We start from the raw sequence: 71300 nt of genomic DNA, 5'->3' as shown, positions 1-71300 counted from the left end.
GCTGTATACATGTCCAAAGAATGCCCCTAAAACCTGAATAATACTGGCATATTCCACATGTCTTAATCAGAAAATGCAACATTTGGAATTACGTCTAATTCGTAACATGCTTTTTACATGACCTCTATCAAATTTAGACTATTGTCATATGCAGAATGATAGTGGAATATTGGTGTGCATGTAAACATCTCCATCAAGAACTGCAGGAATTTTATATCGGCAGGTGTGTGCATTTTGAAGTCCTCGCTGATTAAGAAGGATCTCACAGATAAACTGATCTGAGTTCAGTTTAAAGACATAAAAATAAGGTATCACTGCACTTAAACTTTCTTAAATTTGCAAAATTGTTCTGATAATGTCTACTAAAAATATTGTAGTAGTAGCAATTTTAGTGAAGTTCTAAACAAGACTGGAAAAAAGTTTTGTCTCATCAGTGTCTGGGTGTCTTTTTCAGCATATTTGTTGAGATTGTAAAAAACCTTTTCAACCTTTTACACATAAATTCTCGACAATGTCGCGTTGCTGTAAGGGTATTTTTCCCCAGGACATCCGCCACTGATAACGATCAGAGCTGCTCCTGGGAATGCCGTTTGCATGTCTGGACTGTAGTAACATTTCTTTAAAAAGAGGAATTCTCTGCAGGCAGTGTGAATGTGTTTGCACAAGCTCCTGAGTGTTATGCTTGCTCGGTGCCCATGACGTCGGTCTGAATCTGTGGAGCCAACTTCACCCAGGGGAAATACCAGTGGCAGTGGGAATAGTAGAGTCGATGCATTCCTCATTACTGCCCCTCTGTCGCACACACCAAAGAGCACGCTCTGGAGCACAAATACGTCGCGTTCGTTTGCCGTGCCAAGATTATGGCTGACATACGATAAAGGGAGAGCGGTCAGTTTATTCAGTCAGAAAGGTCACTGTGATACCGAGATCAGGGTGTTTTCTCGACGGCCTCCTTCCTTGTTGACCTATAAACATACAGTGGTTTAACAACGCTTTTCATATTTGTGCAGCCACCCCACACTGTGGAGACCAGAGTATGGCAGCTACATGATTGAAGGTACTCCAGGGCAGCCGTATGGCGGGACGATGTCGGAGTTCAACACTGTTGAGGGCAACATGGGGAAGAGACGACGAGAGGCCTCGTCTGTCCTGAACCAGAATGAAACCCTCTGCACCATCACCTCATTTCCAAGGTACTTTGTTTTACACTGTTTGATTTGACAGCATGCACAACAAAAATGTACTTTTTAATTGTTTTAATATTTCAGAGCTGCAATGATTTGTTAATTGATCAATCTACAGAGTTAATAGGCAACAAATTTAATCACAAATTAATCATTTTCTAGCAAAAATGCAGATTTGTGCTCCTCCAATATGAGGATTTCATGCTTCTTTTGTCATACTGTGTTGCAAACTGAATATCTTAAAGGTTTTGGACAGCTGGTTAGACAAAACAAGACATTTGACATATGTCACCTTAAATTTTAGAAATTATGATTTGCATTTTTCTCTATTTTCTGACATTTTTTGACAAAACAATTAATTGAGAAATTAATTAATTCACATGTCAATTTATATACACGATAAAACAGTGACAATTTTTTTCACAACAAGGTTGAATTTTTTGGAGCTATCACACCACCCATAAAGGCCTCAACCAGTCACAATGTGCCGATACTTAAACGGGAGGCTCCCAGTCTGAGCCTGCACAGAAAACTTTATTACTCCTTTCAACCTTGACAAAGAGAGCGCATTCCACATCCACTCGTTCTCCTTATACGCTGCATAACTGTTTACCAGAGGGAACACAAATTCAATTCAGCACATTTTTCTAAGAGGAAACTGAATAACATAGCTTACAGCAGGTTAGACTTTACAACAACTGACCTCAGACCGCCTCAGTAGGATCCCAGTAGTTATTTGCATTGTTATCAGTGAATCTATTAGTATCAAAACTTTTTATTGAACAAGTGTCGCAACTGTCGCAAATATGCACCACTGCTTGGATGAATAGTTTTGATTAAAGGCGTTCCCTCATGGTTGATAGCAATGATAGTTAGTAGCCGCCTTTATAACAGTGATGTATGTTTTGCTTCTTTTCCTTTTAGGTTAGGTTGCCCAGGTTTCACCAAACCAGAGTACCCGCCGACCCCCGTTGAAGAGGGAGTGTCAAAGTCACTGTTTTTCCCAGATGAAGCCATCAACAGACATCCGAGATTCAGGTATGCGTCCTGACGCATCACCTCACTAATTGGATTATTGATTAGAAAACGCTTCTTTGGTCACTGTGAGCAAAGCAGCTACTAAATAATTATTCAGTAATTAATAGTAATAATTATTATTTTTTATTGTTAGAGTTAATTCATTCTGTGTTATCTGCCAATGTATCAGCCAGTAATTATTGCTGATATTTTGGTATCGCGGTAGGACAGAAACGCCTAAGTAGATTTGAGCTCATTTAGAGGTGTTGACGTTACATTGCCTTATTTTTCCTGTAGGTGGCAGTAGATTTTGACAGAATTGTTGGGCAACTTATTCAATTTTATTTTCAATTACAGTTTTGGCTTCCAGTGATTATGAAAACAAGATAACTGAGTTAAAACAATTTTTGTGCCACATTTCATTTTGCAGTGAAGCTCTCGTTTTGTGTTGTGTTATAAATCCAGCACGCTCTTTTCCTTTACAGCATCCCACTGAAAGCCCAAAGTCATGTTTAGGGCCATGCTCAAGCCTGTTTTTCAGTTGAATTACATATAAAGTTCAAGAAAATCCACAATTAAAATAACACTTTTTTAAAAAAAAAAAGTTTAATAAATGCGTAATGTTATCTTGTTAAATAATTGTCATATCAGTATTGACCAAATAATTGTGATTAGGATTTTTGCCATGATCGAGCAGCCCTACCACACTCAAAGGTTATACATGTGTTTTTCTATAATGAAGGGTACATTTGTGTGTAAGTGTGTACTTGTACTTCCTTTTTCAGCACCCTTACCAGAAACATACGTCACAGAAGAGGAGAGAAAGTCGTGATTAATGTGCCAAGTAAGTTTGAATGAAATGATGGATATGAACAGTACTATAGACTTCAGTTTTTATCATAAATATCATATCAAACTGTTGGTTTGAGGGACATCAGTAGCAGTCCTCCTACCTTTTTCTTACATTTAGTTGGAGTCAGAAGTTTTAATTTGCCTCTCAGACTGCATGTAAAATAAATCAAATTATATGTATAAATCATAATCTTTTTTTGTGTCCCAGTCTTCAAAGATAAGTGCACCCCATCTCCATTTGTGGAGGAGTTTCCTGAGGATGACGGTGAAGCAGCGAGGGCGGCTCTGCCCGATCACATCTACATGGACGCCATGGGCTTCGGCATGGGCAACTGCTGTCTGCAGGTGAGCTGACAGAGTCGTCCTCGTTGCCTTTTTAACAATGATTTTGTTGTCAAACAGTGATGTAACAAAGACAGCGTGACCTGCACTATTTAAAGTTTTGACTTTACGATGCCAATAAGTGATTTATAAATGTACTTCAGCCTCTCTTTTTTATGATGCGTCTGCAGGTGACATTCCAGGCTTGTAGCATCGATGAGGCAAGATACCTTTACGACCAACTAGCAACATTCTGCCCCATAGTGGTGAGTCGATAAATAAAGCTTCTTGTCATATAGTATGATTACCTACCAGACCTTGTCTTCAGCCTGACTATTATTTAATCAATTATCTACTAATATTTTGAAAATAACTGTACAATGCACAATGCTTTTCCATAATCAAAATAAATCAGAGATACAAGATTGTGTTGCTTGATTTTTTTTTTTCCCCTGAATACTGCTTTCTCTCTTTACAGATGGCATTGAGTGCGGCCTCCCCCTTCTACAGAGGCCTTGTGTCAGATAACGATTGTCGCTGGGGAGTTATTTCTGCCTCTGTGGACGACAGGACACAGGAGGAACGCGGGCTCAAGGTGAGCAGGTGGAGCTAAAGCACACTTCAGTTAAAACAAAAAATCATTGTTGGTACTGAGCTTTAGTTTCATATTATGTCTGTCTACAACTTTTCATTATTGCCACTTGTACAAAGGGCTGCACCAAATAAGTTTGAAGCTTCATGCCTAATGTTGACATTGAAATGCTGTGCAGCTTTTTTGTTTTTTTGCGAATCTATTCATTATGTTCAGACCTGGTATTTCTGCACAGTTGCAGATAAAGAGTAGTAACATCACTTTTATTTACTTTATTATTAACTTTATTATTATTATTGTTTGGTTGCATAGGACTGTTTCCATCTCATATGATCCAAACATTTCCAATTGCTCCAGGGCAATTTATTTGACAAAAGATAGATTTAGGAAAAAAATCAATGCCTGCACAAACATTTAACCTGATGAAGATCCAGGCAGGGTCGAAATGTTGTCTTGATTACACGTTTGTGGCATGGAGTAAGTGTGCAGGCCTTACTTTTTTCCTTCATGTATGCTTTTTTGTGATAGCCTTGCACCTACATGATGTGCATGTAATTAATCTCCCTCAAACAGATGTAATCATTTCTAAAATTCACAAAACATTTTTATCCAGTGAAATATTCTGCTTTAATTCAAATTTTTTGGTTTAGCCTTTCAAAAATCATGATTTCACTGCATTCAAAAACTGCTCTCCCCCTTGCCGTACACATGTTAGGGTTGGGCGAGTAGACTAATATGTTGGCTATCTGCGACTGCCTGAGTACTTTGCCAGTTGTTATTTTTAGTCAATTTTGGGGGTGTTTTTTGTCTTTTTAATTTGGTAATTTAACTGTATGTCTCAAAAAAAATGAGTGAGTGAGAGAGACAGCAGGGAAAAACAGTGTGTAAAGCCAGTATATTTTAACATTTTACTTGATGAATTAAGAGTTAATTTGGACCAAACCAGAGCAGGTGAATGTTGGAACAGTTTTGGTGAGTTTTGTTTTGTTTCTGTTAAGGTTGGCAGTCTAACACCGCACCATAAATTAATTTTATTCATTAAAGAAAGTTGATTTGATAATATAAAAAAAGACAAACTCATTTAATCTGAATCACTTTTTTATTCAAATTGAGGATTTTGTTCGAGGATTCCCTTTTTTTTTTCTTTTTTTCCCAGACATTCGAAACTTCGTTCTTAAACCTCAACAGGAGCTTTGAATGTAAAAACATGACATGCGGTACAGCCCTACTTTCATCGTGTCAATGCTGTCAGTCATCTACAGTGTCCCTGTAAAGGGTCAACCTTTTTTGCATGCTATTAGATTTTAAGTTACTTATTTTGTTAGGAAATCTGAATAACTTTAGCTTGTTCACAAAAGCACCTCATGTATAATGTATAAAAATGACTTTTTTCTTTGCAGCCTTTGAAAAACAACAAATACAGGATCTTCAAGTCAAGATATGACTCAATTGACAGCTACCTGTCCAGCTGTGGCGAGAAGTACAATGACATCGATCTGACGATAGATGAGGAGATCTACAAGCAGCTGCTCGACGCAGGTACAGTGTCTGAAATACTGTCGTCAGTAGAAATATGTCAAATAACTACAAAAAACAGGCAGAGTCGCAGTCAGAATCCAATAATAAATGCTTGTACAGTGAAGAAATGAACAGTCCACTTCCTGTGTGTAGGAATTGACAAGCTGCTGGCTCAACATATAGCACACCTCTTCATCCGAGATCCGCTCTCCGTCTTTGAGGAGAAAATTCACTTGGATGATGAAAACGAGTCAGATCACTTTGAGGTGAGGCCCTCTTTGTTTCAGTTGCTCAGAAGAAAGCCAGCCACGTGTAAAAAATCAATACAGGCTTTACTTCACTCTGAAGGTGTGTTTATTCCAACTCGTCTTCCTGCAGAACCTCCAGTCGACTAACTGGCAGACGATGAGGTTCAAACCTCCGCCTCCGAACTCAGATATTGGCTGGAGAGTTGAGTTCCGCCCCATGGAGGTAAAAACCAACTTCACTGTCACTTCACTCAGACTTTAAGTCATAATCTGTGCTTATATTCAATGACATGACCTTTCACATACAGAACAACATGATACTAAGTTAAGTTTATTTTTTAGGTGCAGCTAACTGACTTTGAAAATGCTGCATACGTGGTCTTTGTTGTCCTGCTCACCAGAGTGATCCTGTCCTACAAACTGGACTTCCTGATCCCTCTGTCAAAGGTAAAAACAGCAACACAGTTCTTGTCTGTTATAAACTGATAAGAGGACTTTAATGAACAGAGTAGGACATTTGGGTTTGAGTTTGTGCACACAGATGCAATATTCACTCGTCTTTCATTAGGTCGATGAAAACATGAAGGTCGCACAGAAGAGAAACGCTGTCCAGGAGGGCATGTTTTACTTCCGAAAGGATATCTTCAAAGGTGGGTGAAGCAAGAAGTGCAACCTTAGGTTGATACTGAGAGCTTCAGACAGGAGTAGCTGATACATTTGTATTGTCCACTAACAGGCTGCAACCCAGGACTCGATGGAACAGCGTCAGCTCAGAACGGCTTGGAGACTGACAGTGGTAACGAGGAGTACACGCTGATGAGCATCGACACAATCATCAACGGAAAGGTGATTATCTTACACTTGATGACAATATCTTAACAACTGTTCAATGGATTCGCATGAAAGTTTGTGCACACATTCAGGGTGACCAGAGGATGAATCCTGCTGACTTTGGTTATCCTCTGACTTTTCCTCTCGTGCCTTTGTAGTTTTGAGTAACCTGTATTGACAACTATCAGATGGATTACCATGAAATTCATTCTGATAACTACAGTGATCTCCTGACTCTACATGTAGCCATGTTCATGTTCATGTGATTTTTCTCTCAATCATCACTTAGGACCCACTAGAAGTGTGTGGTGGTGAATTTGTTCACAGAGATTCTTCCCTCTCTCTGTATTTTATTATTTCCCTCTTAATGTCTGTGTTTGGGGCGTTTATGGGCGTGTAACCCCACGGCGCACAGGTGAGGTTGTGGCTTTATGAAAAGGTAGTGAGCAGGCGCCAGAGTATAAGCAGCAGGCATCCAAGTGACACAGCGCCAAAACGCAAATACAGCGAGACAAAATGCCAAACAAGTGTGAATCATGGGTTGGCCATCACTTTCACTGTCGCTAGCGAGCCTGTTTAGAAACAAAAACAGACAGTCCTGCATACGGTACCTTTAAGAATATGCCCAGTAGGTGAACTGCAGAAGTGTCAACTAACATTTGCACAATGGTTGCATGGTAACCACTACTGGTAGTTATGTATATATAAACACTGATACAACTGATTCAGCTCAGTTTAATAAGTTTGTTTACCTATCTGATTTCACTGTTAACACACAGCTACAAATATGTTACACAGCAACGGTAGCCAATTTGCACTATCTAAATGATGTGATCTCCTTTCTTCTCATTCTGTCAACATGGCGTAAATGTTTTTAGCTTGAAACACAGCTGTTTATCCGTACAGCCTCACAGAGCCGCTAGCATGGCTGAAGACTCTTACCTCTAGATTCCACCAGACGCGCTGTAGTGCATCCCAGAAGCGATTCTCTGCCCTGCTCCGCTAAAAATATGCATCTCTTCTATTTATGATGCAGCTGCACAGAGCAAACCGTGCCAGGCAGGAAGTGGAAGAGCGGTATCCAGTCAATTTTCAAAATAAAAACACCTTGAATATAAATATAAATGTAAATATAGACATCAAATAATTATGAGGGTGGGGCGTCGGTGGCTTAGTGGATAGAGCAGGCGCCCCATGTACAAGGCTGTTGCCGCAGCAGCCCGGGTTCGACTCCAGCCTGTGGCCCTTTGCTGCATGTCATTCCCTCTCTCGCTCTCTCTCCCCCTTTCACACTTGACTTTCCTATCAATTAAAGGCAAAACTGCCCAAAAAAATATCTTTAAAAAAAATAAAAATAATTATGAGGGTGAATGTGTTTTTAAACACAGCCACAAGTCTTCAAACCATGTCATTCAGAAGTGGACTTTTAATGGTATTAACTTTGTCTGGAGGCTCGAGCACAACAAAGTAGGAAATAAGAAGATAACTAAAACAGACAAAAAAGAGAAACCATGTAATTGCCGACTTAATTACTTATGGTAGAAGCACAGATATCCTCAAAATCTGCAAGTCTACAACATCAAGCAGGCAAAACACTCTTTGTAAATGGTCCCGGTGTGGTATGACAGCAGATGACAGAGAACAAGTCACAGCTGGAACACGCTGCAGCTGCTCCTGATGGAGTCCAGGTGTTAGTCTGATGTTAAACCCTCTATCAATCACTGCTGTATTCTCCTGTTTTTATCACCAGGACGGAGTATTCCAAGGCCTTATCCCGATCCTTAACTGTTACCTGGAAAACATGGAGGTAGATGTGGACACCAGATGCACCATTTTAAACTATCTGAAGCTCATCAAGAAACGTGCCTCAGGTAAATCTGCATTAAAGGACCAGTCTTAATGTTCTCATGAGCTGGAAGCACATTTCCTTATCATGCAGCATAAACTCTGAAACCCTTGAATTTTTTAGGTGAACTGATGACCATGGCCAAGTGGATGAGGGAATTTGTTGCCAAGCACCCACAGTATAAGCAGGACAGCGTCCTAACTGACAAGATCAACTACGACCTTTTCAAGAAGTGCGACAAGATTGCGAAAGGCGAAGAGCAGTGCCCGGAGCTCATTGGAAACCCAGTGAACAGGTTCAAATGAGAAAAATGCTGCAGAAACGCCCCATCATCACACAAACTCGCATGTAAAGGAAGACCAAACGTGTGGCTCAGAACGAAAGCGGTCCAAATTTAAGAGAATGCAAAACAGCATGTGTGTGTTGTAGGAAACACACCTGCATCAAATGTATGTATATATACTGTATCAGATTTTTATGATTACAGAATTATTTTAATAGGGTTAAGACATGCAAAAGGTTGTGTAATAGAAATCAGATGTGTATTTATTTTTCTCTGGAAATTAAGCCTCTCTGTGTGGGAATGTAAATGTAGCAAAGAGTTGTACAGTAGTCTGCTTTTAATCTCGTGCTCTGTAAATACTGTACTTCCGCTCTTTAAACATTAACATCATTTGTTTTTTTTTTTATTCTGGGTATGAGCTTTCTTTGCTTTTGGTAGGGATCTTTGTTCTTCTTCTTTTTTTTTCATTTAAAGAGATATGTTTGCTTTGCTCTGCTGACATTGTAGTGGGACCTTGAAGGTAGTGTTGCATTCAAGTGGAAAGGGTGAACCATTGTTTGCAATGTGATGCTGCTTTAAAATAAATCTGCACAACAGTATGTCAGTCAGTTTTCATGTTTTATAGAGGGCTTGTCACTTGAAGGTGATGTATGTAACTCTAAAGACAGTTGTTGATTGATGAGTCTCATTCACAGGTCGTAAAATACAGTGTCAGTATTTGACGACCCGTGAATGAAGCTTAGCAATCGACCGTCTTTCTCCAGAGTTACGTACAGCATTTAGAGTTATAGGTAGGACTTGACATTGTCTTTCCTTCATCATGTTCTGGGATGAAGTACATATAAGAAACCATAAGATGTTGAGATATGTAGATACTTTTGGGAGGATTTACAGCCCAATTCTAATCTATACACACTCACAGGTTTTGAGGCATGTTCCCACAAAGTGTGTGAGGGCTGAGGGCGGTCCTACTGTCAATTCATCAAGTGCATGACGGTTCTCCTGCAGGCATTTTCGGCAGAATTTGCCTGAGGGAATTCTCCACAATTCATAGTGTTATGTTTCAACACATCTTACCAGGAAATCCCATGAAGCATTTAAAAACCCAAAAATCCAAACTCACATTATAACCCACGTAACATGTTTTGGCATTGCCAAGGTAACATGATAGGTCACCTCAGAGCGCTGTCACATTGCTATTTCCATGATTTCAAGCCCTCACCCACTCTCACATTTAAGCATTTACCAGGTGACAAGTAAATTGACAGTGACAAGTCCCTGGGGTGGGGACTTGTGGTGGAATTGGGCTACCTCTCCTTACTTCCCATCAGAGAGGTCAAAGGTCAGGGTCTGACAGAGAGCAGTACATCTTTCCACATAGTCATACTACTGTATTACCCTTCCGTTATCCTCACAGCATCTCTTGAATAGGTTTTGTAGTAAAGAACAACACTGACAGACTGCAGCCGTGCGGAGGCACAACAGTACTCTGAGCTAAGTGCTACTGCAGCATGCTAACATGCTAATGTTAAGTATATGTCCACCATTAGTGTAGTGTGTTAACATGCTAACATTTGGTAACTGGCAAGAAAAAAAACTATAACTGAGACTGGCTGAATAACATTAGTTCTGCAGGTATTTTGTCATAACGTACTGAGAGACTTACAAATTTGACCTGATGATGCAGCTGTAGCTGAAAAGTCTGGGGATTATGGTTATTCATGTTCTGGGGAACATAAATGTCTGTAAGAAAAAAAAAAAAATCATGACTGTTTATCTGATAGTCACTCTGGAACAAGTGGACAAAGCAGCATTGCTAACCCACAGCCATGATGGCTAAAAGCAATGGTAGAGGAACACCCACTAGTGCTCTACGAGGGGGAAAAGGTCACTTTTAAGTAGAAAAAAAATATGCCTTCATCCATCTGAGGGTTTGGGTGCAGAAAATCCAAATTCAGGCATTCAGCAGAAAAGTAAAGCCTCTTTAACCAATATAATGCACTAATATGTTACAAAAGTATTCCTTTGCTTTTCAACACACTTCTAATGTCTGACATACTTTAAATGTCACACAGTCAATACCTGAACATTTTCATCCACAAGATGGTGGTATTGGGCCACAGCTTCACATCGCTGAGCTGCAGTGACAGAGAGCGTTTCCTCAGTTTGACCTCCTAGACTAGATAATGAGTATGGCTGCTGCAGGCCTGTGCAGAGACAACAGATATAGACATTAAAGCATAAAAAAAATCCTGGAAAGCACTGTTTTTACTCACAAAATGGACATCAGAAGAAGATGAGTTTCATTAGTGTGTTTAAATAGTCTTCAGCACAAACATTGTTTAATGATAAATGGAAGTACTGAGACAAAACTAAAGCCTCAGAGGGAATACTGGGAGAATATAGTGATATAAGAACAGAAAAGTTACCGTGAAGTAGTTTGCAGTAAAGTTCACAAATGCAAATTAATTTTTAGCCACAGCAGACATTTTGACTTGCAATAGAAAGCACGGGCGTTACTTTGTAAAGTGTAACATTAACATCAGTGACAGCGAGCCAGCATGGACACTAGCAGGACCCTGAAACTGAAATCAGCTAAACTGAATTCAGATATGATTAATTTTACTATTCACACCAGTGAATTTCCTGCTGACATGTCTTCTGCATAATAATATATATCTAAATCATCACTGATCATTACTGTTGGTGATCAAAGCTCATGTGACACGTACACTGGTCTTTCTCAAGAAACAGTGTGCAGAGAAAGTCAGTCATGACCGTCCAGTAGCAGGTGTGAAGTGAGGAGCAACCTGTCACTGACATATGCCTTGTGAAAATGATTTTACACGTCATGGTCTGTTTACAGACGTTGGGATGACTACTGCATATGCGTAAGAAGTTGTGTAAAGCCATGTGGCACCAGAAGGAGCTGCACAAAGTCTGATGAATTGCCTTCTTCGGTTGAGGCTTAAGACAACAAATCTGAAATGAAAGGAATCTGGAGGTGCGGAGTTGGAAAGAAGCAAGCATATAAGACCTCTGTAGCTTGCTCCTCGTCTCTGTTTCAGCCACGCAGTGCACTGTCAGGTGAGGCAAACTAGGCAAATGTTCCCCCTAGAAAAATGTAGGAAAGAGATTCACCCAATGACACTTCACATTAGCACATTTTGCATTTGACAACTATAAACCCACTTAAACCTCCCATAAAGGCATTAAACAGTGCACTGCAAGCCTCAGAGTGGGGCCCCTTCTAGCTACCATTTGTCAGTCATCACTGTTTATGTATAGGGTGTGTACAGTATACATCATGTCCCAACATGTGAAACACCCGCTGTTTCAGAACATTGGAGTGTAGTATACTCAACAGGCGTCTTTACCTGGCTCCCACAGAGTCGAGGATCACCACTGCTCAAGGATATATTAGCTGTCGCTAACTTATCACACCTGAACCTGTGACTGAACTGACACTATTATCAATATGACTTTCAATTACATACTATCACCAAAGCCCGACTCAGAGGTTATCATCCTGGGCTATCCAGGTCATCATGATTACATGTGATTGAACTGGGAGCCTCCAGGTGTGAATGTGTCTGTGTCAGTGTGAGCAGGGTGTACGTGGAAGAAGGAGCATTTCTCATTGTGAGAATCCTCTGGATACATAAAGGTTTGAAAAAAACCTCTGAGACCTTGAGACCTGGAAAATTCTGACTGTCACAGGCTGGCCTTGCAAAGCCAAACATCCCGCTTGTGATGCAAGAATTCAAAATCAAAAAAGAAACAGAGCTTTTCCTCCTTTTTTTAAAGATACATAAGACTATTAGTTTTATTTAATAATTATGAGACAGTGTAATACTCATCACTGCAGCCCAATATAACATAACACACACAGTATCATAGACCATCCAGATCATAGTCCCTGCACCCACAGTCACTGTGAACCCTGTCCTAAATCACTGCTCACTAAACTCACAGCTTTATCTCAGGCTAACTGGTCAGGCCTGTACCAGGTTGCCAGGTTGTTTGTCAGGTTAATCAGCTGCGCAACTAGTTGTTATAAGTCATTTCGAGGGAGAGTACTCATGTTGCTGTGGACAGACGAGTCTGCTAAATACATTAAATGTCATGTAAACTATCCAAGTTACGCTGCTCAGTGAGGGACCACAGGCTGTATAATAAAGAGGGATGACATCAGTTGTTCAAAAGTGAAGCCAAAATATCTTTATCATTCCCCGGTAGTTATTATCACCCCTATGTTTGTTCAAGTGTGCAGTTTTTCTGATAAGGTTGGTTTTAAGTAGTTATTTGATGCTATAAAATGAGTTTCAATGTCGTGACTGACAGCTGTGCATGCCAATCCGTTTGCTTGCTAGCAGTACCTTTGATCCAGAGTATATCTAACTAGTCAGATGGCGGGAAATCAATACCATGAGAATTGCAACTGCGCAGACTCTGGCTCCAAATTACATCACCAGCGCAAGATATTTTGGCCTTATTTGTGTACAGTGGGAGGAAGTGGCGATGCGTCATTTATCTTTATATACAGTCATTGCGTGGGATAGACGGAATCGATAAGGTAAGGAGAGACTGAAAGGTGCACTGTTATCACCATTTATACTAACTACTGTGATGTGACTCAAAAACACACTTTTTTTCAGTGCCTGGGTTGCTGCTGTTGTTACTTTTTTAACTGATAGTTATAATATTAAAGTTATTTTAGTGTTTAGCTTTTGGTTCATGAGATGAACACAGAAAGTTGACATTATGGGCTGATTGGCTGGGTAAGGAAAGAAGGGGTCTTAGATTCAATTTTTTTGCCCATGGCCCCCAGAGGGTCGGGGGTAGCTCTGTGTACAGCTCTTCATTAAATCATGTCTGCAACTTTGTTGTAACATTTTATCATTTCGATTTGGTTATGATAAACCCTTAACTGGTTAAAATGGTGATGTCTTCACATTTTTTGGGAACGACATCCCTAGGCATGCCCTCAGAGCATGTGCGAACGAGCTGGCTGATGTTCTCACCCCCATCTTTAACCTTTCCCTCAGCCAGTGCACCATTCCCACCTGCTTCAAGACCACAACCATCGTCCCCCTTCCCAAAAAGAGGACTATGTTTACACATCCAGTCTGCACATGACTTTGCACATATAATGTTTGCACTACAGTTTCTTGCTGCCTTAATTATATTCCTTTTTGTGTATATATTCCCTTCATATTTTTATCTATATTGTTTACTTTTTTAAATCTATTTATAATTGAGTGTGGATTTATTTTTTCTGGTATTTGTTGCAGTCAGCAAAGGAAGAATTGGTGGCGATCTGAGTTACTTGCATGGGTTGCGTAGGGTTTTCTGCCCTCACATATTGTTGGAGCTCTCCATGGGTTCCCTCAGCCCATGGGCCCCAGCGCACCCGCCCTGCCTGCACTGTCTATATTTACGCCCCTGCACTGTGGCATTGCTACTTTTACATAAGTAGGCCTTAAAAAGTACTACACAACATCAATATTTTAGGCCTTTTTTTTTTCTAAATTATTGGGGAAAATGTAAAAAAAAAAAAAGTTCCAGCCGACCTTACTGTATCCTTACGCACCCCGCAGTTTTACAGTCTTTACACGTCTCGTCAAGTTAACAATTCACAGGAAGCATAATAAAATACAGAAGTGCAACCTAGACATAGCCCTGATGTCATTTTTTTTTGGACTCTGTGATTGCAACACACCGGGTCACCTCCTGGCTGTAACCCTCCTGCAGCCTGCAGGGCAATGGGCCAGTCTGCGTGTTCCTCCCACTATTTTCCACTGAGCGACAAGGCTGCACATTGTGCTCACACCGGCCAGCCAGCCAAGGTTACACAGTCGCTTTCTCTCCCTCGCCTCTCAAGGTAGGCACACAGCTGCATCTCTTCATCTGCACTTCACATTTCGCTCATGGTGAGGCTTTCTGTATTATTATATTTTTTTAAAGAAAGGGAAATGGTTGCAGCGCGCATGGCGTCTGAATTTACGCGATGAGTTTGGGTGATGCTGAAGCGGTGACCTCTACTGTTACTGTAGCTTGGATGCGATCGACAGGATGCGATACGGTTTGTTTTTTAATTAATTCCTCTGTGGAAGTTTGAGTTATGAAATTAGAGGATGATGTAATGAGATAACCGCCGTCATCAGCTCAGCGCTCCCAGCTGAAGTGGACACCGGGCTGCTGTTTTATACCGTGGAGTACAGTCGGTGCGTAAAGTGCCGTTTACATTACACGTGTGACCCCGATGGAAAATTACTAGTCGGCCTATATAGTGCTAATAATGTGGTGCAAACAAGCGGCAGGACGCGGGTGTAGTGCCATAGTTAATTTGCCATGCATTCACAGTGCTGCATGAGGCTAAAATACCTACTTTAAAGACACAGACCGACTCAACACTGCAGCATATATGTTGGCTACTTCTGCAGCTGTGACGGATAGTTGTCAAACTTCCTGGTGTTCCTCCCCGTCAAAACTTTTCCATGTTGCCTTTCAGGAGTGGCTGTGATTTGTAGTTTTGCATGTCTGGATGATTATATGCACAAACTGTTGTTTCTGGAGAGCCATTCAAATATAAATACCATACATTGTAGTGTTATTTATCCTTGCCAATGTCTTATTATTGATCTCTGTTGAGCTGTGTATTACATGCATACACATTTAGGCAATTAAAGTAAGGTACCTGGCCACAGCAATGCAACATGCAGTATACACTAGATTTAGACTATCTATCTGTCTATCTATCTATCTATCTATCCACTAACTAGGGGTAAGCAATACACACAAAAACTTCTCTTAAAATCTTCTATTATTATATGTTGACTAATTTTATATCAGTATATCATATGGATACAGGAAAGTTTACTGTATAGATACATCATCTATCTATCTATCTATCTATCTATCTATCTAAATGCCAAAGGAAGAGAAGGATATGGGGCTAAAAAAGAGAAAATTATACATCTTAATAGTACATTTTCTCTCCGATTTTCTTATATAGGTTTTTGTTTTCCCTTTTTTATTTTACGTTACAAATCTGAGATCAAAACTTTGAATGTTTGCGTTTCGATTTCAGCTTTTCTATTTTCTATTTCAGGCATTAAAACTCAAATTTCCATTTCACAATATCCAATTGTAATGTCAACATCCAGTTTACTTTTTCAGTACGCCTTTTCATTTTAACATTCAATTACGGCCTGATTATTCTGGGTAGTTCATTATGATATTATTTATTTATTTCTCTTTGTAATTCTGGATAAACTCATCCTCAGTTCGCCTCAAATACAGGTACATCATCATCATGTAATAATCCAATATGACTGCTAATTTATTTGCAGTATCAGCCACAGTACAGTCAGATAGTTTAAAGGGAGAGCCGCCTCGACTTTGCTACCTTCTATGATGACATTTTTATATTGTTGTTTATACAGTCATATTGCCCAACCCCAACTCTTACAGTATATTAGACTGATTGAATAAATCATTATCAGCTGCAGTGATGAAACCGCTTGTTCCGACCAAAGTCCAGATGATGCATTAGTGTTTCTCAAGCTCCTCCTTTGATTGTTTAGATATATTTTGCATCACTTCCAACACTTAGCTAGCAAAGACTCACTGGCTGGCTGCTAACATGCTTTCCTGTTGTGGCTCATCATGCTCTGATTAAGGCCCTGCAGATTATCGTGTTTTGGTGTGGCCTAATGCATCTCTGATAATCAGAGCCTGGATATTAGTGCACTGAGGTTGACCAGAATAAGCCATATTTGATTTCTGTAGACAAGTGATTATAGACAAATGTAGCTATCAGTAATGTGCTTCTTTGTTGCATGCAGAGCGGAAGTTTTGACTTTACATAGGCTCCCTGTGCATAAATTCCTTGGTAAGATGGTATACATGTTGTTTACAAGGGCATTTTCTTGAAAATACTCTCATTACGCTGTACATGTTTACGTATGTTTCCTGTGTGGCATGTTGTAGCTCACATGAATACGGCCATTCACAGGCTTTAAGTGAATACGCCTCTATAGGAATTAAAATAAATGCATTGGATGCATGTAAACAAAGTCACAGGGGTGTCCCCTCAGTTCTCTTAGTCATATTTCAATATCATATGACTTCATATAAGCGCTGTGAGCAGATTGAATTGAGATGCTTTAGCTAAATTTGATAGATGGACTCATGTTTCTGTCTGTTAAGTCCAAGGGTGTTCTGTTAGCCTGTAAAGCTGCTTTACCTTCACCTCAGATGTACACAAATCTGACTGGAGCCAAGCTATTGTAATCATCTGCAGGGTAAATTAGATTTGTTTATCATATTATAATAGGTTTTGTTCAGAGGTCTTTGTGTGAGGATAAAGGGTGATGACATGAAGGAGGCATTATGGAAGGAAAACATACAGTATATATAGTCTACCAGCAGTAGACGCAGGTGTGAAAACCAGTGGTGCAGCAGTCTGTGACGTAACTGGACTGGATTAAATGTATAGCTCGGACACACGTCAGTGGAAATTAAGAAATTCTGCGGCTGCGAGGACGCGTTTTGTGCAAAGCCTGAAGTGATACAGCAAACAGTATGAAGACAGGATTGTGCAAATACATCTAGGGTGATACTGAATAAAGAGTGTGTGCCTGAGTTAACAAGTTTACAGTGTGAAAATCAGCTGCAGGGGTTTGCATTTGCTCAGCAATGTGAATGATGTCACAATTTTATATGAGATTTTTCTGTAAAGGGTGGTTGTTCCAGAGCTGTAAGGTGTTGTGTGCAAAAGCTACATCAATACTAGTACAAAGTATGATATAAAGGAGGGGTAGGAACTTGACTGTGTAACTTACATGTTTCCTGCAGTTTGACGATACATTAGAAGGGGATGGACTTGAGAACAGACTCGCTAATAAAACTTCTTTGTATAAGAAATATGACCCAGCTGTGAATATCCAGACATTCATACAGCTGTCTGCTTTATATCACAGGGTTGATCTGACTGTCACAAGCAGAGCAATGGAGTCTGATATTACATGGTAAATCACATATACTGTTTATGGAAAAAGTGCTTAACTCTTACAGAGATAAACTGCAATTTTCAACTGTCCTGACAGATCCATGGGCAGCTGTTTGAATCCATAACCAAGGACAGACCGATCAAGCAAGCAGTAATGCACCAACATAACTTGACAGCTAAGGCAAGAGAGCATGCACAAAGATTTAGAGGTGTGTTTTGTCAAAGTAAATTGTAGCAGCACTGCCTGTGCCAGACAAGGTTATGCAATTATTAAAAACCTGGAGTACATTAGTGGTAATAAATCTACACATTTCATGACCTTCAACAATTTAAAAGCCAGAGAATCACTACACAAACGTCTGGTTATCGTCTGGACGCACCTGCCTGCTGGCTGCTTGTTTTACAGACACATTTGATCTGTTGTTTGAAACCACAGCGGTATGGAAGATCAGTTATTGGGGTGTGAGATGTATTAGAGAGTGTGAGTGGAGAGGCTGGAGCACAAACAGACATTTACAATAGACACAATAGGGCTGGCCGGTATATCCATATTATATCTAAATTGTGACTGTGTTGTCTTAGACTTTGGATATTGTAAAATCGTACATGTGGTCTTGTCCTGATTTTAAAGGCTGCATTACAGCAAGGTGATGTAATTTTCTGAACGGACCAGACTGTTCTAGCTGTTTTATTATCTGACTTTACCTACTTAGTCATTATATTCTCATTACTGATGATATTATCAATATTGAGGTATATTGTCAAAAATATTTCATTTTTTCCATATTGTCCAACCCTAGACATGATGGATATGTATCAAAATGGACAAGTTTTATTTATGTATGTATTTTTTAATACTGCATAGAGTTAATCAGAATTTACAGAAGAATGTTGTCATGATCACTTTGCCCTCGAGCCCTCATTTAGCCAGATTAATTAAGCTTATACTTGAAGCTGCACTAATCAATACTTTTCTACAAAAAATGGGTAATGTAAAATGTGTCACTCCTGGTGACAAACACAGACAGTCTGCAGATCCCCAGAAGCTGAAAGAGCATTTTAGTGTCTTTCACCTCATTGTTTTGGCTTTACAGCCCAAACCTTTCGTCACTCTCATCAGTGTTGCTAGCCGTTGTTTCCAACCCAAAAAAAGAGCTTTGAAAAACTCACCGTATGCTACCTGCTCAGCTCCACATGATGGACAAAGCTGGTAAATAGTGCAGTTAGCAGATAAAGGGTCAGATATTCCCATCAAGAGTTGATGGAGACCAAAACTGGGCTAAAAGAAGAATGAGTATTCGACTTAATAATGTTGTTCTGTGTTCGCCAGCAGCCCTGTCTCCTAGAAATTACATTCATGTACAACTAATTTGAAACAGTAGGTGTGCTTTGTGGGAAATGTAAAGCTGAGGGATTTATGTTTTCTATTAACATAATGAGGAACCATCTGTCAAGCTGCAAAAATGTTGACGCTGAACATTACAGCAAAATGTTCACTGGAAACATATTTCAGTTGTGTTCAGCCATAATAAGCAATCACGATCTTTCCCTAACCTTAACCAAAGTGCATTTGTTGCCTAAACCTAAGACATGAGTCAGCATCTGAACCCGAAGTTCTAGTGTCAAGGTCGTGCACTTTGTACACCCGCAATGTCCCCCAAACATCTCTTTACTAAGTTTATGCAAAAGATGAATGCAGCGTTTCATTACCTGACAAAAAATGTGTCTAACAACATAATTCAGGCAGTGGCTACATTGCCACAACAACATAATTAAGAAAGCAGGTTAGTAACATACAAATGTCATTTATAGGAGACAGAGTTGCTGCTGGATGTATAAATAGGCAAGTGTTTGCTAATATTTTCACCATATCATCTTGAAAAGGTGCACAATATGTCAGTCATGTGTGCAAGGTTAATTTTTTTGTAGTTTCCCACCTTGAAATGGCCAGAGGAAAAAAAACAGTAGTCATGCTGCTTGAAATTATTGTTCTTTCTGTTTCCAGGTGACAAATGGAGACCTTCAATCATAAACTAAACACATACTTAGAGTCATGGATGGGCCCCAGGGGTAAGTCAAGTTGTCTTAGTTGCTGATGTAAAATCTGTTGTCGTCTCTGATGTGTGTGTCTACCAACATGTTGCATATGCTGTAAAAGCTCTGCAGAGTATTACAGTTAACAGAATAACAGAAGGTAGCCGTTGAAGTAACCATTACCTAAAGCCTTTGACCCAAGTCGTTCATTACATGCTGTACACATTGCCTGAACTTGCATAAGAAGCCAGCTGGGGTTTTTCACCTTCTTGCTACTAACCTTTCTAGGTGTTAAGCAAACATTCCTCAGCGTGCACCACCGCCGCTTTTCACTTCTCAAGTTCATGTGCTGTTACCAGTGAGGCCACCTTATCGGAGGTGAAAACCGAACTCTTTATCTCCATATTTCAGATCAGAGGGTGCGGGGATGGCTGCTGCTCGACAACTACCCACCAACCTTTGCACTCACAGTCATGTACCTTCTAATCGTGTGGATGGGGCCCAAGTACATGAAACACAGACAGCCGTACTCCTGCAGAGGCCTCCTGGTGCTCTACAATCTGGGCCTCACACTCTTGTCCTTCTACATGTTCTATGAGGTAAACAGGCTGCGCCACACTGAGACGTGTTGAAGTAGGCTAACGCAATCACTGCAATGTCACACATGCAGATTATAAAGGGCAAAAATAAAGGAAACAGACCTGAACCTGAGCCACATCCTCACTAAAAACTCTAGTGTCCAACTATGACCAATTAAAGAAATACTTTAAAGGGACAGTTTGTCCCCAAATGAAAAAAAGTATAGTCTTCCTCTTAGCTGTACTGCTGTTTATTAATCTAGATTGTTTTAGTTTGAGCTGCCAAGTGTTGGAGATAACAGCCATAGAGATGTCTGCCTTCTATTGAATATAATGGCACTCAATTTGTGGTGCTCAAAGCGCCAAAAAAATACATTTGAAAAACTCAACAGCAATGTCTCTTTCCAGAAACCATGGCTTGGTTACTCAAGAAAATCCACAAACCTTGTTGTGAGCAGTTTCATGTAGGAACTATTTTCTTTCCACTGAACTCCACCTACGAACTGTATCATCGCACAGAGGGCAGCATGCATTTTGGAAATTACACTTATTTACTTTCTTGCCAGAGTTAGAGGACAAGATTGATACCACTCTCATATGTGTAGGCCTACATTAAATTTAAAGCTATAGCCATTAGCTGATTAGCTTAGCATAGCATTAAGACTAGAGGCAGGGACAAACAGCTAGCTTAGCTCTGTCCAAAGGTAACAAAATATTTCTACCAGCACCCCTAAAGCTCACGAACGCCCTTTTTATTTCTGGTGTGTGACGTTTGATGTCACAGCCAGCTGGAAAACAAGGTTAGTAAACATTAGAAAGCGGCACAGAGGCCAGTGAAAATGTTACGGTGATTACTTCTTTTTTATATCTGTTACTTATTTCACTTTCTCTCTCAATCTCGGGGCCAACTAAATTTTGAACCATGCTTGAGCACTGCTTGAATGGATACGAATGGTAGTTTGTGGCAACCCGTCATTGCATCATGCAGGCAAAGGGCTAAAAATAACGTGTCCACATCAGAGCCGATAAATATCTGTGACTACCACACAGCCAATTGTAACCTTTCCCCTGTAAATATAAAATACAGATCTTAGTGGGTGTTAAAGGGATTTTTGTCCAGTAGGAAAGGGCCTTAAATAAAGGGACACTTTGCTGCTTTTAAACTAGATTTGTACCAACAAGGTAGAAAGTATGTGTAAATGAACTATGGTGAACTTCATTTTACCAGTGGCCAGATTTCCCTGCTCCTCTCTCATCTCCATTGGATGATGTGAAACATCCAGTGGATTTTTGCTGTCTCTGGGGCTGCTGCTACAGATTGTCCCAATGCATTTTTGTATGCCTGCCACCATGGACACAAAGAGTATAGAAGTGGACTCAAACTTTAATCAGTGAACTAGGCCATATGATCAAATGTAAACCAAGATTCTGTTACTGCGTTGCCTATTTCTCACATAAAATGTTTTCAGAAACATACTTTAGCTTACCCTTTCACTGTAATCCCAGATTGTTTTTTACCAGCCGGCTGCCATATTGTTTCCTCTGTCAAAGTGGACAAGCTCCTAGTACGTCACCCACCAATGAAACTGTTTATTGATTTGGTGCGGCGCAGTGCATTCTGGTAGTTGTAGGTTTTCTACCTCCTGAGCTAAAGCAAATGCCACAGCCATTTTACTCTGTTTTCTGTGGTCATGTAGCACCAATTTTAAAAGTATTTGGGTACTTCTGCTGCATAGACAGCTTAGTTTTATGAAGAGACCATCTTTCCTGCAATGAAATACATCTTTAACAATCGTTCAATCAGGAGAGTCTTGTTCTGAGAGAAAAGAATAATTATTTACCCCATCATGATGTCATCTATTCCAGGAGGGTGGTAAAGACGTAGTAGATTAGGATCCTCCGCCTCTATGGAGTCTAGATGCTGGTGGTGGTAATGGTGGTGATGAGATGAGATGAGGAGGGAGCTGAGGATCTGGATGTTAAGAGGACTGGGCTTTGATGAGTTTGTCCTGGGCTCTGGATAAGGTGACTGGAGGTGAATGGGGTGGAGGAGGGTGCAATGATTCCACCTAAAATGAGAGCTGTCAGTAGCAGAGAAGGGAACAGATTCAAAGTTTGGCAGCAGTGATATGAATGGCTGAAGGAGATCGTGGCAAAGTTTGATTGGCTAACCAGGAGAGGAAACACCCATAGTCAGCTGATTGGTGGAAGTGGTGGGAGTGGGATAGAGAGAAAATTGTGAATGGAGAAAGCATGAAGAAAGTCTACCTGATTGAACTTACGCTGAGCTTTATATCTTGTTATACAACTATACACCATGTTTTCTTGCCAAGCTAACATAGCTGTAGATTTATATATGTGAGAAGAACCTTTCTCATACCTCACGTAACTTTCAGCCAAAATGTTGAACTGTTTCTTCAACACTTGACTCTGATCAGACTCGGGCCTGTTGGCATCTCTCACTGAAAGCTTCCATTACAGACAATGCTATCAGGGAGTGAGAGGGACACAGCTGGACGCTGACAGGCTCATTGTTTCAGCCATCAAATCCCTCATACGCCTTGGCAGACATCAGCACAGCCCCCTATTGTTTTCTGGAAAACTGCTTTTGATAAACAGCTGACAAAATATCTGAAATTGATAGATTCACTGATGTAAACAAACGTGGATTATTCTGCAAGGCGTCACTGTCTGAGCTGAATATGCAAGTTTAGATTGTTGCAATAGTTGCCAGACTTTACTTATCACAGTGAACACGTCTGTCACTTTGTGTACCTGTGAACATGAGGAGCTCAGAACCAGACTAAGCGGTTTTGTGTACGTGTAAGTCTAAAGTGTATGTACTCTCCTCCCCATCCAGCTGGCAGAACAAGCTTCTTGTCTCTCTGTCTGCATTGCGTAAGGCCCCAGCAGACTGTTGGCTGTGTGATTCATTAAACCCTGTACTCTGACAATGCCCCGGCCGTGGGGTGAACTTTTGGCAGTCCAAAATCAATGCCACCTGATGTGAATCAAAGTACAGGGCAGTTTTGTTCCTGTCAACTTTCCAGGGCGCAGGGTTCGTCCCATAATGATTGTGATTAAATGTGATTGTGATTAATTTTGTTTATTTATAGGCTGACTAATGCTGCTGTAGGCTTGAAGAAAGGATCAGGGCAATATATCAACCTAGAGGGCAGCGAATGTCTGTGTGCTCATGATAATAATACTTCATTCTGTAGCTGGTTTTTAACTGGTGGCAGTTTCTTGGCTCTGAGATTAGTTAGTGAAGCCTTTTACAGCAGCAGACAAAGACAGTGCATCTGTATTGATTTGATGAATCACCATTAAGCCAAGCCATCTACTTACATTTGAATAATTATTATTTAAAGGGGCATAACACTGATTTTACACACACAAATTAGTTTACTTGTCACAGGAAGTACTTCTCAGCTTACAGTCTGTGTTACAATCTGGAGTTCAAGCAGGGACAGTCTAACTATGGATGCTAATATCCATGCTTTTAATTAATATAATTGCTTGTCCTAAATACATGTCTCACTGGCATGGTGTGTGATGTAATGTCTGTCTACTTTGCTGCATGTTGTAATTGTGAACAGACTGCAGATAAAAAATTACGTTCAGGCTAACTAAGGTACATGTTTCCCAACAAATAAATGGAATATGTAATTGAGTTGCCTTATTGAGAGTGTGGGATCAATTTTAGCAATCATTTTAAAATCTGTCTCTCTGCTGAAGAGAGGTGTCTTGCCCAAAACGTCTGTGTGGCAATATTAGAAATTCAAATTGGAGTGCTGTCCTGATCTTTATTTTAAAATCTGTCTCTCAATTTCCAAAGCATTATGGATAAATCATTGAAGTGCCACTTTAATATAGAAAAGTGTAGGGAACATTTGTAGTCACTGCACAGTTATGCAAAGTTAGACTAGTATTTCAAATAGAAATTCCTGTATTTGCACTTTTCTTAGTCCACCTGTCTGTAAAATGTTTGAATAACTAGATTAATTAGCTTCCAGTATGCTCTGTGATAACATAAAAATGACATGAGGACCATTAAATATCATATAATGCACTATATTTTTGTAAGAGGGTGAGCTCAAAATGTTTTTACCTTTGATGAGTTTATGACAGCTTAAAGAAATACCTCACCCACAAAATGATTATTTAGCTATCAGTTACTCACCCTGTGTTGTGTTGAATTTATAAAAAAAAAAATGCATGTTTTTCTTGTATGGTGAACGAAGAATCCAAAAAAGGAGAAAAGTCTTGATATACTGGTGTAAAGGGGGTCCACGTTTATTTTAAAAACATCCTTTTATGAACTCTTACACAACCCGCGCAGTGTAATCCAAGTCTCATGCATCTAGTCGAATGTCCAGTGCCTCCCAAACACGTGCATTTTTACGAAAACCTTATATTTAAAACACTCCCACATAAATAGTCCCACACCTGGGCCAGCATGTGCTTTTAAACTTTGCTCGATGGAATGTAAGAGTTGTGTGAGAGAGTTTGTAAAAGGATTTTTTGATCTAGTTCTGCTGTTAATAAACGCAGCCCCTTTTACTCATCAAGAATTTTCAGTTTTTGGATTCTTCGTTCACCATGGAGGCTTGCAAGAAAGTCAAAGTTTTCCTCACAAATTCAGTGTAACAGGGGTGAGTGTTTGATATTCAAATGGTCAATTAATTCAAAGTGTTGTTGTGTTACTGAAACATACTGCATGATATGATGTTTAATGGTCCCCAGGTCATTTTATAGCATGATGTTATCACAGAGTGTATTTGAAGCTAATTTATCTGGGTCGGTCACCACAACCTGAAACAGATATGGGACCAAATGTGGTATCTGACTTGCAATATGTCTTTGCATTTGTTTGTATGTATCACGTGTAGGGAAGGGAAAGTCACATTTCAAAAGTTAGTTTTTACATGTGCACTGCAGGGCCTGTGTGTGCTACATATTCAGGGAGTTAATCAAGTATGTATTTTTTCTCTCAGCTTGTTACCGCCGTGTGGCACGGTGGCTACAACTTCTACTGCCAGGACACTCACAGTGCACAGGAAGTGGATAATAAGGTGAGTCTGATTTATACTGTGCAGCCTTTTTATGTTCATTACTGGGGATTTCATTTTCATTTGGCCACAGGTTTGATGTCATTTTAGGCTATTACAAAGTAAATTATTTCCTGCTGTTTATTTATATTGTAAACCATATGTAAGGCCTGAGGGTACAAACACCAACTACTGTAGTACAGCTATAATAGATATAACAGTAGGCACAATGTGTGTTTTTTCTTTGCTCTGATTTCTATTGGTGAGTACCTTTAAATCCCAGCGGATAAGCTGCAGAGACAGGGAGTCAATTTAATCTGACTCGTGTCATCATGATGACTCTCTTCAGTTGCCCCACTGAGCTCTGCGGTCGAGGTGAAAACAAGGTTCCTGGTGAAATGTGCATGGCGTTGCAGTTCTGCTGTGATTAAATAAAACATTTTATTACTGTGTCACTGCCACTGATAGTTAAATTGCTTTATGATTCATCCCAAACTTTCAAGGGCCTTCGGGACAGATGTGCACTTATCACCTTGTATGATAAACAGAATGTGTTGGAATTTCAAGGAACTTTTGCACTGTATTTTTTTTTCTGATTTGCCGTCTCTGTCTTCTCTTTGTTGTTAATCTTTAACCTTTTTTTTTTTTTTTTGCTGCCTCTCCTCTCAGATCATAAATGTCCTGTGGTGGTACTACTTCTCCAAGCTCATTGAGTTCATGGACACCTTCTTCTTCATACTACGAAAGAATAACCACCAGATCACGTTTCTTCACATCTACCACCATGCTAGCATGCTGAATATCTGGTGGTTCGTTATGAACTGGGTACCCTGCGGCCACTGTGAGTGTTTTAACACAACTTCGCCCTCCAGTGACTCAGATCACTCCAGTAACCACATTTACCATTTGGTCCCAAAGCCAGCTAAATAATTCAAGTGCTCTAATGTTAAACCCATTAGCCCTGAAAACAGCCAGTTTCCCCCACAAAGCCTTAAAGGACACTAAGTGACACTTATTGACCTGAACGCTGCCGCTCTGTGGAACATACTTTTTGTTGCTTTTCTATTTAAGCTGTGCAGAAAACAGCACGGCAGCCTGCGAGTCGTCTGTTTTCTTACACTGGAAATGTCCCTGTTAATGTGTCTTCTACTACTGATTTAAATTTAATGAGATATTTCTGATCCATAAACATATTTCATCTATCATCAGAGGCTCACTATATTATTTCTGTATTACTATACTGTTAATGGATTCTATTGATTTTACATAAACTTTGCAGTAACGGCTCCAAACAGAGCAGGCTAATGAAAAGTAATTCCCTATAAGGTCATTGCACTCCTCAATGCCTGTCAGTTATTGCTCAAGGTAGATGAATAACCTCTCGTGTCTCCCATTCGGTTTCTTCAGCATACTTTGGCGCCTCCCTAAACAGCTTCGTCCACGTCGTTATGTATTCTTACTACGGCCTGTCAGCCATCCCAGCCATCCGGCCATACCTTTGGTGGAAGAAGTACATCACACAGTTTCAGCTGGTGAGTTCGTCCTGTAGTTTCCTCTCTGGTGGTGGAAGAAGTGTTCAGATCTTCTACTTAGGTAAAAGTACCAATAATAGATAATAAATAATAAAAGTATTGCCTGCAAAATGTATTTAAAGTATCAAAAATGAAGGTATTCATTATGCAGAAAAGGCTGATTCAAAACAGGGTTACAAAGTCTTTGCAAGGCAACGAAATAAAACAGACAAATGATAAAAACATCAGCTTTTAAAGGAAACCAGATAAAAACCTTTTGGTGTATAAAGCCATGAAAACAAAAGACAGTTCAAAGGAACTTAAATCTTAAGTCAAATCAGGAAAGGCTCTCTGATAAAAGTAGGTTTAAAGAGGCGACTTAAAAGTGATCACCGACTCGGCCGACCAAGACCATTTTCTTTGGCAGATCGTCCCAGAGCCTCGGGGCCCTTTCAGTCAGGCCTCTGGAAACAGACAAAGACCTCTGCCCAAGGATCTCAGAGTACCTACCGGTGTGTACGGTTCTAAGGGATCAGAGATATAGCTGGGAGAGAGGCCATGAAGAGCCTTAAATGTAATCAGTCTTAAAAATCTATTGTAAAAGATACTGAGAGTCAGTGGAGGCTAAAACTGGAGTCATATGATCATGTCTCTTGGGTCTGGTTTAAAGCCCGGCAGCTGAATTTGGATTCTGATTCTGATATATACTGGTATTGATAGTAATTGTAATATTCAAAAATGAAAAACTGATATAGTTTTAGAAATGAACATATGATAATATTGTGAAAATAATCCAGCGCCTCTGAAAGAATTTCTTTCCGTTCTCACTTTGTCTCCCTCCCCCAACACCATCTGGTTGCCTTGTCACTATCCACTAAGTGTAATTGCGCATTTTGTTCGATTCTGTACAGTTATGGTTACAGACTCTCACTCTGCCTCCCTACACTTGTATTTTGTTTGTAATTCATTTGCCAAGGACGACAAAACCCACAGTGAACAAAGTTGAAGATGGCCACGATAATCATGTAGTGAAATCTGTTATCGTGCCCGCTCAAGAATGTTATATTGTAGGATTACTGTTAATTTTTTACAGTTGTAGATGGTTGAGGTGGAGCAAAAACTATCCAATATACTGTTGCACAGTTAATCTGAAAAAACCCCAATAACATGAAGACTATTCTGGATATAAATGTCACACAAATCTTATTAACTTAAAAGAAGTAAAAAGAAGTCAGTCAGAAAAAAGGTGAATTAAAATTTATTTTCAGTCTCTGTCCTCTGGTTTGTATGTGATAACTGTCATATTCACTTCACACTGCTGAGCTGATGTTGCTGTTTAGATAACCGAAGTGTTCTTGGACTATTTTCTGCAGCACCCTGTTTACCATTAATACAGTGCTGACGTTTTCACCGTCCATTAAAAGATATTTTAGGCTCTGGATCAATATGGAGTTTCTATAGGCTCTCTGTGTCACCTTCTCACTCCTGTGTGTGTCTGCATGTGCGTGTCACGTTTCATCCATAGATCCAGTTCTTTCTAACCATGTCGCAGACGATGTGCGCGGTCATATGGCCCTGCGGCTTCCCCAGGGGATGGCTGTACTTCCAAATAAGTTACATGGTCACACTCATCTTCCTCTTCTCAAACTTCTACGTTCAGGTCAGTTGATTTTAACATTTTAATTGGTCAATAAATTTGTACTATTGATAGGTCTGGTGGTGTTTTGTTATTGTCAGCAAATACTATGAAAAGACCAAAACTAACAATAAATTGTTCCCACTAACAAGTAGTAGGAGTAGTGTCTGTGGACCCCCTGGCAGAGTGTCACAGACTCCTGGGCGTCCCTGGACCCCAGAGTCACTGCACTAGAGCACCAGATGTGTATTAATCCACAGCTGAAAGTAGTCCCAAACAAATGCATTATTCACTCCTGTTCGAGTAACGTTTGCTGAAAGCTACAGTGGCCAGCTGCTTTAAGAAAATTACTAAGACTTTTTTTTAAAAATTAAACTTTATATTTGTGACCCATTTTTAAAGATAGACATCATCAGTCAGAAACCGACAGGCTTGGAGCTAGTTTAGCTAGCCATTTTTATTCATTGTATTATAAATAAAACTGTACATTTTAGTTTTTACATGGATAAAACACAATGCTGTGCTCGGTGAGCCAGTTCTGTTGCTGTTAGCAGGGAATTGAGTAACATTGGTGTTTGTTACATAATATGTTTGATAGTCAATTGGTTAATTTTTCACTTTTCTCTGATTCTTATTTCCATGTGCGTGTACCTCACTGACTTAAGTCACAAAGCTTATCAGAATGCACAGATCTGAATGGCTGAGTAGCATCACGTGAAACGATTTAATGCACACAACTGGTCTGTGAGTTTCCTGGTCGCTAAACAAGTGCTACAAATGTTGTGCTGGTTGAATAGACTATGTTGTTTATAGCCTGTCAAATATAAGAGTATTGAGGCCATTATGATTTTAAAAATCTTATGATATTGGCCACAGTATTTTTTTCAGTAACATCAATAAAAGCTTTTGATAAGGGGCCCTTGAATTTGTGTTTTTAAAGAACTGTGACCAAGCTCTGTGCTGATCAGGACATTACATCAAACATACTACCTTACAGTACAAACTTTAGTTATTACTTTTAATTTTTAAGCCTTATTTAATTTTCAGCAATAACATGATGTGTAATAACATGTTATCTCTGCCTCTCTTTCAAGACTTACAAGAAGCACAGTGGCTCTCTAAAGAAGGAGCACCAGAACGGCTCTCCTGCATCTACAAATGGACATGCAAATGGGACGCCGTCAATGGAGCACACCGCACACAAGAAGCTGAGGGTGGATTGACATTTGAGAAACCGCCACCCAATTCTCACTGTAGCGTGTTAGCTAATGCTGCTAGGAGGTTTAAGTATCTTCTTATCTAGAATAGTTTAGCGCTCACATGAGATGAAATAAGCCATAGCCACATATATCCAGAGACTTTCCATGTTTTTGCACACGTTCCTACTCATGGTATTTAATTATTAAATGAATATAGGAGAGTATTGTAGTATGGTTGCACAATATTGCCTCCCCCAACCCTCTAGAAGAAATTCACTCCAAAGTAAAAAATCTCTTCCTTGCTACCAGCAAACAAACACACACTTTGACTCATCCAGTGATGCTTTACACACAGAAGGTCCAATGATGAAAGCTGCAGTGAGTGTGTTGGCAGAAGGTTGGCTGAAGGTTTCATCACCCTCGATGACATTTCTGTTTCGGTGACCTAAGGGACAATTAAAGTACCGTGGCACTTATGGTCCTTAATGTGTAACTAGCGCATGTTGTGTCTCGCTTTATCTCACTCCTGCCTGTGCTGTTGCATAATCCTTAAATCTGCCAAGTACTGTAATGCGTTTTTTATTGACAGGTTGCGACAGCTGATGTTTTGCTGTATATTTGCAGAGCAGGGTTTCCAATTTGGAATATTTAGCCATCCAACCAAAGCATAACCAAAGCATAGTGTACCAGGATTCATATTTAAACCTGTTTTAAGACACAGTGTCAGAGGGCAGTGCTGTTTTATGAGCACAATATAAACTCTACCTAACATCCCCCATGTTATAGAAATCTGTCTCCTCTCACGCTGTGCTATAATATCTACCGTAGCTTAATCCAGTAAATGCAATTAGAACTTAAATTCATTTAAATGCATTAAAAAGGCGATGACCATTAGGTCTGCAGTGTAGCTGCTTATTGGTAAATATTTAGATATCAGGTGAATGCTATCATACTGTATGATTCAGTGCTAAGTATTTAAACATGTAATATTCAGATAAACTTTACTATGTAGTTAAGAATTAAAGATCATTATTGACCTGAAAACAGCAAATAATCTCACAACAAGGTCCATTTAGTAGATGCTCTAGAGCTTTGTCACATGATCTTCCTCAGAACATAGGCTTTGCCAAGTTGTCGTGTAAAGTCCCTAAAGTGAAACATCTACAGTGGACTACAACTGGATAAACCTTATCTCCTGAAAAAGATCATGGCTGCATCCGAAATTCCACACTTACATGCTAGTTAGTATGTTAAAACAGTATGTGAGATTTTTCAGTATGTCCAAAACCTTAGTTTGAAACCAATAGTAGCCTACATGACTTGCATACTGTTTCCAGCTTAATATTATAGTATGCAAACACTGGACATCATACTGACATAAATATCCCAAAATGCAATGTGGTAGTGACGACCGCGCACTTAACAGACGTTGACAGACAGCATATGTATAAGATTTCACTTTGCTAGGCACAAAATGTTAACTTAGTGAAGAAGAAGAAAAGCTCATAATGTTTGTTAGCTTGTTGTCAGTTATTGCAGGTGTCAGTAGAGCTGATGTTGGCACATGTTACCATGGTTACACATCTCCATCTGTCGGGGAGGCTCTCAGGAAGTGACGTGGTAATTACAGCTCTGTGCATCTGAAAAGATACTACTGTGTAAACATATTGGATATGTTATAAATAATGTATAATTTTGGACGCAGCCCATGTCATGTGGTCAAAAGCTCCAGAACAGCTACTAAATTTACCTTGTGATAGAATTGTTTTGTCAAATAATACATAGGGTTTTTTAGTCTTTGCATTATTAGGGTGCCTTCTGGACCAGTTGTTTCTAATGTAGCATGTTTCATCTTCTCAGTGTGCTATCACCAGATTCACGTTGGTCCATTTCAGGCTGATATGTGTCAAACTTCCTGTTCAAATCCTGTGCCTGACTCTTTACGTTTCTGTTTTTGAAAATATCAAATGTCCTGAACAATTAACAATTAACACATACTTAATGCAACAGTGATTTTTATCCTATTAAAGGAATAGTGGGAGACGGGCTTGTATGCTTTCTTGCTGATGAGATGAGATGAGAAGATGAACCACTTTCATGTCTGCATGAAATTAAGCTTCAGCCAGCAGCTGGTGAACCATGTAATCCCACCTCATTAAGTACCGCCACTTGGTCAGTAGACATAAACAGCAAAATATGACGTGCTAGGTACCCTCCTGCGTCAGTTTTGGACATTCTGGGAAGGCGTTTTCTGCTCGTTACACGCATGCAGTCTTTTTCAAAATACGTAAACTTGCACCGTACCGCTAACACCTCGGTTCAACATTTACTTCCTTAAATTTAGGCAACAAAAGCATGTGGTAAGGTTCGGGGAAAAAAGACATAATGGTTTGGCTTAAAATCAGTACGGTTGTTACTGACATAATGTAACGTCATGTCATCACATGGCGGTGTTTGATGAGTTGGGAATGAGAACAGGCTGGTTGAACTTAATTAAGCATGAGAACTGGAAACAAACAGCAAGCATGGCTCTGTCCAAAGGCAACAAAATCTGCTAACCATACCTCTAAAGCTAACTTTAGATTTTGTTAGCATTTGGACAGAACCAGGCAAGCTGTTTCCCCTCGTTTCCTGTCTTTATGCAAAGCCAAGCTAAACTAACTGGCTGTATGAGTGGTGTCAATCCTCCCATTTAGTTCTTTCTTAAGCAAGAAAGCAAACAAGCATATTTCCCTTTCCCCTCTTTTATTTTAGAGTGAAAACAAAAGTCATGACATGAGCCTGAATTGTTTGTTTTTTGGTGGAGAAAGAGGGCTAGTAATTCAACTGTTTATTCCTTTGTGCTCCTTTTGTTTATGTTATTGTACTTTAACCTAAACCATTGCCAAGGGCCTACACAGAACATGCTGGTATTGCAAACAAAGGTACAAGGATGTTTGAATTATGAACTCTGTAAATCTGATACCCTCGCAGCTGAGCACAGCTGCGCCGCTCTACCATGCTGAATCAGTTTAATGAGGTACTGTATGGCCTTAACCACTGAATGAGCATGTTGCTCAAATGTATAGGTGACCTAGATTCATGTTCACTGCATCAGAAATGATTGTTAAATTCTAAATAATACATGCAATGGCCACATTGTGTCTGCATGATGGATCTGCAGATGTCTACCAAAAACAGAAAACCTGTTTAACATGCATGAGCCATATCTACTTAGAAATTGAATTACGTCTAGTTTCTTCCAGCTCCATGCCATCCCTGTTACAGTTCCTCCTTTGTACAAGGTGACAGCGCTGAAGGTAACAGGGTTTATAGGCCTGTTTAAGGGCTGGATTAGCATTAGATTGGTAAAGGCCAAGGAAGCATGTATGTAATTACATACATTTTATAGACTGTTAAAATAAATATATATATTTTCTGAAATTGGGGGTAAATCTGGGTTAACATGTTGTGACTCATGCTTTACTCACTCATTAAAAACAAACTGAGATTGTAAACCTACTTGTTTTCCTTCCTTGAAAATGATGTAAATGCTATAATGCTTGAAGATGAACAATATCTACACAGTGACAGATTTAAGAGTTCATTGAGCCTTAAAATTATGTTTGTATTTTACTTCTACTTATTTACTGGTTTGTGTAAACATTTACTAGTCATGCTAGCTGCTCGTTCGATGGTAATATTGGTTTGTCAGTCAGTTTATTGCTAATTAGCAAATGTTAGCATGCTAACATGCTATACTATGGTGATAAACACAGTATATTATACCTGCTAATCATGAGCATTGTCATTGTGAGCATGTTAGCATGCTAACACACTAAACTAAGGTGACTAACATGGTAAACAGTATATGTGCAAATCATGAGCATATAAGCATTGTCATTTTGAGGGGAGCGTATCTATGTTTCCCGGGTTCTATGTTTCCCAGGTTCTATGTTCCCCACTTAACCCTGCAAAAATGGTTCTATGTTCCCTGCTTACACAAAAAAGGTTCTATGTTTCCCGGGTTCTGTGTTCCCCGCTTACCACCCAAAAAGTATGTTTCCCAGGTTCTACATTCCCCGCTCAACCAAAAAGGGTTCTATGTTTCCCTCTTGGTTGAGCGGGGAATGTAGAACCTGGGAAACATACTTTTTGGGTGGTAAGCGGGGAACATAGAACCTGGGAAACATAGAACCCAGGAAACATAGGGATGACCCTATTTTGAGCGTGTTAGCATGCTTACACTAAGGTGATTAACATGGTCAAAATATATGTGCTAATCATGAGCATATAAGCATTGTCAATGTGAGTGCCTTAACATGCTAACATACTAAACTAAGGTGACTAACAATGGTAAACATACCTGCTAATCACCTAGACAGTAAAGATAATGCTAATCATGACCATGTTAACATTGTCATTGAGATCATGTTAGCATGCTAACACACTTAACCAGGGGGATTAACATGGTAAACATTATACCTACTAATCGCATAGACTGTAAAAGTAATGCTAATCATTAGTATGTTGGCGTTGTCACTGTGAGCGCATTAGCATGCTAACACACTAAACTACAGTGATTAACATGGTAAATTTAAAACCTGCTAGTCACATAGACTGCTAATGTTAGCATCAAGGTCAAAGCACAGGGCTGTAATTCCTCTTTTGAATTTTAATGAATATGTTTTAAAAGTCCAAACTAGCTAATAAAGAAGACATAACTGCAGTTGTGCTTAGCATAGCAAAGTAATATAGACTAGCTTAGAGAAGCTTTTGAAATTAAACTATCAACAAAACTTTTACAAAAAATGTTTAAGATTTGAGAGGTAGGAAGACTCTTAAGTTAATAAAGTGATAAATCGTTACCTCATTTGCAAAATTTGTTTAAAACATCATGGAGTGTATTACTATATAACTTATTTACATAATAGTAAAACTATGCTGTGTGTTGTGGGTATGGGTTAGTAAAATCCATTCCTACTTTGGTTATATTCTCAGGTGATGATATGTCTTAATAAATATTGAGAGTTCAAATAGTAAAGTAAGATTGTTTATCCTTTTTTTTTTTCTTTTTTTTTCTCCAAATGTCGTCAGCAATAAACAAATCATACATAGTATAGGGGCTTCTGTGGAGGAACAAGTAAGAAGAGGACAAATACTTTCCAAATTTAACAATGTTGGATTTTCAGACATTTGATCAAGCCTCTATTAAATATTAATAATTCATATAGATAGCATTTCCTATGTTGATATGTCAGTATTGTTTCATTGCTGGTTTGGTTTGTTGCTACCAGTCTTTGTAAACAACCATCTTTCACTGATGATGGAAATGCTTTTCTTGAGCTTCTAGTCTACAGCAGATCAAATTGGCAAATTGGCAGGCAAGACTCTGGCATACTGTTTTATTATAATATCAGTGATTCAAACAAACGTCTGCCCAAAAGCTATGAATCATTATTTTAGGAATTAGTAGCATAAAACCCTTTAAAATGACACATAAACTGGTTAAATATCCAAACATTGATGTGCTGTCTCCTTTGTCTGTTAACTTTATTCCTGTCTTGGCCTATTGATAAGTGCTCTCAGTGGACTGTAGAAGAAGTTAGCGAGGATGTTGAGGCCAAACATGACAAAAGGGAAAAAACCTCCACTGCCTTCTCAGTTACACATAAATTTTATCTGAGCAGAACACAGTTTTTGTGTTTTCGTAGTGCTGATATCAGCTCCAACTCTTTGTAAGCTTTGTAATAAGGAATGTTTGGTATTCTTGGTTTTAATAGTCCAGTTTCGACTGTAAACTAAAGTAAGTGAGCCTGATATGGATCAGGTTTAGTTAATTTAGTTTGACAGAGTTGGAGCACAGGGCCAGTGAACTGCTGCTGAGCTTCCTGGGTGATAGACAAAAAGGTACAAGCAACAAGAAACCAATTTTACTAAAAATGTTTTCTTAGAAAGCCACTCCTCTCCTGGCAGCTGCTTCAACTGAAGTAGTTCAGTGATTTGTGCTGTCTCTCTCCTGTCACAATGTCTAGCCAGCGACCTATGTTGAGACAGCACCTCCTTTACATACACCTTTAGGTCCTTCCCACTTAAGTGGTGTGACCTCTTGTTCCTCATCAGCACTGTGTGCAGACGTGATGCTCTGGTATGCTGCGTGTCACACATAGCTCGCATTTGACAGGAGGACAGAGCAACTGTTTGTGAGCTTTGTTGGCGTGTCTGCCAGCCAGCCACTATGCAAACAATGCCTTACTCACTGATTTTTCAGAGGGCATGGCCTGAGGGAGACAGAGAGGGTGGGGTGAGGGTGTGGAGGTTTTCCCCTGAAAACAGCATTGCAGTAAGCATGTGTCAGTTTACTCATTTCTGTGTAAATGATGTGTTGGACAACTCCTAACATCTCCCACGTTTCAAGTGTAAAGCAAGAGTAAATCTGTTAACAGAAATAGAGTGCAGGAAATGGAATCCATGGTCTTGTTGTCCCTTGGGGGTTGCCAGGCAACCAGAGGAGACTAGAGGAAGTGACTACACCCAAACCAGAAATAGTCAAGCAAGCACTTAAACCCCTGTAAAACCACTTTGTGAAATATTTACTTTTTAAACAACCCAATTGCCAGAGTGAATATTGACATATGGGCACATCCCACTGGTATGAGGCCCCTGGGTAGATCCAGAACATGCTGGAGGGATTACATCTGGCCTGGCAACACCTTGGGTCCCCCAGGAGGAGTTGGAAAGCGTCACTGGGGAGAGGTGCTTTGCTTGGCCTGCTGGCTCTGTGCAAACGGAAATACATGGATAAATACATTTCTTTACAATTCAATTTTCAGTTTTATGATGTGACAATGCCATGGATAACGTGAATTAGACACAAAACCCACTTGGTTCGGAAAACATCATGTTCTGGCTTTAGTTTTGTCACTGCAAACAGAAATGCCCTGACATGTCAAATGGAACTCATAAAGTCATGTTTATGACATGGTAAGTCATGCACATGAAGTCGTGACATTGGAGCTCTTCAAAAATTTCCAGTTACGAGGCTGTGAATACTACAAGAGATGGGCATTCATATGGTCTGTTTTGGTAAACATAAACTCTATTTGAAACCAGCAAAACACCCAGATTTGTGGCCTGCTCTCACCTTGGTGTCACACCATCCCCTCCTCCCCTTGATAAGACAGTTAGCTCATACGCATGAAGTCTGAACTTCAACATACCCATGAAATGTACAAATATCTGTGGTTTGCAGAAATGTACAATGCTAGCATTTTATTCTGACAATTGGGCTGCTTTAACAGACTAAACAAACAAGATATAAAGTTGACATTAGTATGTTTTAGCGGTGCTGATTGTCACCTTCAGACAAAGCCAAGCTTTTTCCCCTCTGTTTGCAGTGTTTATGCTAAGCTAAGCTAACCAGCTGTTGGTTCTAGCTTCATATTTAATGTACAGACATGAGTAGGTGTGACTTTAATGAGGCTTTAAGTATATAACTGGTTTAGTCACTACCGATTGCACTGTATGTAAGTGTATGATGAAAAAACAAACCATGAATCTTATATGAGGTTTAGGGCTGAGAGTACCTCTAACATGCTTTCTCAACCTGTCTGGTTTGTCTCCTTCTCTATCAACTCATACAAAGCAGATATAGATTTACCTGCCATTTTAATTGAGAATTTGCAGGACTATAGTTCCTTTGGAATATGTTTTGAAAAACCAACTATAGTAAAGTCCACAAGCCACAAATCATTTTGGTCTAATCCAATACAACTTTCACATTCATTATTTTTTTTCTCTGCAAATCCTGTTTGATCTGTCCGCGCTGGGTTCCCAGAAAATGTAATACGTGGATTATACCCGTGTGTGTCCTCAGCAAGACAAATGATGTACTGTAGAAGTCCGAAATCACATCTGCAATGTCTTTTCATTGAGGTTGTGTAACAGGATATCTGTAATATTACTATATCATTTCTCCTATGGCCATGAGCATACATTACATGCTGAAGAATTGTTACATAAATCAAGTCAATAAACAATAACCTGGGTGAGTACAAATCACTACCCTGAGGCTGTTTTAGTTTTGTAACATCTGCCCAATTCACTTATAAGTGCCAATACAAAAAAACACAAATCAAACCATGAGAGCGAATTCTGTTCACCACTGTTTATTTGAGGGAGAAAGTGCACCATGAGACAAACACAGTATGAACATTCATTGCTTGGAACAGGTGGGAAAGGTTGCTAATCATTTTAGCTCTCAGCACATTACCGTAATTTCTGAAATCAGAAACTAAGTATTCTATTATGTAAACCTCAAACATAAAGTGTTTGCATGTAGGAAACATGAGGGTTCATATATTAACGTCGTAATCCAGCTGCAGCACTAATTAACAAGCTGAGGAGTATGCATCGTGTTACATGACGGATGAACTTTTGCTGTGGGATCATGTGCAGGTCTGCAGGCTGCTTAAAGAGGCTGCTCAGAGAAAGCAGTGTAACTCTTCACGCGTGCAAAGAAGAACGGTGTGTACATGCTGTCCAGGTCAAACGCTGTGATAACCGTTTCCCCGGTGAGCCTGAAAACAGGATTAATGTCAATACTGTAACAAACAGGGAAATATGCTTTTTTACTGCTATTGGTACACATGACTCTTACTTGTAAGTGATGTGGCAGGAGTGGTGGATCCACACCAGCTTACTGAAACTCTGACGCCCCCCAGAGGACAGATGTAGTCCCACGTGGAAGTTGTGTTCAGCCTCCGGAGCTGGGTTCCGCCTGCAGAACCGATTCCTTTGAAACTCGGTCGCTTTCTGTTAACAGATGAAGTTTACAAGCTGAGTCACAAACTGACTGGTTACTGTTTTACTTTCTTGTTGCAAATTTTGAATTTACAGCAAAGGTGAGTGTTCATGCGTTAATCAGTAACTGTCACTATCACACGAGGACAAAGGGTTTTTTTTGATCAAACACAAACAAATAAACTCCTGCATACTGGTGAATTTTTATGCACCAGTTTGTGCCTTTACTGCATCAATTTCACAGTGTAAATGTCTTGAATCTGAAGCCCTCTGCTAGTTTTTTAGTGATGTTTTTACTGAGGGGGACAAAGGCACATGTTCTTAATACTGAGGGGGACATGTCCTCTGTGTCTCCTCAGAAATCTATACCTGTGCTATGGCATTACTAGTTACGGAGTAGTGGAACAAATCATATTTGAATTTTAGTAAGATTACTGTGATGAGTCGAAGACTTGTTTCTTCTTTTATCACCCCTGATGCATGTAAGGCTAAATAATATAAAAGCAGTGAATAACAGATACTTTAAGAATTAGTTGTCTCACAAAAAAAATTACATATAATTATTGCCATTGCACTAACAGCACAACAGCATGATGACAATACTCATAAATTTCTGAAAGTAAAAGTGCATCAGTGGCACTGAAACAGAAAATAGTATAACTACTAAGTTACTGCTCCCTGGTTTTATAATATAAGTAACATTACTTTGAACAGTTAAGCAATGTTACATTTAAATTTGTAACAGGCACCAAGTTACAATATTTCTTTCCTCTAAATTTTCAGCTGATGAAGTATGGAGGCCCATTTTCTACCATTTATTTGATCTACAGTGTTTAACTTTGATAATAAAAAAAGTCACCCAAAACCCAATCAGTAAATACAGTATGTCCCCATTTCAGAACTAGCTGCAGTTGGAAAACAAAAAATGCCTGGTGGTTTTGTTTAAATTTCACATAAAACCCAATCTGTAGTGCTTTAAAGGGAAACTACACCCATTTTCAAATTTCACACGTTATTCCTATGGTCTTAGACAGTCCAAAAATATTAATTAAAATGAACAACTCTCTCCCAAATCTAAAACTACAGTGCTAAAACTTACACATTCAACACTGAAATTTGTGAAAGTCTGGAGCTGCTCCATAGAATAGAAATTGGGAATGTTACAGATGACAGTAAGAGCACTCAGGGGAATGTTCAGAGTATATGGGTACATCTTCTTTTTCAGATCTGACAACACAACAATTGAAACAAGCTCATTTGGGTGTAAAAGAAGAAGACAAACATTATGTGGGTCGACTTTCCTATGACATCACAGGTTTGAGACTTAAATCTCTGGTTTCTGGCTCTGAGAGAGAGTCGCTCATGTTCACAAATACTGATTGAACTTTCCTCGGCCATGGAAATAATATAATGGAATTCTTATTTTGGGTGGTGTTCCACTTTAAAGCATGTACAATGGCCACTGGCTCTTTCCTGCAGTATATGTCTTTGTCTCAACCCACAAACACCCCAAACTTATTCTCACCTCCTCCTTTTTCTTGCAGACAACAGCAAAAACTTTGGTTTGATTATCTGTCTCCTGTGACAGACGGAAATGACCGAGCAGAGCAGAATCCATTCTGTAAAAATGAAACAAAATTCAACAATCATGAAAAGTGCTGCCGCTCAACCTGTGAAATTATTTATGACGTCCACTCCAACTGAGACTGTAGAACACAGAGAAAATGTACCTGATGTTCTTGGTACGCAAGCGAGGAACAATGGACAGAGGGTCCTCAGGGGTGGTCAGCATGATGACGAAGCCGTCAGGGAAGAACCGGAGGTACCTGTGTTAGCAATGTCAACACTTAGCTGTGATATCTACAACAACTGGCAATCTAAAAATAATGATTAAAATCAAACATCTACCTGTAGTACTCAACGTGATGCCAAGCCCTGTAAAATCCATCCAGCGATTTCTCTCCTTGACGAATGTATGATGTCTTGCTGATGTAAACACCTGTGAAGATAATATGAATGGAAAGTTCAACATTCAGTAAATCATCTTCATCGGATGTTTGGGGTTTTAATAGAAGAAAACTGATTCACCAGTACATTGGCAGCCTCATAGGCTAACTTTTACAAGCAACATGTAAGTCAGTCCAATATAATTTTAATGGCAATATTTAGCCAACTTTATATTTGAGACATGTGGCTTTCATTTCTTTTTAAAAAAGATTTTTTCGGAGGGCATTTTGCCTTTAACTGATAGGTGGGAAAGAGAGAGGGAGCAACATGCAGCAAAGGGCTGCAGGCTGTAACTGAACCTGGGCCACTGTGGCAAGGATGAAGCCTTTGTATGTGGGGCGCCTGCTCTATCCACTAAGCCACCAACGCCCCACATGTGACTTTCAAACTGGTGTTTTGTGGATTTAACAATTATCCTAAAACCTGCGCCCATGATATTTTAAAACTAAATCATTGTTATATCCACATGTGGTGTAATATTTGGTTGTGCTTTTCACAACAGAGCTGGCACACTAGAAGCAGCAATTTCACACTACATTTTGTGTTATCGAGTACTGAAACCAAGCATAAGACCAGTGGTATGGCGATGAATCGGATTTTATTTTTTATTATGATTTTGGCTACCTGCATTTTCAAAAAACCATCATCCAGATATATATTGTTTTTGTGCCGCATTATGAGCCTACTAATGTTGCTCCCGTTTTGTCTTTTAATTTGAAAATCAAGTGCACCCCTTCCCAGCAGATGTACTCAACTTCTCCTCCCCAAAGTCTAAACAGAAAATTCAGCGAAAGCTGAAAACAGCGAGTTGTGAGAAAGAAAGGTAAAACAAACTTTGTTCGAAGTCTGACTTTGCAAAACCAAAATGTTTCCACACCACAAACTACAATCATGTGCAGCATGTGTTACCTCCTTGTGGCTACACCACAAATTCAGAAGTTCAAGTTCAAAGTTCAAAAGTTTTTTATTGTCAATTTGCTATATATGCAGGACATACAGAAGAATAGAAATGCTGTTTCCCTCTCACCTAGTATTAATGCCATACAATTTAACAGCTAAAAGAAAGCTAAACTGGAATAATAATACAATAAAAACAATATATACACGTAAAATAAAAATAAAAACTAAGCAGTATAACTAACAGACAAGACACCAGAAGATACTCTACACCTATGTACAATCAAAGAGATCAAGGTGCATGTTTTACTTACGCGTCACCGCTGAAATGTTCACTTATAGCCTCTCTTTGGCATTTGAGGAGCAGCTTTATAAAACTCTTGAACATGTAATGGCTCCTTAATTAGCAAGTTGACTTTACATAGACGGCATATCTTTTCAATTTCTCCTGACATTGTGTTGTTTGGTTTGTTCACCGCTCCGCGACATGCGCGTTAAGGCCCGAACATAATCGGGCGGAACATACGCGGAACGGATTCCGCAGAGGTCCGCGCGGACTCAAAGCGGACGTCCGCAAGCCCTGTGCACGCAAAGCTCAGATTTTACGACTGCGTGGACTCCGCTCCGCGCACCAGTGACTGCTCGGCATGTATTTTTCACATCGCGGGGATTTTTCACGGACATTTTTACAGGAAACTACAACGCGGAGGTGTGCTCGACTATGAAAGCCCGAATGACTGCGGACATTCCTCGCGGAGTCCGCTCCGTTTATAGTACGCCCGAGTATGCTTGTGTCGAGCGGGCGGAGGCGTTGAGCCCACCCTCCGCTCTTTCACTAAGCAGTCTCCCTCTGTCTCCTCTCACTCAGCCTCGTTTAGCCTCGATCTCGTCAGCATGCTCCACACACGCGCTGCCGATCGGATTGTCCATCGGCACAACCCTAATCAGAGTTAATGTTGATTAAATGCATGATGTTCCCAGTGCCAATGAGTCATCATGTTAAATAATCATGATTTTAATATCAATCAAAATAATCGTAATTATTATTTCTGCCATAATCAAGGAGCCCTCACCAGTGATATCACATTTTAAAGTTGGCAGATCTCTGCAGACTGATTGAAATGGTACAGCTGCTCTTACACCGTGACTGTAAACCTCCTCTCACTGCAGGGGGCGACAGTGTGCTGCATGTTAAGAGCAGGGATGTCTCAAAAGTGGGTTATGATTGCTGTTAAACTGTATAATTTGATGGGATGATATGGGTTGGGAAACACAAGATATCATTACCGGTGGTCTAATAAACTATGACAGAGCATCACAAATTTGTAAGTGACAATATAATTACCATCAAAACGGACACGAGGCCTTTGCAGAAACATCTCTCTCCAGGATTTGAAGGGCACCAGTTTGGTGCAGTTCCGTCCCCACACTCTTAGACAGGCTGAGTGCCAAATCTCAGGGTCCCTGAAGAGAAATAAAGATGAACAATTAAGATTGTATTAAACTAAAACTGTACACACAGAATTACTTTATCGTGCAGTAACAAAGTGAGATCCCTCATTGCGTGATACCAAATCAGCAGTTTTGAGAAGCAAAACCTGGGAGAAGCACATTGCTGATAAACAAGCTGTCACATATGTGATCTGCTGTGACAGAGAAGCTGACCTTGCACAAATGTAAAACCCGCGGCAAACCAAAGAGAGCTGCTCCAGGGCTCGCATGTCCAGATCACTCGACACTACCCAACGAAATATGTACATCAGGATTTCCCGCGGCAAGGCTGCAGTCAAATAAAAACAGGAAACACATTGGTTACAACAGATGCAAGCTGATAATGACTTCAGATGTTTTTACAACCTAAAAGAAATGACAGATTTTTACCTGAAATGTGCGTCTGAGTCAAATCCAACTCAGGAGTGCAGATCTTTGGAAAGCTTTCCAGTGTGAGCTGCTGCTCGAAGTAGGCAAGTAGATCCTCGATCTCACCATCAACATCACTGTCTTCCATGCTGCAATGAAAAACATGTTCAGTTTAAGACATGACAATATCTCAGAGGATGAAAAATGAAACAGATGTGCCAAAAACTGCAGTTCCTCTAATGGCCACTTGGGGCTGGCTCCAAATGCGAGTCAATCCCCATAGACCCCCATGTTAAAATGTCCAATTTTACAACTTAGACAAACATGTTTACAGTCTGGTACAAGAAACAGTTTTCATCTCTTTGGCTAATTTCCTCATTCATGACAACTGTACAGGGGTGAGTTCTTACATATCTCAACTGTTTACATTTCACTGAGGCTTAAAGTTATGCATAAATAAGGGCGGGCCACTTTGAGTGACAGGCTGTCAGCGAGGCATCACCACAGTCTATGAGTCAGCTCCACCCTCTAATCCAAATACAGTCACTCTGGGCTCAAACAAGTTTAGATGGCGACAGCCTAAATATCAACCTTGAGGCTTCACAACACGAGTCCACAAACCAATTGCTGACGTCGCAATGGCTACGTCCATTATTTTATACAATCTACAGACAGCCCACATCATCAATCCTGGCTTCATGACCTGTCTGAAAACTTTCTCTTTAATGTATTAAAACTTAAGTTAACATTGCAAATGAATATTGTGGTAATTTTAGTCCTGAAAGGTGATTAAAAAATTATTTGGGTTAGGCACTGTCTGCCGTGTAGACTCTTTAATTTAAAGGCGAGGCATCAGGTACTTTTTTGGTATCCAAAAGGACAGACCTATCCCTATAATGACCATATGAATTTGAAGGAAATTAATGTATACAGTTAAAAGGTTTAAGAAAAGCAAAAAACAGACTGAAACTTTGACAATCAAGTGTGCCAATATCCAAAAATAAAAGACGCTTACTAGTTTCCTCCAACTCGGTCTGCATCAGAAGGACGGCTGTAGTTGATTTTAAACTCAATGTCAGGCACAAGCTGCATAGCCATGCGATAGAACTTGATAGCTGCAAGACAAGAAAGACGTTTAATTATACCTGAACAAGAAAATAAAAGTGAAATACTCAAGCATCGCCACTACCTGTCGTTGTTTTTCATACAATTAAAAAATTACACAATCGCTCTGACATCAGAGTTTCATTTAAGGCCATTACTGATGGTTAGAAATGTCTGTATTATTTCAAAAATATATATATTGGATATATTATAGACTTTGACACAAGCTTACTGTGAATCAACTGTGGCATTATATCAGTTTCTAAAGAATTTATTTTTTGTGATCATTTCATCCTTCCACAGGTGACCTTGAACACTATGTACCCAGCATACACACCCTCATAGACAGCTCCATTCTGCTCCTCCTCAACAGCTCTCAAGAACAGCTCTGTGGCCTGAGGGAGGACAAACCACATCAGTCATTCAACAGCAGTGTACATTTAAGTGAAAGCTCTCCACAATACATCTACATCACCTAGAGAGAAATCATTTCACAACTCACTTTCTCTTCCCTGGCGATATCTTGTGTCCTCTTCAGACCTTTCGATCGCAGCATTCGGCTGTTCAGTCCACTTATGTCAGAGCTCGGTTTGAGTTCGGACATCCACTGAGCTCTGAACACATTGAGCTCCTGCTGCAATTCAATCAAAAAGTTATTCGATGCCCAAAACAAAGCTTCTTTGTTCTCAGTCCTACTATAACAGCAGGATTGATCAGATTTCTCAATGGGAACTGTGTGAAATGACATACATCAAACTTCTACATGGCTGCCAAAATTAAAGGGCCAGTGTGTAATATTTGGCATGGTTTATTGTCAATCTGAATCTGAATCTGAATATTCTACTCATTAATATGTTTATACAAGTGTATAATCGCTATAAAATAAAATTCGTTTGGTTTTCGTAGCCTTATAATTATGCTTTTATATATGTACAGTACAGGCCAAAAGTTTGGACACACCTTCTCATTCAATGCGTTTTCTTTATTTTCATGACTATTTACATTGTAGATTCTCACTGAAGGCATCAAAACTATGAATGAACACATGTGGAGTTATGTACTTAACAAAAAAAGGTGAAATAACTGAAAACATGTTTTATATGCTAGTTTCTTCAAAACAGCCACCCTTTGCTCTGATTACTGCTTTGCACACTCTTGGCATTCTCTCCATGAGCTTCAAGAGGTAGTCACCTGAAATGGTTTTCCAACAGTCTTGAAGGAGTTCCCAGAGGTGTTTAGCATTTGTTGGCCCCTTTGCCTTCACTCTGCGGTCCAGCTCACACCAAACCATCTCGACTGGGTTCAGGTCCGGTGACTGTGGAGGCCAGGTCATCTGCCGCAGCACTCCATCACTCTCCTTCTTGGTCAAATAGCCCTTACACAGCCTGGAGGTGTGTTTGGGGTCATTGTCCTGTTGAAAAGAAATGATCGTCAACTAAACGCAAACCGGATGGGATGGCATGTCGCTGCAGGATGCTGTGGTAGCCATGCTGGTTCAGTGTGCCTTCAATTTTGAATAAATCCCCAACAGTGTCACCAGCAAAACACCCCCACACCATCACACCTCCTCCTCCATGCTTCACAGTGGGAACCAGGCATGTGGAATCCATCCGTTCACCTTTTCTGCGTCTCACAAAGACACGGCGGTTGCAACCAAAGATCTCAAATTTGGACTCATCAGACCAAAGCACAGATTTCCACTGGTCTAATGTCCATTCCTTGTGTTTCTTGGCCCAAACAAATCTCTTCTGCTTGTTGCCTCTCCTTAGCAGTGGTTTCCTAGCAGCTATTTGACCATGAAGGCCTGATTCGCGCAGTCTCCTCTTAACAGTTGTTCTAGAGATGGGTCTGCTGCTAGAACTCTGTGTGGCATTCATCTGGTCTCTGATCTGAGCTGCTGTTAACTTGCGATTTCTGAGGCTGGTGACTCGGATGAACTTATCCTCAGAAGCAGAGGTGACTCTTGGTCTTCCTTTCCTGGGTCGGTCCTCATGTGTGCCAGTTTCGTTGTAGCGCTTGATGGTTTTTGCGACTCCACTTGGGGACACATTTAAAGTTTTTGCAATTTTCCGGACTGACTGACCTTCATTTCTTAAAGTAATGATGGCCACTTGTTTTTCTTTAGTTAACTGATTGGTTCTTGCCATAATATGAATTTTAACAGTTGTCCAATAGGGCTGTCGGCTGTGTATTAACCTGACTTCTGCACAACACAACTGATGGTCCCAACCCCATTGATAAAGCAAGAAACTCCACTAATTAACCCTGATAAGGCACACCTGTGAAGTGGAAACCATTTCAGGTGACTACCTCTTGAAGCTCATCGAGAGAATGCCAAGAGTGTGCAAAGCAGTAATCAGAGCAAAGGGTGGCTATTTTGAAGAAACTAGAATATAAAACATGTTTTCAGTTATTTCACCTTTTTTTGTTAAGTACATAACTCCACATGTGTTCATTCATAGTTTCGATGCCTTCAGTGAGAATCTACAATGTAAATAGTCATGAAAATAAAGAAAACGCATTGAATGAGAAGGTGTGTCCAAACTTTTGGCCTGTACTGTATATATATATATAGCAAGGGCCTTGCTTTAGAGAGGTCGCCATCTTGCGCCGCCATGTATGTAAGGCAGCCCGAGGGTGACAATCCAGCCAGCCAGAGAACGCGTTTCACGTGTATAAATGAACCAACGAAGACAGCGGAAGGAAGGAAGAAGGAGGAGGAAACAGCAGAGAGTGTTAGTAGTTCGTCGATAGAGAGTAGTGAAAAGTTTTTTTAGTTATAAAGTTTGCGAATGGACCACACTTACCATGCAACAGGAGAGAATGAACCCGAACCGCCCGCTCAGCATCAAACACATGGAGTTCCTCATCTGTATGCTCCGGCTCAAACAGGCATGGCTCTGGGTCTGTGTCCACTACAAGAAACTCTTCAAAATCGCGTTCAAAGTCGTCCATTGCAGCTACTATAGTCCGGAGATATCGCTAGGCTAAATAAACAGCTGAGCTCTGTTTACCGGCTACACTGTCAGTCAGTGTGCGGGCTGGAGACTGGTGGAGCAGAGAGGGGAGGGGGGTCCCCACTCGGTATGGTAAACGAGTATGTGTGTAAAGTTATGAAGTGTGTGTGTTACGCTAGAAGAGTCAGAGTTTGGGACGGAGTCTTTTACCCCCTGGAGTGTTACCGGAGTTTCTGGAGTGCTCAAATAAACGGGCCTTTTTCCCGAAAGCTACTCTGGTCTCCTGCTCGTGAGGGATTCATTACAATATCGTAACATGGCTTAGATTTCTAAATAAACATTCACCTCGTCGCTAGATAGACCTACTCCTGAAAAACTCATGCGCAAGGCTTTTTGTCCCTATGAGGCCACCGTCATTTACCCGACAGGAGGAGTGAGCGAGTGAGCCCTGCAATCTAGAATTTGACCACTGATGTCACTGTTTTCAACCCATTTTACACACTGGCCCTTTAAGAATATTGATGTTTTTCTTCATTTTACCTTTTTAGAAAACAAATCACAAAATTCCACCCTCCACATGATGGGCTTATGTGACACTTTCACCTAATAAGGTTATTAACTTTCAACCAAGACAATTAACAAGAACAGAGTCAAATAAGAAAACAGCAAAACAGAACAAATAGATAATACTCTCACATCATGACTGGCTTCGGTAAAGTCCAGCTGTCATTAATACAAGCATTAATTTATGAATAACATAAGAAAATACTGGTTGTCATCTACTGTATGTCCACACTGTAGAGGAACTCTCACCTGAAGATTTGGGTCATCTGATCCTTCATCTTCATCCTCGATAGTACCTCCCATATCTGTATTATCTTCAGCCTGTACATGGAAGATGCGAAGTATTATTTAAACCCATTAGAGGAGCTGTTTGTTCTCAAACCTGTTACTACTGTGGTTGTGGATTTGTTTAGCTTTTGGGTGTGCGTGTTCTTCCACATGACTGGTTTCCCAGGTGACATCAACCTGTACTACAAAGCACAGAAAACTGCTGATGCCAGAGCAAAACATTCAGCTCCTCACCGAATCCCAACCCAGCCACACTGACCTCCTTTTACTGTATTAAGTATTAGTACTTTGTGGAGAAGCTCTGGGGCTGTCTTTCTGTCATGGGTTTGTTCTGTGTTAAACAGTAACTGCGATGTCATTCTCTGCTTCTGTTGGATAGTTTATTCTTTGTTTATTGTACTAGACTTCCTTTTTTTGGTTATTCTGGCTGTTGGCGTTACCCTTTTTTGAGAATCACTTTGTCACTTCAATGTCATTCATGAAGGTAAATTGAAAAATATCTTCTGGTTCCAGCTTCTCTCACATGAGGATTTGCTGCTGTTTTTTTTTTTTTGTTTGTTTTATATAATTGTAAACAGAGGAAGCCCAATAAATCCCCCAGGCCATCATAGACATATTGCAGGTACATTGTTATCTGAGTAAATGTTGGCTGGTAAGTAACAAGAAAATGCAGAACTAGATCTGAGTCGATACAGAAATAGACTCCACGTTACAGAGTTTGTCTACCAGAGAGCACTGATGAGTTGATTTTTTTTTCAACTGTTAAGTGTCCTTTTTAACTGTATCTTGGTCACAATTATTTAAAAAAAATCTAAGGGATCCTTCTAAAGATTACTGTTCATGTTTAAGAAAATTAGCTGATATCATCAGCCGATATACCACTGGACTCTTAAGACATTACTTTGGGCTTTGTGGCATTGTGATAGGCCATTTTCACTACATGCAAACATTTTTTCAAAGTAAATTATTCATTCATTTGGTAAAAGCAACAGAAATATTAATCAATACAGACAGTAATTGCATCCTCAAAGAGACTGTTTCCTGTTGCGCTTTAGCTTCCCCTACATTGAGCATAACAACATTCATCCAGTGTGGTTTTATCTTGTTCAAGTCAGACTGTGATGTCACACCCATCTCCACTGCTGTAACTGTAAAATAAATTGCTCATGTGGCCGCCACAAATCTACTCAGCCTGAAGTCTGACTTCAAACTGCGGAGGAAGCAGGAAGTGGTAGCAGCGATAGTAAGACTGCACTGCAACAAATTAAAGATATGATTCAGCGGTATTGCCTGTTTAGGTTTATTGGTCTTAAACTGGTTATGAGGTAAAGGACAGACACAGGCATAACAGTTGACATTTACAGACAATCCCTAACTTGTCTGCAGTGGAAAACAAAGGGCCTCATAACATGAAAGGGATGGGCTGTGGGTGATATGCAAAGTTTGCCAACTGAACCAGTAAAACCTGAGCTTACTAAAAACAAATTCATCAATTAAAAGTATTTTTGGGTAGGGTAAGGTTTGCAGTCATGCTATCTTCAAGCAAAAGTAAAATACAGACTATGCCTGTCATACATTCATTCATCAGGAAATTCAAATGTTAGGTAATCCACAAACTATTTTAACTTTACCACACAGTGGTTTGTAACTCCTCCTTTTACATGTTGTGTAAGGCCAATTGTCAGGTCAGTAAATTCAAGCTTTATTTAAGCTTTAAACCTGATGTTTATACCTAGTCTTTAATGGGTCAATATTGCAATAAAGTGGATATTTCATCCCAAGGAAAATATATTTTACTTCCTTATTCCATAATGGATATTTTTAATGCCACGTTTATAATTATCTGTATTACACATTGTTTTGATTGTTAGTTTCACAGTTTTGTGATGCTTAGACTTCACTGTACATCCTGAGGTGTGCATGTGATGAACAGAAACCATTTGATTAATTCACTATTTATTTAGTGCCATACTGCTGCAAACTGTGTAAAATACACGTGGTGTCGCTTTTGGGAAATTACGCAAACACCTAAGTGCATGGATTTTAATAATCTTGTGGAAAATGTGCCCAAACTGGGAAACTTGTTCAACAAATGTGGCTGCTCCTGAAGTTAAAACCTTAATCTAGTTACAAACAACACACGACTGCTACACACCCCCATGCAGGTCCATGCTAACGTTACCTCAATGACAGATACACAGAATTAATGCAATTGCCACAGTCTAGTTACTGTATGTAATTTACAAGGACTTAAATCGATAAATTCGTATGCAACGTGTCAGTGTTTGGTAACAAGTCAGCCCCTGGAGAGACACGTCTGGCAGCTGAACTGCAGCTACAGGAATCCAGGTGACGTTAGCTCCGTTAGCTAGCTAACATGCTAACACCTATCTGTGTGGATAACAGGTAAAAGCACGGTGACCCACCATGACAGCTCGGCTAGGACGTCTCCTTGGTAAACTTCACAAGTGGTCAACACTAGCGTTTACAGTTCACGGTCGGAGAAACGGACAACACAACGGACATATTTACGAGCTCGCAGGAACGCAGCCATTCCGCTGAGTGGCCCGGAGCTTCAGTGACACAGGAAGTCAGGAAGTGTTGCGAAGTTGGAGACGGACGGAGAGGAGCAGGTTGGTTTGTATGGAGGGTGAAACATGACTCATTCACCAATCAATAAATCGATTTTTAAAACATCTGCAAGAAGAAAATCAACGTATATTGTAACTAATAAATAAAATAAAAAGCTGTAATAAATAATGAACTGAATAAATATACAATGAATCCACAGGTCGATATAATCGATATGGCCCAGTTCTGAGACTATAGACAACACAGTAGACATGCATGAGGGATCAACTAAAGGACAAGAGTCTTATTCAACAGAGATTTTTTTTAAATCACCCAAAATATGATCTATTTACAATAATATAAGACAGAGTGAAAGAAGAATATCTTCACATGTGAGATGTTAGAACCAACAATTTTTTTGGCATCATTGCTTCATAAACTATTTGATTTATTGACTGATTATCAAAACTGTCACCTATTTTCTGTCAGTCAAATAGGCCTAGGGGTTTCACCTCTGAGAAAAAGATCTAAATAGTGCATTAAAAAAGATTAGTGAAACACATTAAATATTTTCCCATTATGACAGTAGCTAAAATGGCTGCCTCAATAGCATTTTAGTAGGCTAATGTAGTTGTAGTAATGCATCAGTCATGTGACAGATGTCACTCCAAAATCTGTCATCCATTCAGAGTTGACCAAACATTGGTAGGGGAAGTGTCAGTAACCTACTAACCCATCTATCAGTGCAAGTACATGGGCATGAATAACCCATTTATAAGGCTTATTCCATTTATGATCATATTTGAAACATGTTTGCATGAGCACAGAGAAATAGGGTTATTCACGTTCCCGATACACATCCCAGTTTCTTTCAGAGTATCTCAGCTAGCATGTTTGGGTTTCTTATTAACAGAATATGGTGTTTACACGCTCAAACACATGAACCAGATACTCCAAAAACCCAATCACAAATGGATTATTCATGTCCATGTAACCACACTTATTGATTCTGACAAATGAGACTGGCATGAAAACATGCTGTCAGGCTATCAAAGTTGATGCTATATAAGCTATATATAAAACACAAGCAACGCAGCCACTAAACATGCTGGGGCCCTCCAAGCAGGAACCTCTTGGTCTGAAAAATGAAGGCAACATGGAATCACAATCACACAGAAAGCATTTTAGCAGTTGGAGCAGCTTTTTGTATTTGTTTTTAATGAGAATGAAGCATTTGCTCGCAGTTTTTGCATTGCTACATGCCCCGCGTTTCTGCGCTCTAGGCACCAGGGCACTCTGAACTCCTCTAGTTGAAAAAAAACTTTAACTCAGAGAAAAGTGTCCCACGTCATCTGTACTGTGGCGGTCATGACAATGGAGGAGAAACTGGTGGTAGCGGTTGCTGGATACCCAGAGCTATACGGCTTGACGATAGACAGCAGGTTGTCAAACTGCCCCTGAGTCATCCTGAAATATGCTTGGAAATGGACATCATGGAGGTACTCTCTGTGATCTACCTTCTTTTTTAGGGTCTCATGTACCCACAGAGATCTCCGTTTCCCTGTGCCCAACAAACTATTTGCTGACAGCCTCTCACCCTCAGCCAGAGCCACAGCAAGTACCCTCTGCCTGAACATTTTAGGAACTAGATTACTGTGAAATCAAAAAATTGCCTGGTAACAATAAAAAAGATGCAGCAAGTGTGATTTTACTAGAGCCATTCAATTTAAAGACAGGCAGTGTGATCGGGGCCTAAAACTGCAGTTTTTTAAGTGGCCACTTGAGGCTGGCTCCAGAGGCTGATTAGTCCCATAGACTGTATATCAAGATGGATGATGAGTCCCCACTCACTCCCGGTATGTGTTAGTAAAGCCAAAATATCCTGGATAGGGCCGATGCCATCTTGTGCAGGTGACATCATTTGGAGCCAGAGTCTGTGCGGTGGAAGCGTTCATGCCCAAACACCTGTCTGACAGATTGTGAGCAGCGCCATTGAATGTGAGCACACTGACTGGCACACACAGCTGTCAATTATAGTGTCAAATTACCATTTTACAGCATTAAATACCTCCTTAAAACCAAACTTATCAGAAAAAACAAACACTTGAACAAACATCAGTGTGATAAGAACTACCATAGACAGAAACGATCTTTGGGAAAAATGTATTCCACATGTATTGTACTTGGGGTTTTTAGTTTGGCTCATGTCCCAGTCACTAACATGAAGAGGGCAGGCTTTATAACCTGTACTGCAGCCAGCCACCAGGGGGTGATCAAGATGTTTTGGCTTCACGTATGAGGAGTCATCCATCATTATATCCCCATAGACCTCCATGTTAAAATGCCCAGTTTACCAGCATAAATAAACATGTTTACACACTGATACAAAAAATGGTTTTGGTCTCTGTAGCTAATTTCCTTGTTCATGTCACCTGTAAACAGGAGGTGAATTTTTATATAACTTATCCATTTACATATTATATGGCATAACATTACGCATAATTGATGCCTCTTTGAGTGACAGGCTGTCTGCCGATAGTGTCCTCAGCTTCTCAGTCAGATCCACCCCTCGCTCCTCCTCAGCACCAGCCTCTCACCCACATATGGTCACCTCTGACCAAAAGACCAAGAAGGCGACAGCCGAAGTGACAAACAAGGCTTAAAAACAAGAGTCCACAAACCACTGGGTGACGTTTTGGTAGCTATGTCAATTATTTTTACTGTCTGTGGGGCCCTCACAAAAGATGTTTTTGAAACCATCAAATAGTGTTCAGGGAATGTTCCCCTAAGGTATAATGGTTCCAGGAACATTCCCAAAAATGTATATCTGTAAAAGCTTTACAGAACCTGTAAGGAACAATACTTGAATGTTCCTAGACAATCATTATTTTAAAGCTGAAGTTGAGTTTTTATTAGTGTAATTATTATAATTGTTTATAATATTATTATTAGTAATAGGCCTAGTAGTTGGCTGCAAGTAACAATTATTTCCATTACCAATTTATCTGCCAATTATTATCCCATTCAGTTGTTTGATCTAAAATGACAGAAAATAGTACAAAATGACCATTGAAGTTTCTGTAACTCAAGGTGACATCATCAGATGGCTTGTTTTGACCAGCCAATAATCTGAAAGCAAAGTATATTCTATTTACAATAACATAAAACAGAGTAAAAGTAGCATATTTTTACATTTGAGATGCTGGAATCAACAAATTTTTGGCATCATTGCTTTATAAACTATTTGATTTATTAACTGATTATCAAAACTGTTGCTGATTTATATCCTATCAATCAAATAGGCCTAGGGGTTTTACCTCTGAGAAAAAGATCTTAAAAAAAAAAAGATCAGTGAAACACATTAAATATTTTCCCATAATGGCAGTAGCGACAACAGCATTGCCTTTACATTTCTGTCCCAGTAGCATTTGAGTCATCTAGTTGTAGTAATACATCAGTCATGTGACAGGTGTTACTCCAAAATCTGTCGCCCATTATGAGTTGACCAAACATTGACAGGAGAAGTGTAAGTAACCTACTCAATACTGGCTCTGTGTTACTGCTGTCAAAACTGCTGCTGCTGACCCTATAGCAAATACTTTACACCATTGTTCGGTAAAAGCTATCCAAATGTGACATAAACTGCGACATTCCGAATCATAGAAGGTGATGGGTCCCCAAATCCAGTGAAACTGCTTCATATTCACCGTTCATTCATTTATTCATTCAACTGTCATTTGACTGAAGAATAAGATAACAGACCTACCTCTGTGTTGAGCAGCTCCTCTATCAAGGTGTGGTAGCTCCAAACCTGCTCCGCTTCACAAGGAGACTCATTTCTAAAACTGTTAAACATCACTGGAATTATTGTCTCCACAAACTATTGGTTAGCCATTTTAAACTTTAACCTCAGATTGTAAATGTCCAAGACAACAGTCAGCCATGAAAATCATAAAACCTGATAAACTTTCCCTGAAAAGTGATGACTGATAACTTCCCGAGGGTTGCCAGACTCTCCACAGCGAAAATGTGTCAAATTCTCTGAGTCCTGAAAGCTTTTGTGTGCTGTCCAGTAGCAGAGCTGCTCAAGGCAGGTCCTCTGGCAATGTAGCAGACTAGTTTTTCAAGTGTATGGAAACAGCTGGTTTGGTCACATACTTGGCCAAACGTAACTCATCAACTGCCAAAGTCATAAAAACATTTATGAAATGAAATATAATTTCATGACTCGTCCAGCTTACACTAAAATCCCAGTATACTTCCACTGTACCACATTTCAGAGAGGAATGTTGTAACCTACTTTGTCCTTCACTACATTTATTTGACAGTTGCTTTGCAGATCAAGACATGCAAAACATATCATGAGCTAGTTAGGATAGAAAATACCACAGGCCCACTCATTCAGCCCTGAATAAAATTCTCAGACACGTGAGTTAATGGCTAAGTACGACATTGCCAGTGTCTCCAAGACTGTGTTTATTGGGGGACAGATCATAAGTGTATAATGTGTCAAGGTATGAATTCTCAGTTGTTATGGCTGGAGTCATTACAGCTGCTAGAAACGTGCTCAAGGACCAATCTGGGGGGATTTTTGGAATTATTTTGCATTGTCTGCAGGCTTGGAAGTGAGATTTACGTTTAGTCTTGCCCTGCCTGTTTTTGTATTTATTATTTTTTTAAATTATTATTCTCACTAATAATTTTAATGAGTTTTTTGGCAGACTGGGACTGGTGCTGTACCCCTTCGTGTACAAATCTCTATTACCCTGTTTGTACTGTATTTTTATTTTTATTTGTTGAGATTGAATGTCTCATTTGATGCGTAGAACTGTCACGTACCAACCTAACCAAAATCAGTAATGTGAATTATAACAAAAAAGAATATACAATAGGCTCCATCCATAATAGCTCAACATCACCGCTACGATATCAAAAGACCTCTTGTAATACATCAGTTAATTACCTGTTGAAATAAAATACATAATAATTTAACACTCTGAAAGACGTACTTTTACCTTTGATAAGTAGGTATATTTTCCTGGTGAAAATGTTGCTATTTTTTAATTTGGGTCTTGGGGGAAGAACTTGTACTCGTGTATTTATTTGCTGTTTTACTTGTGAAGTATTTGACTTGGTATGGATCTAGTTTATCCACTAATGTGTGCAGTTTATGTGTGTGTTAGAGATGGAAGTACAGTTTGGATGAAATGTTACATGCAGAAGTTATTATCTGAGCACTCTTCCCACTGCTGATGTGCATGTGTTCATTGCATATAAAATAAAATTTTGCTTCAGGGTCCATAAAAAAAACAGACATTTGTCTGCTTCAATGAAGGACTGAGATTTGAGCAGAGAAGAATAATGCGCTATAAACGAGAGTGTGCCCTGTCAGTCACTTCCGGTTTTGCTTTACGCCGCGAAATCTTTCTCGTTTTTCTGGTGTTATTTTTTAATATTGTATTTTCAACGATTTCAGCGTTATGAATGAGACTAGCTATATCATTTGCCTCTCAAGACTGTGTATTTAGATTGCTTTTGAGTTTGGAAATCACTGTTTCGCATTTATTTTAGTATCATCTGGGCACCGCGTGGTAGGTTTCTGTCTGCATATAGGCAATATGCGGACTAAAAGAAGGGTAATGCAAAATAAATATGAAATAGCTATAAATTGTGATCATTTTGTGATGCAGACATTAAAGGTGGACAAACATTGGAGATAGTGGATGCAGGGATTTATCCTATCTCGTCTTGTGTCTTTGCCGACGGCGCAGCAGAGCTGTGATTTGTTGCAAAGAGACCGCAACTGTTTTTACAGCCACGCGAGATTATGATGAAGCTCTGTGACGAAGGGCCTGGATGAAAATTGTATTTATGTTGTGTGTTGGTCTCAGTGGATGCGGTTATCTCTCCTCAAACGGTGTCAGTCAGCTGTTGTTCCGTTAAGCCATTTGTTGAACATCGACTACGAATGCTCGGCTATGTGTTGTTGTGGATTTGACGTGAGGAGGGTGAGTGTTGTCTGCTGCTCCTCGTTTTGTTTTAAGTTGGGACACCATTCAGTCCAAACAGGCCAGTGGTTTTCTCTCTGTATACTGCTGTCAGCAGCTGGGCCACCACCAGCACCACTACACAATTACTAGCTAGCGTTAATTGCACCACATTTGCTGCCGTTAACTAAACATGGCAAGTGGTTAAAATGTAACTGGAACGCACGAGCTAAGTTGTAGTATTAACTCAACTCACCTGGGACCAACTTCAGTTTAAATTGTCGTTATAATAATAAATGTTTTAGTACTTAAATTTCCGTAATGTTAGCTTTCACTTTGTCTAGTTAACGCTAACGAAATTCGGTATACATCAGCTAACGTTAGCTTGTGAACGTTAGCTACATAATAAAAACATAACATGGAAATAGCATGCTAACATGCTGCTACTGAAAGATGTAGCTGCAGACTATTTTTTTCCAGGTTAATTTACAAATAACGTCAGTAGCTTAAGTAACTATATTAATGTAAGTCAATAAACATGAGCACTGTTTTACGTTGCTTCCGTTAACATTAATAAACGACATTTCAGCCGTTAGATCTTTATTAGCAATCATATTAACCTCACCTATTTAAAGGGCCACTTCGTCAATTTTCATGCTCATCTCTATGATGTCATAAAGTGACACACTTGTATTATACACTCATTCACTTGTCAGTTAACAGTTTTTTTTACTCAGAAAGTTTTATTACATTTTTTTAAAAATGGAGAAATTGCATATTCTCCTTCTTCCACATTAAAAAATACAGACTCTATGAACATGAAAAAACTGTTCACTTTAAAAGACTAAATGCTCAACAGGATTTATGTTACTTTACTGACAGGTCCAACCTTGACTGGAAGCTTTAAGTTTTCACCTTATTCTTGTTCATGTTGCATATTGAACTACCAAACTAGTTGTGCTGTCAAAATTATCTTGCACATACACATCTGAAACTCAGATTTAGGTCGATTACAGAGACTTTTTCCCCTCTTCATCAGATGAATTTGAATACAGGTGTCAAACAAGCATCAAACTCTGTACATAAATCATTCTGCACAGTGAAGCTCAAACTAAGCAAATACATTTTTGAGTGGAGGGGGAGCTTTAATTTTCTGCAGTTTACCTAACAGGAGCGATCTGATCCTTATCCCAAATCCTTTATTTAATGTTGCGGGCAGATAAAACCATGGTTCTTATTTAATCATCAGATGTAGCTAGGATTGGCAGGATCAGTGGAGCTTGCCTGTTCGACACAAACATGCAATTGTTTTGTTTTTTTTCTATACTCTTTATTTGCATCCCTCCTATACCATCCCACCCCACTATTCCAACATCTCAAATAACAAAAGCAAGCAAAACAAACAAACTAAATTGTAATAAAATGGATATGACAGTAATATAAAAAATATATAGGATTACCAAAACAGATAATAAAGAGGGGTAAAGTAAATGAAATAAATAGAATGCTTTTAAAAATAGCACTAAGGAAGAAAAGACTTACAGGAAATAAAAATGTACAAGTATATAATTGTTTATATTTTTGTAATGGTTTGCATCTAAGTTAATTACATGTAGTGGTTTAGATTGAAATGTAGTGAGGTGGTCTTTGTAACACTCGATTTGCATCCCTGAGAAAAGGTCATGTGTTGTACTGATATATCAGCATATATTGTGGTCGATGCATACCAAGACATTTCAGTACAGGAATGCCAAAGATTTGTTTGAGGTATTCTCCATCATATAGTTAGTCCATATTACTGGTACTGACAAGTTTGCCAATTAATGTCTCATTTTGTAGTTGTGGTCGGTTGGTCCAATCAAGTCCTACTTGTTATATAATGGTTCGTGTACACTGTAATTCCTATAGTTGCATAACTAATATAATTTTTTGTCATCTATCCTTCGCCTTCTCAGCCTGAAGGAGGCAAGTCCTTGACACCATGAGTCCTCCAGCTCTGCCCGTGGTCTTCTGCTGTTGTCACAGGAAAATCTGGTTGCATTCAACAGCAGGAGGCAAACACATCTCTATTTTCCACCCAAGTATTATCTTCCCCCGGATGCTATGGAAGGACAAGCATAATGAATAGATACACCACTATCAGACAGCTCGGGGATGGCACCTACGGCTCAGTCATCCTCGGCCGCAGTCTGGAGTCAGGAGAGCTAGTTGCCATAAAGAAGTGAGTTATCCAGATAATGGTGTGGGTTTGAAATCAGCAACTGATTTTTTGCTTTGTAATTTGATGTAATTTCCAACAAACAAGTTAATAAGAAAAATATTTTTCAGAATGAAAAGGAAATTCTACTCCTGGGAAGAATGCATGAACCTTCGTGAGGTCAAGGTGAGTTTATATTTTTTACATTTTTAGCAGTTTCACACATTTGAATAGCAGAGCAGAGATATGGGAAAATCAACCCAAAAATCAACTCAAAGGGAATGTGCCTTTGTTTACTTAAATGTAGACTGTTAGCAGTTTAGAGGTGCATGTGCATCTATGATTTAGGAGAGAATGATCCATATATGCTGATCAAATTGATGTTAAATATGATGTGCCAATATTAATGTTCTGTTATGTGTATTGCCTGCAACTGATTCCCATCAACTTGGGTTTTCAAAGTTGGTATTGAAGCTCCACAAACATTATTTGGATCTTTGCTTCATTCTGTAGTTTTAGCTGTGAAATATCACCACGCTGTGCTGTATTACTAACTTATATTAAAAACAATGTTGTAGGGGAGTGAAAAAATAATATAACAGCTGAATGATGAATTTATGTAATCAGTGCTACATCCTTTCCTCCACAAGATGTTAGCCATATTTCACTGAGCCTTTCCATAAATATGTACATAAAACCTTAAATATTAAAATCAAATAGTAAACATGAAATACAGCATGCAATGTCTAGAGGAACGTTTGGTATTTTTCCATCCTGGACCCCATTTTCCCATGTTTTTGTGTCTAAGTGACTAATGGAGACAACCTTTTTCGAAGTTGGTTCAGTACTGCCAGAGAGAGCTGCAACCAGAAGTGGCAAAACAGGCTACAATGTCAATACCATCCACTAGAAGTGCTTGTTTCAGATTGTCTGTGTGTCTGACAACATTACAGAAAAATATCCTACAGAGAAATTAAATGTTTCCCATTACTTGTTGGTGATCCGGTCTGTTTGTGAGTGTGTATAACCAAGTCTTGCTCAGGACTTGAAGAAGAGAAGGAGAAGTCTTAAATTGCGTGGACTTATTCCTCATTGTTGAAATCAGCCATGACATTGACTTTTAGATAACATTAAGTTAAGTTTTCTCTACTCAAACACAACAAATTCTTGTTGTGGCACTCCTCTTTCCAACTCACAAATGTTTCCACCGCTGTACTCCTGCAACAATTTATGTAGGAGCCAGAATGTGTATTTATCCCTCATTGTTCATTATTTGGTTAGGCTTCTCACACTCTTTCACTTCTGGTAGTAATTTGCACAGGTGTGGGTGTGGTTTCACACTATTTCACCTCTTCATTCACTGGCGCGGTGGCTTTTTAGAAGAAGACGGTGAGTTTTGGCTTCAGTATTTTCTGTTGACTGCTACTACATAACTTTGCCACAATCACGCAAACAGAAGACATAATATTTCATCTAATTTTGCTTTAGTTGTTCAGTTGTTTGTTTAATAAATCATCATAAAACGCATCGTTAGACTTCAGCATGGACTTCTTTAAATTACAGTTAAAAGCCTACTCAGCCTCTTAGTGGCTTTTATCATTGATAGTAGTCGCTACAATTCATCTCTCGCAAGATTTCAGCATGAGACCTCTCCTTGTGTAAGAATTGGTTACACTAAATAAACAGACTGGATCAAGCGAAAGGTAAACAAAAACATGTAATTTCTCTGTGGCGTCATTTCCATAGTCTTGTCAGACACTTACAATAATCTGACCCTGTCAGCAGCAAAAACAAACACTTTCAGTGAATGTAAATTGATGGTGCACAAAGCTGTGAATGGAAACGTCGAAGCTGTTTCACTGCTGCCGGCTGCAGTCCTCTCTGTTAGTACTGGACTGTTTTCATAAATAGTTGCGTTTATTAGTCACACAGACACAAAAAACATGAGAAAATAGGGTCCTGGTTATAAAAATATGGAGGTTTCCATTTAATGTTACGCATGCTGTCCATATGAGCAGTGTTTTTTGTGCCACACCCTTTGACTCTCTGTTTCTGTTTGGGTTGATTTCTCTTAATATTATTGTAGAATAGAGAAGTAACCACATGATAGCATGATGATTTGCGGGTAATGCAGTAATGATGATATGGTTAATATATACTGTACATTTTAGTCCAGTTGTTAAATGCTCGAAACTTTCTGTTTTCTTTTCACACCAATTCAGTATGTTACTGTCCAAATTTCCTCACAGCTCAAAGTCACACACCAGCTCTAAGAGTTGAAGGTGATTCTTGTGTGCTGTTGGTTTTGAGCTCTAGTTCCCATCCCCTGGCCTACACTCCCCCTTTCCTAGAGCTTGACCTTAACGCAGCAAAACATGTGAAGAACACGCTGGTCCTTAGAGTCCTGCTAATTGGACCATAATTACAGCATGTCACACCATAAAATTTCAAAATCCCATTACAGCTTCTCCCCCCTTACTAAAATGTAGCATGGTTAAACCTATTTCATCCCAGTGCATGGGAAAAGTATATATTTTTTCCATCCTGCTTTATATTTTCCCTTTTTAAATTGTAAGTATAAATCCCACCTTTGCAGCATTTACCCCTAAACTCCATTGTGTTCTTACAGTAGCCATGTTTTAACAAGACTGTTTTGTTTCCTAGATGTAGGGCGTGCTTTTGAATGTGCTGCAGTGACCTGTGTGTTTTTCCAGCATGATTAGTTGAGTTTTTATTTCTACTATTTTTTTTGCGTATGTGCTCCACATGTTCTTACACGATCTGTTTCTTTTATTATTTCAGTCCCTAAAGAAACTCAACCATGCTAATGTGATCAAACTCAAGGAGGTAATTCGAGAAAATGATCACTTGTACTTTATATTTGAGTACATGAAGGAAAACCTGTATCAGCTAATGAAAGACAGGTGCGTATAGTTGTTACTTGTTGCTTTATTAATCCCAAATTAAAGTTATATTTTCTAAATGCTTACAGTATCTTGACTGTTTGAGTTTTCTGTTTGTTTTTTGCTGCAGGACTCGACTGTTTCCTGAATCTGCTGTAAGAAATATTATGTTTCAGATACTCCAGGGCCTTGCGTTCATTCATAAACATGGTACGTTTGCTTACGACTCCAGAATACTAAATTAAATGATATTTTGTACCATCTGAGTCAAGACAGTCATGCAGTTTGTCTTTTTGTTAGGGTTTTTTCACAGGGACATGAAACCTGAGAATCTTCTGTGCATGGGCCCAGAGCTGGTGAAAATAGCTGACTTTGGGCTTGCCCGTGAAATCCGATCTCGACCACCGTACACAGACTATGTCTCGACCAGATGGTGAGTTTCTTTAAACATATTGCATTGTGTTTTGATAGTTCAGACTACGACTCCGACTACCCTCTCCTTCTGAACCAGGTATAGAGCACCAGAGGTGCTCCTCAGATCCACATCCTACAGTTCACCTATAGACCAGTGGGCAGTCGGCTGCATCATGGCAGAGCTTTATACCCTCAGACCTCTTTTTCCAGGCTCCAGTGAAGTGGACACCATATTTAAGATTTGCCAAGTCTTGGGTACGCCAAAGAAGGTAAGGTTTTTCACACGTGTACAGCAAAATTACAATGAGCCCTGTAATTGTCATTCATTGCTACACCCCATGTTTTTGAGTGATACATCTGACAGCAGATATAGACTTATATTTATATATTATATTTTTTTTATATTTATATGTCCACATTGGCAGTGTAATTCCTCACTGTATAACTGTACTTGATGCATGTAAATGAGGCATTAAGCATATTTATATCTCCAAGTCTAATTTTTCTTGAAAAACAAGAGGAAAATGGGTATAGCATATGTAGTAGACATATGTATGGTGCACAGTATGTTCATGTCTAGCAAATAGACTGTATAGAAAAAATATATGTAGCCACTGTGATGTCATTCATTGGTTTGTGGACTCCAATTTTAAAGCCTTAAGTGTGGCATTTTGGTTGTCATCCTCTTGGATATTTGGAGCAAGAAGTGGCCATATCTGGACAAATGGGTGGAGCTAACCCTAACACTTATAGCTAGATTAGCACAGTACATTAAGAGTCCACGGTTAACTGTGCTCATGCTAATTTTAAATATCAAAAACAGGCTTAAAACCATTAAAACAAAATGCACTTACTGGAAAAACTGAACATCTGACTCCTTGTAGGGTCTTTTTGTACAACCAAACACTGAACCCAAAATGTTACAGTTAACTTTCATGAACTGAAACACACTGAGATAGCAACAGCTATGGCTACACCCATACTTTGTGAATCTGAGGTTACACCATGGTAACATTACCTAACCAACATTGTCCCATGGTAGAGAACATGGTAGCACCCACCTGTCACTCAAAGCGGCCACAACCTAATTATGCATAACTTTAAGCCTTAATAAGATTTAATTTGGTGAGTTTTGAAAAAATTCACCCGCTGTACAGTCGCCTTGAATATAGAAATTAGCTATAGAGACCAAAACTGTTTTTTGCACCTGGCTGTAAACATGTTTCAAACATATTTCTGCTGTAAAGTCAGGCATTTTAACACTGGGGTCTATGATGATTGACTCACTTTTGGAGCCAGACTCAAGTGGCCACTCAAAGAACTGTAGTGTTTGGCTTTATTTGCTTCATTTTTCAGCCCTGAAAGTTGCAGCTCGGTAATTCCTCACTGTTCAACTGCACTTGATTCATGGAACTAAGAGAACTTTTTCATCTCTGAGTCTCATTTTTGCTTGAAAATGAGAGGAAAACTTCAGTAAGAAGAAATGTGTATTGTGCACAGTATATTTGTGTCTAGCAGTGCACCTATTTGTCCTGTTATAGGCCATCCCTCAATATTTCTTATCATCCTACAACTCCTACTACTGTTACAGTGAATTATAAAAACACATGCCCTTGTTAAATATGATGGTGTGTGAGATGGCCCGTGTCTTCTTCCTCTAGAATGATTGGCCGGAGGGATACCATCTGGCAAGTGCTATGAATTTCCGTTGGCCTCAGTGTGTTCCCAGTAATCTGAAGACACTGATACCAAATGCCAGTCCTGAAGCCATTCATCTGATGACAGACCTGCTCCAGTGGGATCCCAAGAAGAGACCAGCTTCTGCCCAGGTAGTGTCTGACCTACACTGTCCGACCTCCTCACAGCTGAACATACAGAATAACAGCTGATGTTGTTTTGCTCAAATCTCAATATTTTTTCAGGCTCTCAGGTACTCTTACTTCCATGTGGGCCAGGCTTTGGGCACTCCTCAGCAGATCCTGGAACAGGGAAGACCTCAGCCAGGCCTTGTGCTGCTGCAGGCTCCTTTACAGTCACAACAGACACTGCAGCAGCAGCAGCAACCACTGCTGCTTAAGCCTGTGCCTCCCTCCCAGCCTCCACCTCCAAACCAACACTGCTCCCCCTCCAGGCCTCTCCAGCAGATCCAGCCCTCCCCTGTACCTGCAGCTGCACAGGCAGCAGTGTACCAACGGCACACAGAGCTGGTGCGAGAGCAGCAACCGAAGCACATCCTGAAGCAGGAACAGACCACAGGAACACCACAGAGCCATCTTCCTTATATTGTTGACAAGAGTCTCCAGAGCAAGGTGAGGCTGGAAACATTGTGTGTTTGTGTGTGTGTGTGTGTGTGTGTGTGTGTGTGTGTGTGTGTGTGTGTGTTCACTATATACGGTACAGGCCAAAAGTTTGGACACACCTTCTCATTCAATGCGTTTTCTTTATTTTCATGACTATTTACATTGTAGATTCTCACTGAAGGCATCAAAACTATGAATGAACACGTGGAGTTATGTACTTAACAAAAAAAGGTGAAATAACTGAAAACATGTTTTATATTCTAGTTTCTTCAAAACAGCCACCCTTTGCTCTGATTACTGCTTTGCACACTCTTCAAGAGGTAGTCACCTGAAATGGTTTTCCAACAGTCTTGAAGGAGTTCCCAGAGGTGTTTAACACTTGTTGGCCCCTTTGCCTTCACTCTGCGGTCCAGCTCACCCCAAACCATCTCGATTGGGTTCAGGTCCGGTGACTGTGGAGGCCAGGTCATGTGATGGAGAGTGATGGAGTGCCGCAGCACTCCATCACTCTCCTTCTTGGTCAAATAGCCCTTACGCAGCCTGGAGGTGTGTTTGGAGTCATTGTCCTGTTGAAAAATAAATGATCATCCAACTAAACGCAAACCGGATGGGATGGCATGTCGCTGCAGGATGCTGTGGTAGCCATGCTGGTTCAGTGTGCCTTCAATTTTGAATAAATCCCCAACAGTGTCACCAGCAAAACACCCCCACACCATCACACCTCCTCCTCCATGCTTCACAGTGGGAACCAGGCATGTGGAATCCATCCGTTCACCTTTTCTGCGTCTCACAAAGACACGGCGGTTGGAACCAAAGATCTCAAATTTGGACTCATCAGACCAAAGCACAGATTTCCACGGGTCTAATGTCCATTCCTTGTGTTTCTTGGCCCAAACAAATCTCTTCTGCTTGTTGCCTCTCCTTAGCAGTGGTTTCCTAGCAGCTATTTGACCATGAAGGCCTGATTCGCGCAGTCTCCTCTTAACAGTTGTTCTAGAGATGGGTCTGCTGCTAGAACTCTGTGTGGCATTCATCTGGTCTCTGATCTGAGCTGCTGTTAACTTGCGATTTCTGAGGCTGGTGACTCGGATGAACTTATCCTCAGAAGCAGAGGTGACTCTTGGTCTTCCTTTCCTGGGTCGGTCCTCATGTGTGCCAGTTTCGTTGTAGCGCTTGATGGTTTTTGCGACTCCACTTGGGGACACATTTAAAGTTTTTGCAATTTTCTGGACTGACTGACCTTCATTTCTTAAAGTAATGATGGCCACTCGTTTTTCTTTAGTTAGCTGATTGGTTCTTGCCATAATATGAATTTTAACAGTTGTCCAATAGGGCTGTCGGCTGTGTATTAACCTGACTTCTGCACAACACAACTGATGGTCCCAACCCCATTGATAAAGCAAGAAATTCCACTAATTAACCCTGATAAGGCACACCTGTGAAGTGGAAACCATTTCAGGTGACTACCTCTTGAAGCTCATGGAGAGAATGCCAAGAGTGTGCAAAGCAGTAATCAGAGCAAAGGGTGGCTATTTTGAAGAAACTAGAATATAAAACATGTTTTCAGTTATTTCACCTTTTTTTGTTAAGTACATAACTCCACATGTGTTCATTCATAGTTTTGATGCCTTCAATGAGAATCTACAATGTAAATAGTCATGAAAATAAAGAAAATGCATTGAATGAGAAGGTGTGTCCAAACTTTTGGCCTGTACTGTATCTGTTACTATTTTTAGTAATATTGGAATTGCAAGTTTCCCTTCCTCATTTTTCCAGTTGATGGATCAGACTGAAGCATTTCCATATGAATTTAGCTAGTCTTTGCTTTGTATTTACAGGAATTACTTTACAACTAGAGTTAAAAAAATGGTTCCTTTACAGGGAGACGGACAGTCAGAATATCTATATATATATATATATATACACCGTAATAACTTGTTTCTTTGAACATGTGTTGTTGATGTTCCTTTAGCAATCGAGGCAGGAGTCAGAAAAAGCAAACCTACTGAGCTATCAGTTGAAACCTAAAGGAGGGCGGCGGCGTTGGGGCCACGGCACAGGACACCTCAAGAGTGAAGACTGGGACGACTACGAAGAAACTGACCTGACATCTATAAGTATTCTTGGAAAGAGTAACTTCTCTGCAGAGAAGTCGAGGCAGGGGGACGACGCACTGAGAAGGTGAGGCTAGTTCTATAGTCGGAGCTAATGTCCATACATCCCTGTTACTACAAGCAGGTGACTCACACAATCTTTGTTTCATTGAATGCCCTCTGTCTTTCAGATACGGAAATGTCCTGGATTTCAGTCGACCCACTGGAAAGGAAGATGCACCTTTAAACCTGAACAAGAGTTCAGCCTACCAGGAGCCGTCGAGAACTGCTTCTGCCAAACAGCATTACCTGAGACAGTCCAGATATTTACCTGGTAATATTAAGTTTTCCCTTGAGTATAGTATAGATGTTTGTACGACTGAGGGTAGTCTTTAATTGAATGAATCTATATCATCAGTTCCTGGAGGTGTTTTAGCACTTAACCTGTTTAAGTTTGATTCAAATTAGCTCTGGTTTGGTTCAGTACATTTGTAGTGTGTTAAAATGCAGCAGATCATATGAGACAAGTTGTGTGATTTTTGCAGGAGCTCGGCTACTGTCAAATGCACCTTCTGGCTGAAAACTGTCAAGAAAGTAATTTCATGGGTAGTTTGTATAAGTTATACAGTGCAGCATGGATGATTTTGGACTATTGCAGATATTAAGATCTGAATTGAAGCTTAAATGCAGTCACCAGAAGTAAAAAGGTCACGTTAGGCTATAAACAAATTACACTGCAGTCACATGGCTTCAGTCTCACGACCACTCAGCTTCCAAATTGTAATTTGATTTTTGGCCCTTCCCTGTTCTGCAAAAGCTTTTCCTCTGAGTGTGACCTGATCTGACCAGTGGTCAAGGCTATGTCAGTTACCAGAATAGTTTTCCAGAGTGAGAGTATAAGCACAAGGCTGTGAAGGGTTACAGCAGTGGTTCCCAACTGGTCCAGCCACAGGGTCCAGATCTCTCCTTAGTCATTAGTTCAAGGTCCACACAGTTTAAAATATTCAACATCATATTTGCATTTGGTATTAAAAACAGTAAAAGACACCTCCTTTTTATCCTGTTTCTACCGGGTCGTCATTATTCCTAAAATGAGGCCCATTTGCAGTCAGGACTAATAATGCTCATGATCAGTTATGTCTTCTTTGGGACAACAGAGAACATAAATGAACACATAAGTCCAGTAAAGTGCAGCATGACCTGTCAGTCTCCAGAATTTGATTTGCCCACATGGGTCAGTGTAGCTTTTAAAGGACGCATCCTTCAGCACTTTTTACTGTGATTTTCAAATGGAAACTCCCACTCAGCTGTTAGCAAAAATCAACAGCAGAATATATTTTAAAGACCACTTTAAACTAAAAAAATAATCAACATCAGTTTTAGTGTAAAATATATTTAGGTTATTTTACCACCTTACCTTGCTGTCAGACACTGGAGTTTCTGGTCTACCACTGACTTGATTGTTAATGCTGCATTCACACCGCAAGCGACACAGCAAGAGCATTACATTATCGTTGAGTCGCCATGGAAGTGTTGCTCCAGCACTTGTTACCGTAGCTACATTATCACAGGCTTGTGTGTCTGCTGCTAGCCACAAACACCTCGACTGAGCGCAATCTGAAGTTTGTATTTGGTAATAAAAATATGAATGATTATTGTGTGACTTTCGGAACCGAACTTAGTGGCATCGACAGCAGCACATAGGTCTATATGTAGCAATAACATCTACAGAAACCTACATCAGGTCATGCTACATTTACCGGACCAAAACTAAAATGCAATGTCTCTTTTTTCTCTTGGTCCTTCTGTTGTTGTTTATCTTCCTTGAAAACTGTGTCTGATAATCTCTGCTGTCTCCTTCAGGTATTAGCACAAAGAAGAACGTGGCCATAAATGCCAATAAAGACTTCAGTGGAAGCCATCTTTGGGGCAACAACAGTATTCCATTTGGAGGGACTCTGCCGAGCAGAGGCGCTCACGGTAATCACGGCACTATAACGCCATTGTAATTTTTGCAACTTGTTGTCACCACTTGGTTCAAATAAATGGATCTGTTTGTGTTTGTTTTAAATACCAGGTACAAATACAATCCCAGGTGGATACATGCCGTCGTTTTACAAAAAAGACATAGGTTCTGCCGGTCACAGAGGGCACCAAGGTCCTTCAGTGGATTCAACACCATCAAGTGAGGATGAATTTAAGAGCTTAGAACTTTCTGTAATATTCAGCCCTCTATATGTTGACTTTTTATTTTTTTTAGTGCCCAGCCACCAACCAAACCTGTTGTATCGATGCTCTTTCAGATTATGCAACATGGCAGTCTGGACGGAGTCAGATGAACACCTCTGCCAATTTGTCGTTGGCCAACAAGAGCACCCCTGGTCTGCTGCCTCGCCCACCGGTACAGACCATCCACGGGCGAACAGACTGGTCTGCCAAATATGGACACCGCTAGTGGCCTGAGTGGAGCTCTGGTCTGTGCTCCTAAGAACTCTTTCACCTCCAAAGAGTAGGCCTAGTTGTTTTATAATTAAGAATCTGTACATACATCTTACACAGCAATAATTCTGTTTTTCATCATGTGTACTATGGATGTTGTGAGCTGTAAAATATCTAAGTGTATGTGTATATTTAAATGCAACTGGCCAAAACTTGAGCCCAGATTCGCTCCTCAGTGTTTTGTTTTGTATTTCTGTAACATAACTACTGTTTTACAAAGGTTACATCCTCCGTTTTGTATCAGACTCATCATTGAATGTTCACCAACCTGTATACATGATATGCATATTATAATTTTATGAAAACTTCACTGTGACTTGTTTTCGGCTACAGCTAATTACTTTGCCTCTGTATAGTTCAGTCATGTTTTTTACATTCCTGCTGTGTTTGTTTGATGACAGTAGCCTCGTCAATCAGGTAACTATTATTTGTGCATTATAAATTTCGAATGAAATTCAAAGCCGTGCTTTAATTTCAGTAAAATTATTACAATGCAAGTGGTTGCCACACTGTATCAATCTGTTTCTCAAGTAAAATGATCCAAGTTAACACGTTCTACCCCCTCGGCCAAAGTGAGTGTGATTACTGAATTGCCAGTTATTGAATATAATTAAACTTTTGACTACCAGTATGTTCAACTTGTGTCATTTGTCTTTGGCCAATTTTAGGTCTTTGAAATACAGCGTGAGCACAGCAGCTCTGGTAGATGCTGGTCAGCTCGGTTAATCTGTCAGTAGTAGCTCATTGTTAATGCTATACAGTGCATCTATATTGACCTGGTAGTCTGCTTTTATAATGTAATGAAATGTACATATGTCTACATTGGTACATATTATAACTGGGAGAAGAAAGATCTGTCGTCTTAGGCCCTTAATGGACAGTATTACTGCACGTGGCCTGTAGGTAATGCAGGTATAAGCATGTTGTTAGAGTACATTACTCTATATTGTACTCACTGATACCTATCATGGGTGTACTCATCTTCATGACCATGGAAAAGGAAACACTTATGGCACATCAACAGTATGTTATTTACTAACTTTTTATTTGCCACATAGCACCATCTACAGGTGTTTCAGTGAAACAGGGCCCACAGATAAGCTGCAAGAAGTGCAACACATCAGCACTTAAATAGTGTCATCCTAACCAGATCAGACAGTTTTTGTTTAATTTTTTTCTTTTCGATATTCTGCTCTGTTTTATTTAATTAACTGTCTCATTGTCCTGCCATGTGCCCTGTTGATGTATACCTGCAAGTTGTGTCAAAAATAACACTATGACTGCTGTTTGCAGTGCTTCATCAGTACCCTATACCACAGATACTAAACTTGCTTTGCCTGGGGGCCACTTCTGCAAAATGATAGGAGGCTAGGGACCACTTAATAAAAAAAATGTGTATTGTTTATCAGACACAGTGAATAAATGAGGCATCCAGTGGCAGCAGCCATGCACAGGACAGGTGTATGTAGGGATGTTTCCAGAACTGATGGCCTTTGAGGGCTTAGCCTGACCTCTGTTGAGGGCCCCACAGGATCCTACTCCTAGCACTTATTTCTTTTTTTTTTTTTTTGAAGAGCAAGCTCTATTTTTTAATGCACCTTGGCAGTTTACAGTCAATGTACAAAAAAATTGGCAGTGTGGTCAGTAGGCCACACAGTGCCCAGTCAAGGGCCAGATTTGGCCCACAGGCTGTAAATTGAGCACCTCTGTTCAATAGCATTGCATAAATTATATCACGACAATATCTCTCTGGGGAGCTAAATGTGTCCAGACAGGAAATAGAGCTGGTTCTTGACAAAATAAAAACAACTATGGTAAGCTATTTAAAAGAGGTAGTGAATTCCAGTCTATTTTTCCTTCGAGTAAAGTAGGTTTTGGTAGGACTAACGTTAGTCAGTGATGGAAGAAGTAATCATATTTTTACTCAATTAAAAATGACAATGTCACAGTATAAATGTACTCTATCACAAGAAAAAATAATTTATTACAATGTGAATTAACAAATAAAGCTGTTGGTGAATATATGAGGCAGTATGGTGCGTACAGTTATAATTACGGCGTCACATATTGATATGCCGCGTGCCATATAGTTCACCTGTCACGTTCATAAACGTAAACTATGTTTACCTGTTGAAGAATGATCAAATAAAGACAGCTACTT

General features: G+C 39.8%; 4 protein-coding genes across 10 annotated transcripts in view; 3 read left to right on the top strand and 1 right to left on the bottom strand.

Annotated features, from left to right (window-relative positions):
* Positions 1-9309, top strand: part of gclc (glutamate-cysteine ligase, catalytic subunit) — a 13427-nt gene extending 4118 nt beyond the window's left edge. The window contains exons 3-16 of the mRNA XM_049600792.1: positions 1011-1193; positions 2109-2222; positions 2987-3045; positions 3262-3398; positions 3566-3640; positions 3853-3969; positions 5367-5505; positions 5638-5750; positions 5863-5955; positions 6075-6179; positions 6301-6382; positions 6469-6578; positions 8314-8434; positions 8533-9309. Of these exons, the coding sequence (XP_049456749.1) occupies positions 1011-1193; positions 2109-2222; positions 2987-3045; positions 3262-3398; positions 3566-3640; positions 3853-3969; positions 5367-5505; positions 5638-5750; positions 5863-5955; positions 6075-6179; positions 6301-6382; positions 6469-6578; positions 8314-8434; positions 8533-8714 (1630 nt within the window). The 3' untranslated portion in view covers positions 8715-9309. The remainder of the gene's footprint in view (positions 1-1010; positions 1194-2108; positions 2223-2986; positions 3046-3261; positions 3399-3565; positions 3641-3852; positions 3970-5366; positions 5506-5637; positions 5751-5862; positions 5956-6074; positions 6180-6300; positions 6383-6468; positions 6579-8313; positions 8435-8532) is intronic.
* Positions 9310-14451: 5142 nt separating this feature from the next.
* Positions 14452-33777, top strand: elovl5 (ELOVL fatty acid elongase 5). 5 transcript variants are annotated; one of them, XM_049600800.1, is made up of 10 exons: positions 14470-14576; positions 17680-17727; positions 17806-17889; positions 19714-19778; positions 20154-20341; positions 25318-25395; positions 26041-26212; positions 26779-26903; positions 28408-28542; positions 29613-33777. In XM_049600800.1, exons 4-10 carry the CDS (start codon positions 19721-19723, stop codon positions 29739-29741), a joined length of 885 nt encoding a protein of 294 aa, XP_049456757.1. In that variant the 5' UTR covers positions 14470-14576; positions 17680-17727; positions 17806-17889; positions 19714-19720; the 3' UTR covers positions 29742-33777. The 5 variants fall into 5 exon arrangements, with proteins under 5 accessions (XP_049456755.1, XP_049456757.1, XP_049456758.1 ...); XM_049600801.1 differs by having other exon boundaries at positions 17806-17917; XM_049600802.1 differs by lacking the exon at positions 17806-17889.
* Positions 33778-37848: 4071 nt separating this feature from the next.
* fbxo9 (F-box protein 9) lies at positions 37849-50770 on the bottom strand. 2 transcript variants are annotated; one of them, XM_049600794.1, is made up of 13 exons: positions 50602-50770; positions 48137-48208; positions 44869-45000; positions 44704-44761; positions 44278-44377; positions 43284-43411; positions 43068-43182; positions 42748-42866; positions 40407-40497; positions 40229-40324; positions 40024-40117; positions 38356-38510; positions 37849-38275 (listed from the first exon to the last, which is right to left on the bottom strand). In XM_049600794.1, the coding sequence occupies exons 1-13, from the start codon at positions 50602-50604 to the stop codon at positions 38167-38169; spliced, it is 1272 nt and encodes a 423-aa protein (XP_049456751.1). In that variant the 5' UTR covers positions 50605-50770; the 3' UTR covers positions 37849-38166. The 2 variants fall into 2 exon arrangements, with proteins under 2 accessions (XP_049456751.1, XP_049456752.1); XM_049600795.1 differs by having other exon boundaries at positions 44869-44997.
* Positions 50771-56547: 5777 nt separating this feature from the next.
* On the top strand, positions 56548-69764 carry LOC125903701 (serine/threonine-protein kinase ICK-like). 2 transcript variants are annotated; one of them, XM_049600790.1, is made up of 14 exons: positions 56548-56754; positions 58689-58954; positions 59062-59116; positions 61733-61854; positions 61964-62043; positions 62134-62266; positions 62345-62516; positions 63909-64076; positions 64170-64556; positions 66520-66728; positions 66832-66974; positions 68504-68620; positions 68718-68825; positions 68944-69764. In XM_049600790.1, exons 2-14 carry the CDS (start codon positions 58854-58856, stop codon positions 69093-69095), a joined length of 1947 nt encoding a protein of 648 aa, XP_049456747.1. In that variant the 5' UTR covers positions 56548-56754; positions 58689-58853; the 3' UTR covers positions 69096-69764. The 2 variants fall into 2 exon arrangements, with proteins under 2 accessions (XP_049456747.1, XP_049456748.1); XM_049600791.1 differs by lacking the exon at positions 56548-56754 and adding an exon at positions 61180-61212 and having other exon boundaries at positions 58871-58954.
* Positions 69765-71300: the final 1536 nt, after the last annotated feature.

Source organism: Epinephelus fuscoguttatus, linkage group LG16, assembly GCF_011397635.1.
Source record: "Epinephelus fuscoguttatus linkage group LG16, E.fuscoguttatus.final_Chr_v1".
Classification (NCBI taxonomy): Eukaryota; Metazoa; Chordata; class Actinopteri; order Perciformes; family Serranidae; genus Epinephelus; species Epinephelus fuscoguttatus.
The sequence above is the reverse complement of the archived record's forward strand: the minus strand, read 5'-3'. Positions and strand labels throughout refer to the sequence as shown.

Excerpts from the sequence above, each read along its gene's own strand:
- elovl5 (XM_049600798.1), top strand. The coding sequence starts at position 19,721 with ATGGAGACCTTCAATCATAAACTAAACACATACTTAGAGTCATGGATG. Across the intron at positions 20,342-25,317 it reads CCTTCTACATGTTCTATGAG|CTTGTTACCGCCGTGTGGCA; the intron begins GTAAACAGGCTG and ends TTTTTCTCTCAG. Across the intron at positions 25,396-26,040 it reads CACAGGAAGTGGATAATAAG|ATCATAAATGTCCTGTGGTG; the intron begins GTGAGTCTGATT and ends CTCTCCTCTCAG.
- fbxo9 (XM_049600794.1), bottom strand. Across the intron at positions 45,001-48,136 it reads CAGATGACCCAAATCTTCAG|CAGGAGCTCAATGTGTTCAG; the intron begins GTGAGAGTTCCT and ends ATTGAATTGCAG. Across the intron at positions 43,412-44,277 it reads GACCGAGTTGGAGGAAACTA|CATGGAAGACAGTGATGTTG; the intron begins GTAAGCGTCTTT and ends TTTTCATTGCAG.
- LOC125903701 (XM_049600790.1), top strand. The coding sequence starts at position 58,854 with ATGAATAGATACACCACTATCAGACAGCTCGGGGATGGCACCTACGGC. Across the intron at positions 62,267-62,344 it reads GACTATGTCTCGACCAGATG|GTATAGAGCACCAGAGGTGC; the intron begins GTGAGTTTCTTT and ends CTTCTGAACCAG. Across the intron at positions 68,826-68,943 it reads AGTGGATTCAACACCATCAA|ATTATGCAACATGGCAGTCT; the intron begins GTGAGGATGAAT and ends ATGCTCTTTCAG.